General features: G+C 34.6%; 4 protein-coding genes and 2 long non-coding RNA genes across 10 annotated transcripts; 4 read left to right on the plus strand and 2 right to left on the minus strand.

The window, feature by feature from the left end:
* Positions 1 to 766: 766 nt before the first annotated feature.
* LOC146745876 (uncharacterized) lies at positions 767 to 3,860 on the plus strand. Its single transcript, XR_014929542.1, has 3 exons — positions 767 to 850; positions 2,205 to 2,240; positions 3,800 to 3,860. It is a non-coding gene; the product is annotated as an uncharacterized LOC146745876 (long non-coding RNA).
* A 1,974-nt stretch (positions 3,861 to 5,834) lies between these two features.
* LOC146745877 (uncharacterized) lies at positions 5,835 to 11,994 on the plus strand. 2 transcript variants are annotated; one of them, XM_085499610.1, is made up of 7 exons: positions 5,835 to 5,923; positions 6,298 to 6,471; positions 7,384 to 7,421; positions 7,658 to 7,728; positions 9,307 to 9,356; positions 9,815 to 9,845; positions 11,849 to 11,994. In XM_085499610.1, the coding sequence occupies exons 1-7, from the start codon at positions 5,888 to 5,890 to the stop codon at positions 11,977 to 11,979; spliced, it is 531 nt and encodes a 176-aa protein (XP_085355736.1). In that variant the 5' UTR covers positions 5,835 to 5,887; the 3' UTR covers positions 11,980 to 11,994. The 2 variants fall into 2 exon arrangements, with proteins under 2 accessions (XP_085355736.1, XP_085355737.1); XM_085499611.1 differs by lacking the exon at positions 9,815 to 9,845 and having other exon boundaries at positions 11,849 to 11,961.
* A 1,424-nt stretch (positions 11,995 to 13,418) lies between these two features.
* LOC144347037 (alpha-protein kinase vwkA-like) lies at positions 13,419 to 21,224 on the plus strand. Its single transcript, XM_085499612.1, has 7 exons — positions 13,419 to 13,479; positions 16,117 to 16,319; positions 16,829 to 16,898; positions 18,951 to 19,045; positions 19,976 to 20,022; positions 20,600 to 20,617; positions 21,129 to 21,224. The coding sequence occupies exons 1-6, from the start codon at positions 13,424 to 13,426 to the stop codon at positions 20,612 to 20,614; spliced, it is 486 nt and encodes a 161-aa protein (XP_085355738.1). The 5' UTR covers positions 13,419 to 13,423; the 3' UTR covers positions 20,615 to 20,617; positions 21,129 to 21,224.
* Positions 21,225 to 22,203: 979 nt separating this feature from the next.
* On the minus strand, positions 22,204 to 28,480 carry LOC146745878 (uncharacterized). The gene is made up of 11 exons (XM_085498790.1): positions 28,340 to 28,480; positions 26,076 to 26,193; positions 25,875 to 25,977; positions 25,430 to 25,517; positions 25,107 to 25,229; positions 24,398 to 24,590; positions 24,157 to 24,296; positions 23,815 to 23,880; positions 23,176 to 23,222; positions 22,768 to 22,919; positions 22,204 to 22,532 (listed from the first exon to the last, which is right to left on the minus strand). Exons 2-11 carry the CDS (start codon positions 26,104 to 26,106, stop codon positions 22,339 to 22,341), a joined length of 1,137 nt encoding a protein of 378 aa, XP_085354916.1. The 5' UTR covers positions 26,107 to 26,193; positions 28,340 to 28,480; the 3' UTR covers positions 22,204 to 22,338.
* A 5,769-nt stretch (positions 28,481 to 34,249) lies between these two features.
* On the plus strand, positions 34,250 to 40,063 carry LOC144358853 (uncharacterized). Its single transcript, XR_013421903.2, has 2 exons — positions 34,250 to 34,499; positions 39,840 to 40,063. It is a non-coding gene; the product is annotated as an uncharacterized LOC144358853 (long non-coding RNA).
* Positions 40,064 to 50,249: 10,186 nt separating this feature from the next.
* Positions 50,250 to 58,785, minus strand: LOC144358854 (uncharacterized). Of its 4 annotated transcripts, none has more exons than XM_085499614.1 (4): positions 58,721 to 58,785; positions 51,447 to 51,775; positions 51,006 to 51,095; positions 50,250 to 50,609 (listed from the first exon to the last, which is right to left on the minus strand). In XM_085499614.1, exons 1-4 carry the CDS (start codon positions 58,752 to 58,754, stop codon positions 50,433 to 50,435), a joined length of 630 nt encoding a protein of 209 aa, XP_085355740.1. In that variant the 5' UTR covers positions 58,755 to 58,785; the 3' UTR covers positions 50,250 to 50,432. The 4 variants fall into 4 exon arrangements, with proteins under 4 accessions (XP_085355740.1, XP_077868397.1, XP_085355741.1 ...); XM_078012271.2 differs by lacking the exon at positions 58,721 to 58,785 and adding an exon at positions 53,692 to 53,826; XM_085499615.1 differs by lacking the exon at positions 58,721 to 58,785 and adding an exon at positions 53,732 to 53,798.
* Positions 58,786 to 72,089: the final 13,304 nt, after the last annotated feature.

Here is a 72,089-nt window from a genome sequence, read left to right on the forward strand (position 1 = left end):
GCACAATCTAGGAGTTCTTTTTTTATGATAACTGGCATAACGCTACATAGAAAAGCACCAGCACTCGGGACAGGCAGGTTTATAGTTTACATCCGATGAGACGACATCCTATTCAAATAACATTCTGTGTTTTTAATGGTCCAGGCAAAATATACTGTACTGTAAATATACTTTGTGATTTTGTCAGACACTGCTGTTTGGGTGCGAATATACCTCAACTACGGCAACCGAGGTGGCTCACGTTTTGACTTTAAAAAAGATCATTTTTATTTTAATATCGATTTTTTTTTTATTTTAAAATCCATTTTTATTTACTTTTTCAAATTCGTTTTGGTTTTTAAATCTAATTTCATTTTTAATTCCAAATTCATTTCGTTTTAAAGTAGAATTTCGTTTTTGTTTTCGAATCAAATTTCATTCTCTTTTTCAAGTTGAAATTCATTCTCATTTTTAGCTTTGTTTTTATTTTCAAATCCACTTTCTTTTTAAAATTAATTTCATTTTCAAAATCATTTTCGTTTGAAAACCATTTTCATTTTCAAAACCATTTTCATTTTCAAAATAATTTTCGTTTGAAAATCATTTTCATTTTTCAAAATAATTTCCGTTTTAAAACCATTTTCGTTTTAAAACTTTTTTCATTCTCAAAACCATTTTCGTTTTAAAATCATTTTCATTTTCACTTCGTTTTGAAATCCGTTTTCATTTTTTTCCCGTTGACCTTTAACCTATGACCCAAGTCACGTGGTATTACTATTAGCCAATCATTGCTAACTTGCGTTCGACTGGGTATACTCGAAGCATTTACAGCTCCCTGCTTGAAGTTTTGTTTCTGCTGTACAAATATTTGGTAAGTGTCTACTTAGAATTTCTTTATTTGATATTCTGTGTGCTAGGTGGTATTGTAAATAGCGTGAGATGCGCGTAACCAGTTTTATGACGAGAAACAAAATGAGTAACGGGGATCGCGAGTACAGTGGCGTGCAACCCCATCCTTTTTGCATTATTTCTGTTTGAAAAGGGGTCCAGAGTACATCAAACTAGGATATGGCCTGTCGCTTTCTGATATACTTGCCCTGGACTTTCCTTCTGTTTGCAACATGAGGACAAATCTCTGTTGTGAATGTCGTATTTGCTCCTTCATCGAAAAGAAAAATACCGTTCCTGGGGGATATTGGCACGAGCGCGGTCTTCAACAGCACGGGTCCGATCACAGGGAGCCCAGGAACTATAATCAACTGTAGTACGCAGTGTTTATGAGCGGGGGGGGGGGGGGTTCTATTTCTTACACTAGATACCAGCCGATAACCCCCCCCCCCCGCTCATAGAGACTGCGTATTACAGTTGATTATAGTTCCTCGGCTCCCTGTGGTCCGATGACGGGTTTCTTACTCAGCATGGGGTCGGCTTTGATCATGGTCACAGTGATTGGAAGCAGTAATTGGCGATGTTGTACCATTTATATGCTTACTGTCTGGAAAGGGGTGTCAAATATCCAGTTTGTCTGAAAAGGAGTAGGCAATTTGAGCTTACTTCTGTCTGATAAGGGGTAGGGGTTTCAAACAATCAGATACACAGCCCTGTCACAGCCGGGCGTGTAACTCGCATCGACCGTGTGAATTGGGCATGAGTTACTATATTACCGGTCCGTGTTCATACTACTACTACTACTAATAATAATAATTTTATTAACACTTACACATTCCCCTGAGGGATTGGCAATGTTTACAAACGTTTAAGAAGGAATAAATAGTTACAAAAAAAATAGATAAAATAAAACAAACTACTAGTAAGTTAAAACATTACAGAGAGAAAAAAAATATAAAGATTAAATTATTACAAAATGCAAAACTTAAACTGTGACAGAAGATTGTCACTGGAGTTGCTGTCTTATTTTTAAACACTTCTTTAGGTACCTTGCTACAGGGAGTGTTAGACCACTCTTGTTTAGCAAGTTGTTTAGTTTATTCGATAAAAGTGTCCAAGTTCCTGTGCATTTGTTAAAATTTTGTCATGTAACCAAGTTAACTTGTTGTTAGCCTATAAATGTTGCAGGAGTGTAGCAGTGGTTGATTTAAAATCAATTTACAAATACAGCACAATAGAAATCATTTAATATCTTTTCTATAATTGTTTAAATTTGTTATTATATCACCCCAAGAAGTTAATTACTAATTTATGTATTTTCTATTTTTTTTACTTAGGAATTAAAATTATGAAGAAAGTTGGACATCGTCAAGGTATGTTTAAAAATTGTTTTGAAAATTATTGAATAATCTGTTTATTTAATAAATATAGTACATGTAATACCATGATGGCTCTTGTTTGAAATTCATCTTTAATAGAAGCTTGCATAACCAAAACATTACATTTATATGAGACCAATAGAATAAATGCAGTAGTTGATGACAGAAGACCATGCTACCCCTTCCATGAAATATCTTTCTTCTGTCATTGTTTTTTGCTTGACCTTGTACATGTTTATGCATCAGGTTTAAAGTGTCTGTGAAATGCACACATAAAAACTTGGTAGTTGTAAAACTATTCTTAGAAGTGTGTGAATTACGAATATGCTAATGAAAATCACGATTTTGCTGTCTGGGTATTAATGGAATATTTGATTGAATATGAAATACCCAAATATAATTCATTTTATTTCCCAGGTGCAAACTGGTGCAAAATGTTCTGGCGGCATTATACTGCATACCTATGCACAGTCGGTATTCCAGTACATGATATGGGTGAATTGAAAACTGATCACAATAATTTGGTCCAGTAACATCAAATCACCCTGAATTTCCATCTATCATGAATCGTATTTCAATGGTAAATGATATCATTGAAAGCAACCCAAACATCCGCCACACAAAAATCAAATTTAAGAACAAATTTTGCACTCAGAAAACAAATTTTGTTTCATTGTATCAAATCTCAAATCTAAATTCATGAAAAAAAATCTTACCCTTAAGTGTGATACAGAGTCAAGAAATTGACCAATGAAAAATGTGCATTCATGAACTTGTATCAGGTCATTGAATGTGCTGTATATGGTACCGGTACTAATACCAGTATTTATTATTACTGCCAAACATCTGCTGTGTTTATTTCATGCAAATTGAATTAATGTTTTGATAGAATTCCTACAAGTCCATTAAATGCATGCCTTTGTTAGTACTTCCATGGAGGTGATTACTGAATGATGATAACCAGACAAATCTTACTGAATCAAACATTTAATTTTATTCTCTTTTATACCATTATAAGCAACGATGACTGGTTGCGAAATTAATATACATGAAATAAGTCTGAACTCTCGTAAATCAATCATATTTGGCATCCAAGATTTCCAAATTAGTGGAAGTTTATTTTAGATTATATACTGGTAAATGTCAATAGACAATAAATTGGAACCTGGGAGCGCTCCCTGCACCACAATCCAACTACCCTATCAGGAATTTCAGACAACATGGCAACTTATTTACATAATTTAACATAAAATAATAATGGCTTTTCTATTTTCTTGTTTTCTCACGCTCAAATACTAGTATGCTTTGAGAGAACACTGCACTATTTGGAGGTGATTGCTCCTTAGAGATAACCACTAAGACATTGCTGACAATGAGCGTATACTATTACAATTTTTTTGAAAATGTTTCACCACAATGTGCACAACATTTCATTCAAAGTACGTGCACAGTACATGTATACCAAAAGTTCATTTTTTTCTAATTTTTAACCAAACATTCTGTTTTTAGAGTAGACATCAATAAAACAATTTTATTTTTATAATTCTCTGAAGAATGGGATGCTGTGCGTGAGCGCCAACAAGCTGTAAGAAGAGCATCAGGAAAAAAATGAAATTTGAGATGTCCACAAGTAAGAATATGTTTTCTTTCATTACTCGTCTATATACTATTGGTAATTCTTTGGTTTACTAAATTATTTATTTTTGTTTTATCATCAAAGATATATAACAAAACCATTTCATTTTCTTATATATTATATATTTGTTGTGTACTATGCATTTACAGTACGGGGTAGTTTGTAATTTTCCCTATCAGAAACTTATGTTTTGAGTTCTGTATGTGTGTTTGTATGTGTATGTACAAATTAAAAAAGACACCAATAATCAACAGTTGAACTTCATCAACCAATTAATGCTGATTTCATTAAAACTTTGTATTAACATCAGTAATGCATATTTTTTTGTTTCTTGATTTCTTGTGTTCATTAACGAGTCTCCTACCCCGTTCTCAGACTTTCACCGATTTTGTTTAAATATTTAAATATGGTATTTAGAGATTTCAAGTTTACTTGACTGGGAGCCATTTTCGTCAACAAAAATGAAATCACAGATTTTGTACATGTCATCAACCATTTCTCAGGCATGCCTGGACAGACTGGGTGTGAATGTCACTCATGATAATGATATTCTACTTTGTCCCTGTTTTCTGAAAACGTATATATATATTGTCACTGGTGGAGTATGTCCTAATCACAATTACACTACTAGTATTTCTTTTTTTCCCTCTTACCACCAGTGATGTTTAGCCACAATGCCATAATGAACACTATGACATGGTGCAAATATGTTGCATTTCTTAGTACAATGTAGTAGGATTTATAGTATAATAAGCTAACTTGTTACCCTGACTCTGATTAGTTTTTGGTTGAAATCTGTGTCAACTGTGTATTAATAACCTAATTTGCATAATAATTAGTCAATATTAAAATGCCTCTCAACAGTCTCAATGAAAGTTAGTACATAGGTTATCTTGGATACTCCACAAACCTAATTTATTTACAGTTGAAATTTATGTATGTAGTTTTTTATCTGACTATCTTCAGAATATGGTACACTTATCCTGGGTTGTGTTTTAGTTTGCCAGTGTTTGGCCATATTTCAGCAACCTTGGGGTTGTCATGGCAACAGATTGACTCAGCAGTGTCTCTTTATTGGCCAAACAAATTAAGGTTAGGTTAATATTTAACCAGGTTTAAATCTGGGGTAGCTGCTCATTTGCATTCCTCAGAGGCAGTGAGTGGGTGTGCCTCATTGTAACCAATCAGTGCTGGCCACTTTGTATAAGTAAACATAGCTTACATTTGCCATTTGATAATCCCTCTCAGTGCACGGCTAGCAATGCATGCAGCAAGCAGCTGAATTTTATGTAGTGCCAACATTTCTGCCCCCCCCCCCCCCAAAAAAAAAACCCATTTGGAATGGTGGGTAGCTCTTTGTGTTTTGTTTGTTTGTTTGTTGTTGCTTGCTTTATTTAGACGCTTTGAGTTTTGTTATATTTTTCTTTTTTTCTTTTTCAATTTGCTGCTTTACAGTCGCTTTGAGTTTTGTCATTTGTGCCAATTTTCTGCTGTTTATTTACTTATTTTCTTCATCCAGGTGTTTGAGTTTGTTTTCATTGTTGTGTTTTAGTAGTGGTCTTAGTTTGCCAGTGTTTGGCCATTTTTCAGCAACCTTGAGGTTGCCATGGCAACATATTTACTCAAACTCTGGCCCCCTAGTTTTGTTATTTAGAATAAACCTATCCCTATTGGATCCCAGACACTTATGTGTGATTGTGCATCATTATTCAGCCCCCTTGTGGTATGCAGCCCTATCGCAACCTGGATTTAATTACTATAAAATGTCAACCAGGTTCTATTTGGTGTGACTAGCTTGTATTTTGTTCAAGATTTTTCAAAATTTGTCTAAAATAAAATTTATATAAGAGACCTTCAGATTAGTATTTTGTCAAATATTGTTTTTGATTTACAGATCTGTTAAAACATATCTCACATCACAAATCAAAACTCGAGGCTTAGATATTTTTTCTTTGTTTTCTTTCAGTTATTGACTATAACTAGGTTGAAATTTAACAGAAAATCAATGAAATACCAAAAAAGTGAGGCTTTGAAACAGTTGGTGAGTATAATTATAACCTGACACCTGTTTTTTTATCTAAACAAATTGTTATGCTGAGTTTCCAACTCGAAAAATAAGCTTTTTTTCTGATTTACATATCTGGCAATATTTTTTTTGTTATTACAAAATGTGCAAAAATGTTATCCACTGTGATAATGTAGAATATCATAAATGAATTGAAAAAAGTATGTCTTTGGTTATTTGTAGGAACATTTGTCAAAATTCTCAGAGTGAATCACCCCATACATAATATGGCTAGCTTTGTTTATCTTAAAATGGAAAAAATGATTTCTTAAATCCATAAGCAGGTATTGTAATTGATTAAAAAATAATATTTTCAGGTCAACCACTATAAGACGATTGTTTTTTTGTAGGTGGAATTCAATAAGCCATTATCTATATCTAATGTCCTCGATTCGTGTATGGAATTTTTCAAGATTTCTTATTCATTGAAATCAGAGTGCAAAATACTTGGTGGGCCCAATGGACCAGAGTATAAAGAAGACTGCCATATCCAAAGCAAAACTACATTTTGTTTTTATTCTCCGGTAAGTGTCCTACTAGTTAATCCAGTTGTAGTCATTTTCACGTCCATTTGATATCAGCTCTCAGACATGGTTGATATTGTTGGTGCAAAGACAAGACGTAGTGATTTGATTTTTTTGACCTATCTTGTAATAAAAGAAAATGGGAAAAATAAAATTGTGCTTGTCTGAAAGTGTTGTCATTGTTCTAACAAATCTTTGTATCCAAGATATTAAACTCAATTAATTTTTTACCAATCTTCTCTAATCATGTGTTTATTATCAATCATTGTATAATGTTGGTGCAGTTTAGTGTTATTAACATGTTTTTTTAAGAATGTGTCTTCAAAATCAAAATTATTCATATTTGGCACATACATCATACATATCAGTGTGTTTCATAATCAGATCAAAGATGGCCAAATAACGGCTGTTTTTATTTTTGCCCATATTACTACTACACGGTACACGGGTTTTGATATAAATAAACATTATGTTGTATAAGCCACTTGGAACTCAAGTTTCAAGGACACACTCGCGACAACCCCTCCGCTTTAATATGATGAGCACAAAGAGAACTTTCAAAAGTTTTTGAAATGAAATTTGATATGAACAGTGCATATGCTATTTTTTTTGTGGTTTGAATCAAACTGTTTACTTGTAGATTGTGCAGTTTTGTATGTAAGATAAAAGAATGATTTTGTTTCCAGGTGATGCCACTTTGACAGCCCCAAATAAGTTGCCATTTGAAATTACACAATCTGTAATTTCTGGATATTACCAAACATTTAATCATAATTCTATCTACATCTTTCATTGTTTAGTCGCCAGAAAATGAATGGGGAATGTAATTCATAAATTTTATTTATATATTATGTTGAGAGACTATATCATCTTGCAACTCTTTACTCATTTCTTTTTGACCATGTTATTCAGGAGGATGGAAATGAGGAAAGTTTGTCTGCATTCATGTTGTAAGTATTTTTTGATTTCATTTCATTATACATGTATGTATCACACACATGTTCCCCACCAGGCAAATTTTAAAATAACACAATGGATATAAAATATGATTGTTATTATTATCTATATCTTATATATAGTGCATATATATATATATATATATAATGTATGGAGCTATACCATTTCTTATGTATTATAATCAAACTATTGTATACTTCTTGTAATATATCTTGCCTTGTCTTTATAGAGATCACAGATCAAGTAATTCAGGTGATTCCTGCTCTATCGATACTGGTAGTATTCCACTTAGTTATAGTGGTAAGTGTCAGTTAAAAATCTCAATATGAATAATTACATTTTTGGACAAAAATTTGTAAACAATAACAACTTGTTGTCTTTTGTAAATAAGTCCTGGAAGAAAAACTGAGGCTGGTTCTAATTATTTCCCTACCAAATTCACAACGTTCAATTACCCACCATAGACTCAGGTCAGTCAAAATGACTATTTTGAACTGTAGGCATTAATCAGTGACTCTGTCGGTGACGAAGAGATAGAATCTAGGTCAGGTGAAGCCCCATGACCCCAAGATTCTCTTTTCCCTTACTTCACGAACCACGTGACCGAGGCCATATGGCAGCGCCATTAACGTCTGTACAATCACTCTGATTTGATTTTTTCTCTGTCTCGAATGAAGATGAAATCTAGCGTGCTCTGCCTGGATCGCTTGCTTTTCCTGTCCGGGTTTCTAGCTTGGGTTGTTGCCGCTGGGCGGCATTCAACATTCTAGCTGTTAGGATTAGTTTTTCTTGTCTTCTTTACCCTCGTGTGGTTTTCCCCCTTGTGTGTAATATTTTTTTTTCACAACAAATAAATTAATACCCGGCCCCACTACATAACCACTTGTTGGTTTCGTGGCAGCACCTTTTACTACTGTAATTCGCTTCCCTCATGCATGTCGTCTTCATTTTATGCTTGATCTACGTATTTAGAAATGAGTAGATGTAATGACAGCTCCATGACTCGCTGCCGTTTTTTGGCCTCCTTGTTTTCGGGTCGACTATGCAGTGGTCATATTCAGAATTTACCAGCATAGAACCTGTATCTGATATGCTTTTTCGCTGTGCCTGCATGCAATGTTCGGGGTCTTTGCCTTGAAGGCGTGAGTTTTTCACTGGAGTTCTGAGGTCTGAGATATTTTTTTTCGGTCCCTCAGAGTATACTATCCGTAATGACTCGGTGATCCACGCTTTTGGGGTGATACAGAGTTCCATCGATCTTAGTGATACGATGTAAATACCCTGATCCTAAGGCGACCACTTTCAGTTGCTACAAGGCTTATGGGATCACAGGCGTCGGGATCCAAAGCAACCCCGTCGATATGTCTCTCCCTGTCCATTCGAGTGCGGAGTGGGACACAGGGCACGCAAACGGCGTTGATGGGCAGACGTTGGTCTGCTACGGAGGAGGTAACGCTTAAGGCCCCCCGATGGGGTAAAATCTTATGCAACACTTTCTGCTGGACCAAATGCTACCCGGTCTGTGTTGTTTCGGGATTAGTCCCCAAAGTATGGGATGAGACCAAAATACCCCCAAGGCTCCTTCCCAAGACCCCGGTACCAAGAATTTTCGTTGGGCAGACCGGTCTATGGTGGGTATGAACTATGTGAATAGACGAGTTTGGAGAACCCTCTGCCTAAATTCAAGCTGACAAAATTAAAAACTACATCAACGGTGACTAAATATCACATTACAATGATTATCAAAAGCAACCTTCTAGACAGGAATAGTTTATAGAAGTACCTTATATGTTATATACACTGTATATTTTCACACCATATGATTGAATTCACATATTTATAGCAAATGTCCTGACAGAACCGACATTTTTTTCTCAGCTTCCAGTCAGTTAAAACAACTTTCTGAGATGGCGAAAACATGTAAAAAGGTTAGTATCTTTTACCATTTGCGCTATTTGATGGTAATTATAATTGCAAAAAGATGAGAAGATTAATGCTGATGAAAATGTTACTCATGTTTAATTCATTTTTGCCTGGTCAGTATCATCAATGATGAAGTCAAGGTATACAAGGGGTGGGAATATATGTCCTTGCTGTTTGAGATCTAGGCAAAGATTTATTGGTGGAAATAAAATATTTATGAGATGTAGGGAAAAGTAAACACAATGAAGGCATAGCAATTACTGATTTTGAGAACCAGATGTTGTTATAGGCTCCCCAAGATCTGTCAATTGGATTAGTTTAGTACTAAACTAATATGAGTTTATTTTGTCTCAAAAAGTAATTTCTGTAGAATGGATTCAAAACATAAACCCTGATCTTTATTGTGTACAAATGTAAGTCTATTATAAGAATACAACAACTAAACAATATTATTTTATTGCAGACAGAAGCAATTGTGCAACCATCTCCATCAAGTAAGCACTTATAAAACATTTTCTGTAGAATTGAAAATAGATGCACTACATGGCCATAATGACTTTAGTGTTATTTTCTTATTAGCTCCACTGTCGTAGATGACATAGTGGAGCTGTTCATATAGGTGATTGCCCGTCGTTTGTCCATCTACAATTGCACTTTCGACTTATTCCTAAAAACTAACAACTCAATTGCTTTGATACTTGGTATGTTGTAGGTACCTTAGTTGGATTTCTGTTAGATTGAGGTGTACCTGGTACATTATTTTTGTGAACAATTTGTTAGATGAAGTTAAGCTGATATGTTCTCAACAGCCAGGACCAAACTTTTTCGGGGGGTGGGTTAAACACGTTTTGTCTTTTAGTGTGTGTTGCTCAACATGGCTACCATAAATGTTCAAGTAGGACAATGGAGCTATTTTGACCTCCAGGTCGCTTGTAAATCTATAGTGTATATCGGGAAACCTTATTCTGTAGTAGTAGTGAAGAACTTTTTGAATCCCTTTGCAGTTAGTGTGTCTGTCTGTATGTATGAGTGTCTTGTCAAAGTTTTAATTGAATTTTAAGTCAACTATCCATAGCTTAGGGTTAGTAAAGAAAATGGTACAGTTTATATTAATATTAATATTAATGTAACACGTGATTACGTCAACGTAATGAAATCGCCCGATTTTAGTTACCAAATAAATTCTGGAAATTTTACCAGAACAGATTTAGAATTCAGAACCTTTGATACAACCCATTAACCACGAAACTAAGTTCGGTTGACAACGTGACAGAGTAATATTTATGAGGGGCTCGGCTGATGGCCTAAAAGTAATGACAATCATGCTAGTAAATGAATTCAATATTTAATAAAAAAATAAAATAAAATTCGAATAAATCCCTGACTATCGATCGATCGATCAATTCACTATAAATTCAACACAACACCAACAACATAAGTGTAACGGTAATAACAATAACAGCTACAAATGCCTATTACGTTGCATAAATTGCGTGATCACACATGAGAATACTTCAATGTCAATGGTTCAATGTTACATTAAAAGTACAGTAAATCAGAATATTATCGTCTTGTATAAGCAACTGGAAGTCCGTAGAACGTATTCGTTGCTCCCAGTTGATCGCTGTGAAGTCAGTCACCAGGAGACAGCTCGCTGCGTAGATTTCACGGTAGACGCTGGGCTCGATCGCTGTTAAACATCTGATGCGTTGTGCAGGTTGAGTTCAACAGGATAGTGTCCGGATTTGCACAAATTCAGGATGGCAATCGATCTCACAGACCGTGAAGGAATCCCTGTCAGGTCGCTACAGATTTCACGTCGTTGAGCGTAGATCGGCGAACTTCTAACTCAGTAGTCACACGATAAAGTAAGAATAGCATGGAAATATTAGGACACGTTTCTCAAAAAGCATAACTGTAACACACAAAATAATGCTATTTCATTGTACCATGAGACATTAGCTTCATGATTGTACACAATAAACTAATGAATATTGCTATGTGATTTATGACCAATTTTGTTAAAAATTATGACTAGACCTTAAGTCACAGAATATATGATGTTATTTCTACCGGTACTTTTATTTAATTAAACTTATGTGTGCCTGTACCACAGGGGTAAGCCATACACATGTTTAGTTTAGGGTTGAATTATGTGCTTACTAATTACCTAATTTAAATAAACCAATTTATATATTTTCCACTGATATCTAGAGTACTCATTAAAATTTCAAGTAAATGTTCTACATACATCTGTGAAATCCATGCATGTTAATTACCTACCTTATATATGGACATCTGTACGACTGTGCTGAACCTGGTTATTTTTTAGAGAATTTCTTTTTACGTACTTATGAGGTACATTGTTCTATGCAACTATAAAACATGTGTGACACATGGAGTTCTTATGGCAATCACATTCCTAATTTCCTCATTTAAATGTTTAACTCCTGGGTTCTATAATATCACTGCATCTATTAATTTTTGTTTTTTTCAGTTAGTGTTACAACATTATTGAACTTTGGGAGAAGTCAGAGATGTGTCCCATTGGAATCTGGTAAGTACAATACTCAACATGAATGTTTAGTCCCAATTTCAATGATGTTTAATTGGCAGAGTTATTCATAATAATGACTGTCTGTTGACTGTTTGGTTTTAATATATTTAATTTCATCTTCAAATAGTAACTTGGAATTCTTTCAAATTTGCTTTGCAGTCACCAAAGAGATGTTCATTTTTATTTCCACATTCATCCTGTATCTGATCAATTCAAAATTTACACATACTAAGGAAAATACATGTATACAACCTATTTTTGCAAAAAGAAATTTATCAAAAAAAACAAATATATAACTATTCGCCATTTTTGAGTCCATCAATCATATGCCCTGATCTTGGCATGAATGAAAATGTGCTTGTTTTCACATAGCTTTAATTTCATTGTTGTAATATTACAATATTGCTTTTCTGATTTTTAATTGCTAACAAAAGTTCTCAAATTCTGACTACCGGTACTTCAATTTCATCACAGAAAAATGTATGAGAAAAAGCACTTCAAAGTGTTCAAATGTACTATTTTAACATACAAGAATTTGTTTTTATTTTTTTACTGGCAGGCCCATTAGTTGCAGGGGAAATCAGTAGTTTTAAATACACTTCATTAGGAGAGTGTGCATGGGATGCCAAATCTTTTGAAATTAAGTTCCGAAAAGGCAATTTTATCGGTAAAGGTGCTATGAGAGCAGCTTATCATTGCTATATAGTCGATTCAAATCACCCTGATATTAACGAGGGAGGATATGTCATGAAGACTCATATTCAAGAAGGAATTGATACTCTATATGAAGGGCATTATAAACAGATAGGGAAATCAAAGATTGACCTGCAATACATGATGTCTAAACGTGTAAGAAATAAGATAATGAAATATTGGTTGTAATTTTAATATCAGTGTTTAATAAGCAAAAGTTCAGTTTTTACCACACATAGAATATAAAGAAGGTCTGTGCCAAATTTTAAATCCTGCCCATCTTTATGCATTTTTTTTAGTTTTGTGAATATTTTGTTTGAAAATACATACAACTTTGCTGAAGGGGTTCGGGTTTGCAGCCCACTTTTATTTTTACTAACATGGAGATTGTTCATTGATTTTTTAAACTAACCTTTCAACTTTCAAGTAATACTGACACAACTGTGGATTTACAGATATACCAGTGAATGTAAGAATTTATTTAGCAGCTTTGTATTTTTACTTAATTTACTTGTTTCTGACTGACTATAGGGTGTATATCTGTAAACCCATGTATGAAGAATTTAATATTAATCTCAGTTGGTGCATTGGATACAATAATATAATTTGGCACAAATTCCCTTTAAGTTAATAATGAAATGTGTTAACTACACAAATTTGGCATATGCTGCTCTAATGTGTTGTCATATATTGTTCAACATTTTATTTTTAAAGCTTATTTTATGTCAGTTTAATTATCTAAAACTGATGATTGTAATTCAAATACAGATATCATTAATAAGTATATATTTTCAGGAAGTACAAACCCAAATGTTGGGAAACATGCTATGCCGTGTTTTTGAGAAAGAAAAATGTATTGAATTTGGAGAGTGTCCAAGGTCAGTGTTTCATTTCATTCATAATACTTATGTCATTATTTTTTACCTTTCCTGTATCATCAAAGATGAAAGGAAAGGTATATTAAGGGAAAAATGTTGTTGTCATCATTAATAATTGTTAACGTGTGCACAATAACTTTAGTAATTCTATTCCTTCCAAACTTTATCAAACTTGGTCACCTAATTCATCAGTATAAAATCTTCCCTTAGTTGAACGATTGATGTACTGAGTGAAAATATGCAAAAATTGAGAAAATCTGATGAAATGTTTTGACTGTTTCTATTTGACTGATCACTGGTGATACACATTCAAAGATCACTGATCCCAATGGAATATGCATTGTTGTATGTGCTCAGTGAAGTAAATCATTTGTCTTGTAATAATATCATTAGTATTGTGTCTCCAAAATCCCATGGGAATACTGGACTGGGTTTCAAAACCAACTCATGGAGAGAGTTGTTGCACAGTCTGATATACATTTGCAAACCTACCAATAAATAAAATTTTAACAGAAAACAAGATGTCAGATAATCTTTATAAGCACTCCTATAAATTGGGTGCCAAACTTTTGATCAAGCTTTGAAGCCAATAGAAAATCTCTTTAGTCCAAAGTTATCAAAACAAAAATAATGCAAAAATACATAAAAAGCAAAACGTACTCAAAAAATATGGATTTTGTATTGCGAAGTATATGAATTTTGAAAATTCACAGGAATTTGTTTCAGCTATTGGAACAGAATTACAGAGCTTTGATAATACTAGTTTAAAAACACACTGTGTTTGAAGATGTAGATTCTCAGGAGGCAACAGTACTTTTGACTTCTCTCTCCACTGGACACCAACTAACTATTTGCATTCTTCATTGGCAATGCAACATCTGTTTATTGTCATATGCTATGTCAACTCTGATTATCCGTATGCTTAACATGCATTCCAATCACTATAACTATTACAGTTGATTTGCATACAAAGCAGAGCTTGCAACATACTAGTTAATTCTAGAGGGCATTTTTAGCTCCGCTGTCGACTTTGTCGAGCGGAGCTTATCATATGAGTGATTGTCCGTCGTCCGTGTCAATGTTTTACTTTTTCGACTTCTTCTTGAAAACTACAAGCCTGAATGCTTTGATACTTGGTGTATATGTACCTTGGGTAGACCTCTCTCAGATTTGTTCATTTCATGATGATATCTTCAATTCTCTAATTTTGGTGAATATTTTTGTCATTTTTAGTAAAAAGTGGTATTTTCGACTTCTTGTTGAAAACCGCAAGTGCAATTGCTTTGATATTACATATATAGGTACTACATGTGGACCTCTCTCAGATTTGTTCATTTTGTAATGATATCTTTAATTCTCTAATTTTGGTGAATATTTTTGTCATTTTTGGTAAAAAGTGATATTTTCGACTTCTTGTTGAAAACCGCAAGTCCAATTGCTTTGATATTACATATATAGGTACTACATGTTGACCTCTCTCAGATTTGTTCATTTTGTAATGATATCTTCAATTCTCTAATTTTGGTGAATATTTTTGTAATTTTTGGTAAAAAGTGATATTTTCGACTTCTTGTTGAAAACCGCAAGTCCAATTGCTTTGATATTACATATATAGGTACTACATGTGGACCTCTCTCAGATTTGTTCATTTTGTAATGATATCTTTAATTCTCTAATTTTGGTGAATATTTTTGTAATTTTTGGTAAAAAGTGATATTTTCGACTTCTTGTTGAAAACCGCAAGTCCAATTGCTTTGATATTGTACTACATGTGGACCTCTCTCAGATTTGTTCATTTTGTAATGATATCTTTAATTCTCTAATTTCGGTGAATATTTTTGTAATTTTTGGTAAAAAGTGATATTTTTGACTTCTTGTTGAAAACCGCAAGTCCAATTGCTTTGATATTACATATATAGGTACTACATGTGGACCTCTCTCAGATTTGTTCATTTCATAATGATATCTTTAATTCTCTAATTTTGATGAATATTTTTGTAATTTTTGGTAAAAAGTGATATTTTCGACTTCTTGTTGAAAACCGCAAGTCCAATTGCTTTGATATATTATACATATAGGTACTACATGTGGACCTCTCTCAGATTTGTTCATTTTCTAATGATATCTTCTGTTCTTTAATTGCCATGTGCATTGCTAACAGCGGAGCTATCTCAGCCGACAGGCTGCTTGTTTTACTTTTCAAATAATACAGTAGTATACAATACATGTTTCTGAGATGAGGAATTCATTTTTCTACTAAAATAACTGAATAACTTTGAATAAAGCTGGAAATTATGTCCCTTAAAATAATTAAACAAATTAGGCACCAATGTTTTTGTAAGATATCTACATCTATCAAGGACGTTTGGTAGACTGCTTTCCCACTGCTGTTTTAATTCCAAAACTTGGTGTATTCAAAATTAATTATGACAATGCATGTTCATATTGAAACAAACTATGATAAAGGGAATAATATTATACAACAAAGGGCAAGGTCACTAGAGTTCAACTATGTTTTTTTATTGTCAGCTTTTCAAAACCCTATGGTAAACTTAAAGGTTGTAAGCTCAAATTAATGGTAGAAGATGCTCTCATTTTTCAGCAATATTGTTAACTCATTTGTTTTGTTTTTTACAGAGTCTTGCCTTGTTATATTATGAAGGTTGAAGGAGAACCTTACTACACTATTGAAAAATTCCTACCAGGAAAATTCAAAAAATACCTGAATAATAATGGTGTAGCTGCCGAAGATGGTGGTGTTATCACAGACAAAATGTGCTCATTTGCACATTGGTGCTACCAGAAGTATAGTGGGCGAATTTTATTACTGGATTTGCAAGGTTTATACTTTTACATAAATTTTATTTGAATGGGCGTGTTGACTGAAAAAATAGCTACCGTATGTGCTCTATTATTAGGGCATGTGCTTAATATGTAAATTACAGATTAGGTTTCCATAGTCAAAATAAGGTATATTTTAAATGATTCAGTATACAACAAATGTGATTTTTAGTTTTTATGTGCTTCTATCGGAGATCTGATTTTAATGGAGCAAATCATCCTGTTGTGATGAAGTTTAAAATGATAAACAAATGTAATTGATGTTTTGTAATTTGCCTGCTTATCTTTGAACTATAATTAAATTAATGCATGTACCGGTAGTTTAGTTGACATATTAGATGAAAACTGTGTTGTCTAGCTTTCTCTCAGTTAAAACTCGCTCTTAACTGTTCAAATTTGTGTTTAAATTTGAATAGCGCTTCTCTTTTAAAGAATGTTGTACATACAAATGTGTATTCCATAGGAAATTTGAGTTTTTTGATAATTGTCTTGTTTTGTATACTGATAGGTGTTGATTATACTTTGACCGACGTTGCAATTGCAACATGGGAACTATTTGACGAAGGCACACATGATATGTAAGTATAATCTATGCAGCATTGATGTAGTTAATAAAAATGGTTCTTGAGATAACATTTAAATAATATGATTTGTTAGCATACTCTGGGAAATGCCCAATTAAATAGTAATGGTAATAATAACTCTTCAAAATCTTTATTTGTGGATTTTCTGTGCATTACAGGAAGGCAATGCTATTAGGGAAATTTTGTCGGAGTAATTTCTGAATCATTTATCTGTGAAACATTGTAATTGAAACATGCAATATTTGTTAATCGCTTTATTCATTACGTTTTATACAAGTTCAATAATACTGTATTCTGACTTGTACATTGTTGCAAAATACGGATTCTGAAGTGAGACGACGACATGAATGCGAACGTGGTAGAAACCACCGCAGTGTGTTCTTTTGTTTCAATTTTTATATTCATCCAATTAGAAGTTTTCCCACTAATTTTCTTACACGGTCAAGAGTTTATCGATGTATATCAAAGGCATACTGCCAATTCTGTATCATTCTTACAATTTGTGTTATATCGTTGATATGAGGTTGCAAGTCTCCGGATTGCCAGCGGGTTTTCCGTTAGTGAATAAATTCTGAGGTTTCATTAAGTTGTTCTTCTGTGGTGATTGGTGCTGATTGTGTAGCAGATAATTTTGCATACTATATTTCGTTACATTTCCATAACCACAACGTATCGTCCCCCACAAATTTATATACAGAAATACAACAAATAAGGTGACTAGAAAGACGACCAAATTAGTCTCAGAATAACTAGTTTAACAAACCCCTCTTTTCGACATAATTTGGTTATAGAATTTGATTCTCATGATAGAACATCGCTATTTTCAGTGAAGCCAATTTTTGCTTTGTTGATTTGCTATTAGATGGAAAGGGTATGGTGTAACACTGATCTGCGTTTGTATCTCCTGGCTTCCAACTTTCTGTTACTGATATATTTACCGGTATGCTTTTTACTAGCAAACGTAGCTTTTCAAGTGTCATGTTGTTTGTACTTTGTGTTTGTTTTAGTTTTAGATATTGTATAAACAAGACATAAATGTAACAGTCCTCATCATTTAATTATAAAATACTCTTGTTAAAATAATACATAGAACATCTGCTAACAGGAGAATTAATACATGTATGTACTCTATGTGGGTACAACTCATCATAAAGTGATTTCCCTTAATCTAGTATTGTTCTGATGACTGATGTTCCAAATCTCAGAGTGTACAAGTGCAACCAAACTATGTCTCATACATGTATACATGCTGAAGAAACTGCATTCATAAATCTGAGTAAACCTGGATGTACCTTTAATAACAACTTGACTTCTTTGTTACCGGTAATTCAGGTCTTTGTATATTACCAGAACCTGGGTTTGTTTCAGTATCACCAATATAATTCCCATCAAAATGTAGCCCTGATGTTTCAATGTGCCTGGTCAGGATTTATAAACAATAACTGCATAGTGTTTTCACTGATCTTCAACTTTGTGACCCTGTATTTCAGTGATGACTCTTTATAATGGAATGCAATTTTTATAGTTTAAAGATATAATAAACAACATTTCTGACCACTTTTTTCAACAAAAACCAGAATGTGGTCCATTTCTATGACGTCACTGATCACCCTAGCATTACTCTAACTCATTAATTTATTCTGAGCATGCACAATTGTTCTCTCAGTGTTGGTGGGAGAGGTAATTTTGGATGAAAATCATGAAAAAGACTCACTTTTCAGATCTGGAAGACAAAAATTATGTGCATATTCAACAGTGACTTGTTCACAGACGGAAACGATGGAAACCGGAAATAAGAAACTATATTCCCCTTTTAAGGCTGCACCTGAAACTGGGACTAATAACCACAAAGAAAGAAAAACTGGTTCTGTTACAAACTTTATAACAAAAATACATTATGTTAAATAGAAAATGTTTGAAAGAATATTGCTCATAATTAGAAGCAAGTGCTTGATGCCTGTTAAAATAAGGTTTAATAGATGGAATTATGATAATTCTTGCAATTTTTCCTTTGTCTGACCTTAAATCTCTTTTTTTTTTTGATAGTCTGTTTGGCATGGACAATATCTCACGGCAGGCGATCGTAACATTTTCGAAAGATCATTCCTGTTCTGAATATTGCGCATTTTTAAACCTACCTGGTAAGTGAATAATTTAAAAATGCATAGTCATGTTTTTGAAATTTCAAATCAAAAAATTGTGCTTTAGCTTGATTTTGGCATGTTTTTATTTTGGCATGTTTATCATTGTTGGTTTAACATTTGGCAAATACTGAAACAGCTTAAATAGGGATTCCCAGGTTATACCAATTTATTAGTCCCAAAAAGGAGGTTGACCTCTATGCACATGAACCTGCACTTGTATTTGAGACATGGACTGATCAGCCATTTTTTTGCTTGAAATTCAAGCATTTCTGGAATTCCTCAAACTTGGTACTTTAATACATTGTACATTATGGGAGCTCGATGCATGATTTGTTTTTCATATCAGATTTACTAAGGGTGACTTGTGGCATTTTTGTGGTAAAATTCATGAAAATCAAGCATTTCTGTCATTTTGGATTCAGATCTTTTTGCTATACATGGACAGCTATTGTCCATATTGGTACATACAATGAACATAATAATATATATATACAAATAACAGGACCATAATATTTGTTCATATCAGTTTCAAAATGGTCAAACGCAAATGCTGTTCTGGAGCCATGTCGTTACCATTATGGCCGACTCATTTCAGTTTTGTTTACTATTGAACTAAAAGGGGCTCTATCATGTCATGCAATTCACCAAAAACTATATATTGTATGCTAAAAATCCTTGAAAATGTAAGTAATTATGGTATGGTAGTGCATTTCACCACAGAAACCATATCCTATGTTTAGATCTACATTTTCCTATCATAATACTGTGGCAATTTAACATGTTATACTGGTGTCATCAGACCCATATATCTTGCACAAGATCACTTTATTTCATTTCGTAAGTACACTTTGATATTGATACTGATATATTGCTGTGAAAAATTTCACAGAGCATTATTTTTATTGTTTTTTCTAATATTTTTACAAGGGATGGAAGAATTAAATGAAAGTATGGTAGAAGACCATGGATCAGAGGTAATCAATGTAATCAAATCAAATGTGTTTGTTTAAAACAAATGTGATCTTATCAACAATATCTAAATAGTCCTTTCATTAGCTCCGCTGTCGACTAATCATATGAGTAATTGTCCGACGTTGTCCATGTCAATGTTTTTCTTTTTCGACCTCTCTTAGGTTTGTTCATTTCATGTTGATATCTTCAATTCTCTAATTTTGGTCAATATTTTTGTCATTTTTGGTAAAAAGTGATATTTTCGAGTTCTTGTTAAAAACCGCAAGTTCAATTGCTTTGATATTACATATATAGGTACTACATGTGGACCTCTCTCAGATTTGTTCATTTTGTAATGATATCTTTAATTCTCTAACTTTGGTGAATATTTTTGTCATTTTTGGTAAAAAGTGATATTTTCGACTTCTTGTTGAAAACCGCAAGTTTTATTGCTTGATACTATACATATTGTTCATTTTCTAATGATATCTTTTATTCTTTAATTGAAATGTGCATTACTAACAGCGGAGCTATCTCAGCCGACAGGCTGCTTGTTTTAAAATGTAATTGTTTCATAAAAATGTTCTATTTATTTTTTAGGTACAATTTAATTGACAGGTAAGTTAGACACTTGAGATGACTGACTGATCATGTACCATGCACTTGAATGGCAATAACTGACCAATCAGATTGCTCCCTCTTTTTGAAAAAGGAAACCAAAGTTTGTTGTAGTTATAGCATCATACACTTTCCATCTGTATCATCAAACACAGAATCACTAGAGCACATACTGGAAATAGAACATGTAACTGAACACAAACTGACACTTTGCACTATTTTTTGGCATTTAGGCATTGTAGTGAAGAAATTCTGTGCTCTTCAGTGTTTATTGAGGTGATAACAATCCTTATTAGTGCTCTCATTAAAGCAGTTTTTGTCCCTTTTTTATTCTTGTGGTTTGAAATTAAACCATTATTAGCATTTGTTCTGACAGCATTTATGCAATATACAGTTAAGAAATAGGATTTTATTGTAATTCTGACTTGACAATGTTTTCATAATATTGTAATGAGTGAATGAAATGATAAATGGTCAAAACTTCAGAATATTCTTCTATATTTATTTTCAGAGTACTATTAAAGAGGAAGAGTTGATCATAAAGAAAACATATTATCAAGTTTAGGTTTGAGTTAGATTTGAAATATACATTTGTACATTTCTGGCTTAGCTGCACAATCAGAGTCACTTGTGTTGTGGTCGATAAAGTCAGTTGAAATCTATTGTCACAGAACTCTCCATTTCAATTTTTTTCAAGTAAATCATAGTTATTAAATGATAGCAAGTCCATTAACATCCTGTTGAAATGGGTGAACCCTTTGCGTCACAGTGAGGAAAAGTGTGTTAATGGTGGCGTTTGATTGGATAATTATGACATAACAAATTCATAATAGAAGATGTGTGGGCAGGCATTTCACAGACATTTTATGACACCTCAATAGCAGAGTTTTTTCACATCTGAATGATGATTTTGCATGTTGGTTTTGTTATTTTCCTTTGCACTGACTTTTTTTTTTAATTAGTGGCGAAGTTCTTCTATAAAGTTCAGTTCTTGCATTTGTCTTAGCATATGAAGATGTCTGCAGTTTCTGGTTATCAGTAAAACAGTATAGTCAGCGAGTATTCCCTCACTAGTATTGTATTGTTCACTGAGTTTTTGAGCTATTTTGTATTTTTATGGAACTTGTATTTACAGTACCCAAATAAATTCTTTGAAAAAGTTTTTAATTGTTATGTGTACAAATATTAACAGCCAACTTTGGGTGATGCTTTTGTGTGTATCAGAATACTTGTTATAAAAAGGGAGTTCAGTAACATCCATTATTTAATTGTAGGACTAATGATCTGAGCAAAAAGACACTCCTCATGCAAACATCACACCTTTCTGTATAAAATTGGCAGTTTGACCCCCTCCCACCAAAAATGACAATTTATAAATGGCCGTTCTCCAATCTTGTGATTAAGCTGACAAATTATGTACACTGTTGAATAAAGGTCAGCACACTTGGAACACTGATGAGCCAACAAGTTTGACAGTTTGTATGTGCACAAAATAATTGCTGCACTAGTATATCCAGTGTTAAAAAGTGTATGCCCATCTTGGAGAGCATATGCACTTATTTTAACCATATCTTGAAAACATGCTAATTTCACAAAAAATAAACTTGGGGGATATTTTATTATGAAATTTCACCATAATACTTGGGTATAATACTTGACAGAATTTTACTTTTCTAAATAGCTATGTTTTAGCTGAAAACAATGCTGGTCTATTAATCAGGCTAGGTAAAAATGTGTCTAAAATAAATATATGTTTGTCTTGCATTATTAATGTTAATATCATCAATTAATTCATCATCAGCTGCTTTCCTAAAAGCTGGGGAAATGTAATCTGGTAGTGGAGCAGCAACATTCTTTTCTTTAGCAAAGGATTCTAAGTCTTCTGTGGAAACCTGCCAGCCCATTTCTCTTGCACCTGAAAAAAAGTGTCAGATTATGTCTATTGATACAAAAAATGAATATGGTGGTAAATGAGAGCAGGAGTATCACGTTTCACTGGAAGTTCAAACTTGTGTACATCATGTATGACATACAAATTTTCAGTTTATTAATTTGAAATTGTGAAACCTTATTGTGAAGAAGTCACTTAAAATATAAACACCCTCCCCACTTTCATGAATGCAGTTCAAAGTTCCTCCAAATTCACATACCACTTAATTCAGGGAACTGATACAAGTCTTCTGGGACACCATTTGGTCTTAACTGTTCCTTTTGTTTTCGAATCCTATGAGAATTCCACTCATCAGCAAAGCAGTTCAATTCATCTTCCAGTAACGGCATATATACATACAACAAGCAGCTTCTGAATTATAAAGATTGAAATGATATTTTTGCACTGAATCAATCTATACACAACAGTTTTTATTAATTTTCTACTTTAAAATGACTACCTCTTGAATTAGGTCATGAATCGGCGTATGTATTATAAGAATGTGATCGGTATAGGTATGTATTATGTACTAGAATGGAAGTACAAATTACAAGTCCCTGCTTTCAGACTTCCTCCGAATTGAATTATTTATTATCAGTAATTTAAAAAGTAAAATTATAATAGTTACCTATCCAATTCACAATCAGGATCATACAGTCCTTCATTCTTCAATGTCTAAAATAAAACAAATTCTGTAAATTAAATTTGTAATGTCAGCTGCATTTTATGCAAAGTTTGAATTAACCATCAGCATGAAGCTTTTTTGCAAATACAAAACAGTAAATTCTGCATCAATAACACTACATTAATATGACTTGTAATGCAGGCATGAACAGAGTTTGCTGAAAACCTGTAATGTGATAAAATACACATACAAATTAACATAGCAAAACCATTACAACCTTGTCTATTTACTAAAACTGATGCATTTACCTACAATACTTGTTTGCAAGTATGAGAATAAAAGTCCTGAAACAATTTAACAAATTATTTAAAACAATTGTGCATAGAAAATACTAGGTAAAATTCTGGTCAAATTGACCAAAAATTAACATGAACTATGCAGTCTTTGCAATTGTTTAAACAAATTAATGTCCATTCCATGATGTCACACCATCGGATCATTGGGAAGCACACACTACATACTACATATTGCTGGGTCCGCCAAAAATAAAACGTTTCAAAAAAAGCGACAAACGCAAATATATATCGTTAAGTAGTATCATTAAGTGATGAAGTATAGCATTATACATTATATATACAGCACCTTGAACTGATCTCTCCAATACTCTGCACTGTACTTCCTCAGTTGTGTCCACCAACTTTCAATGCACTACAAATATAGGAATGATAACAGTCAATATGACAAAAACAATATAACAATTGGCACCTAACTTTATATCAACATACCCCAGGACATGCACCTGAGGTAATTTTAAAATGAATTTCAGTTATGTCCAATTCCAACTGTTCAATTACTAGCCTTCCAAACAACCAGTTATCTGAATAGGTTTGCTACCCATGTATTAGCTTGGAAAAAATTAGATGCATAGAAAAATGTGAATAGAAAATGTATAGCAATTCACACATGATCAACAATTATACTTACTTGATTAGACATGGAGGTTCCATATTTATGAGACCCATCAAAACAGTATGGATCAGTGTGATTTCTTCTTAAAAACATTTGTGCTTGCACTAAGTCAGTCACCTCAGTTCCATAATCAGACCTTGTTCGGCTTGGACATACTGAAACAAATTGGAATATTTTTTGGGTGAAATTGGCCACATTGAATCAAATCACAAAATAAATGTGGATTACAGTATATACAATATAATGATCTTTGTACCTTTGTTTTGCAAAACTGTGTCATAGAAGTATTTGCATATTACTTTTGGGTTATTATTTGTGATATACACTCTCAACCATAGGATCTTGCGAGAAAACCCATCTATGCACCCATGAATAGAAAATGGATATTCCTTTTTTCTATACCCCATCAACTTATCATAACCGTCAAGGTGCCAAAACCAATTAGGTCCCTAAAAATGAAACCATATTGAATTATAATCTGAAAGCAGAACATCAACATTTCCCAGACAATCACATCAGTTGTATGTGTATATTACACCACAATGCATATTCATGCGACTAATGTTCTGTACTGAGCTGGTCTCAATATTTTTGTCAGAATAACAAAATAAAACAGGACACAAATATTTATTTACTTTTATCAATTGTGAATGATACATGAATGATATTTATGAATATGCATATCTTCATCAAATGTTGATGAAACATTTAATTATCCAAATATTAATTAAAAAAACATAAAAATAAAGAAAAACAGTAGCACAACATTTGTAGTACATGTATTATTAAATTTAATTGGAAATAAATATTTCAGAGATCTTAATAGATTTTCAACCCAAACAAGTCATTAATGTTTACATAAATAGACAAACTAACTGTCAACACTAGCAAACACAATGTCAAGCGTAATATTCAAGTTCACATTATTTTGTTTCAGCGGACCTCATTAATGCTTAACATATAGCCCAACACGAGCACTCAAATATGAGATAAAAAATGTACCTTGTTGCAAGAATTTTATATTTCTGTCTAAGTCGCCTGTGCATGGCTTTAATTCCAACAAGCTTTCCTGGACCTTTCATTTCTTCCTAATAAAATAGTACAAGACCCAATATTAACAATACATCCCACATTCATCAAACATTTTATCATTTCTTTTAACAGTTATATTAATTTTATTGCCTTGTGTTGTTTGAATACAAATCCCATTTAAGTTAAAGAAAAAAAGAACAATAATGACCAAATATTCATTTGTTTACACATAAATTTTAAATTCAGACAACTGTACCTTTATTGCTGCAAGTACTTCATCGGGTGAAATATTTTCATATCTTGTTATTCCCCAAGAAAGCATTCGCCTTTTTAACGTAGACAAACTAAATGGAGATGTATAAACATACAAAAATCTGTTAAAATCAATGTCTAAAATACACAGGTATATTGTGAAAGAGTATCTGGGAACATACTATACATGTCTGTCACTTTGAGGAAAAATAAATTAGTAATTATACAATTATCGTTACAAGCTATTCATTATTTTCTTTATCAAAAAGAAAAGGGAAAATATTCTTTAACCAGAATCCTAACACTCCACCCCAAGGTTATTGTATATGCCCCTTTAAATAAAATACATTTGTCCTGAATAGAAGCATACTAGTATACAATAAAATGTTGTGGGTGAGGGGGCTTTGTAATTTATAATCCTAAAATTGGAATGGCCCTTATATGCATACCTCCAAGCAATTTGTCGTTCTTTCTTTAGATATTCAAGAATCATATTGTTAGTCTTTCCTCTTGTCACCAAATTAAAAATAAAATCGGGGATATCATCCATAGCTGAAATAAAAATTACTACAATTATTAAACTATTATTACCTGCTCTATAGATGAATTTCAAACATTCTGGAGAGTAAACTGTAGATGTGTACACTTACCAAATAGATCATTATAGAACTGAAGAACCATGGCTAAGTGAAAGTCATTTACTGTCAAGTCAGCTAGCTAGCTACACACATGGAGCTCCATGCTAACCATAACCCCTAATCCTGCATACTAAAGCAACAAACACTGTTCTGTACACATACATTGGTTGGAGAATATGTTCACAGATATTAGACATTAAAAAATAGTTTATGATAGGAAAAATAGCAAAATAGAAAATGAAGCAGAGCATCATGGGTATTCTCTAGTTAAAATAAAGAGTGCCTACGCCATTTTAATATTGGCCATTAAATTAAACTTCTACAAGTTATAACACACATAATATGAAGCAGTAATAGTAAAAATGATTATAAGGAATTACTTAACGGGTAAATTAAATAAAGTGAAATTAAAAAAGCATTTAGTAAACTTAAAAACATAAAAAAAATGGAATATTTAAAGTTGGTAACTATTATCTCACAAATGCTTTGCACAAATTATTCAACATTGTTTTCAACTCAAATAAACTTCGAGAATCTTGGAAGACAAGTCTAATTGTTCCAATACACAAATCTGGCCCTAAATCAAGCAGTAAAAAAATAGAGTCTGTCCAACTACAACGTTAGAAATCTTCATTGAACTTGAAGTATGGGAGCAAAAACTGACAGTTGAGCTGTAGGATCCATACAAGTGGATACACAGGACATCGTCAAAAGGGATAAATCAAGTAGTAAAAAAAAATTCCTAAATCAAGCCCATCCAATTACAGAGGCATTGCAAATTCTTGTTGTTTACAATCATTATAAACAGCAGATTGATTACTTATCTAGAAGATCATCACATTTTATCAACAAATCAAAAAAAACTAAATATATGCATGCTTCGTGGACTTAAGAAAGGCGTTTGGCATAATGGTCTATGTTTAAATCTACAAAATAACATAACTGGTAACATGTATAAAATTATTAAAATATGTATAGCAACATCAAATACAATGTGAAAACTAATACAGGTTTAACATTTCTGAAAACTGCATTTGAAATGAGACAACAATGCCTCATGAATAATTAAATATTCATTCTTTTTCTTTTTGACAACTGTGCAATGTACTAATTTCAATTGCTATGTACTTATTTGAGATTTTATTATTACCATTTGATTTTTTTTACTTATAATTTTGTGTATTAGCCTTTAATAATATTTGTGGTTTGTTTATCATTAATTTTAATAAGTTTATTATTTTTTTCCTTAGTTCTGTAATTTCAGTTTTCTAATTTTAGTGACATTACTTACTGCTGTACTTTCTGAAGACAGTGTTGTTTCAATGAACGTATAAAAAAAATATACTGTTGTATATATACAATAAAACTAAGCATTTATGTATTAGCATGTGGGAATACTTTACTTGAGAGCCTAGGGAAGTCAAGTCCTGAGTTGAGCACTAATATACAACCTGGTCTCTGCACCAAAAAGAGAGAAGAGACTAAGCAATGCATCTAGTTTGAACAGGAAACAACAACTATTATTATTATACTTTATTTTAGACTCAAAGGTCCATAGAGAAATTACAATAGAAATAACATTATTTATAAAGAAGGCGTCTATAATTATGCCAAAAACTTGACCTAACTGATTTAATCATGAAAACTAAGTAAGCAAATACTGTTGTATAAGTAGAAATTGAAGGTTAGCAGGATGTTAGGTAACACTATAAAGTCGTAAAAACTACATATGGCTAGGCATCTGTTTTCACTATTAAAATTTTGTTTATATTTGAACTTAACGGACCGGCAGAGAGACAAACAATTTCACATATAGCTTTGTTTTTTAAGTAAATCGCTGTTTTATGTGATATTGTTGCCTGCTACCATGGAAGGTAGCCTTCCATGCTGCTACACTCTGTGAACATATCAACTTTAATTTCCCTGATAATTTCCTGCCGACATGCATGCATGTATCATCACTATCATGATCGATCTGCAAAAACACACAGTTACCACTGAGAGTACATATATATATCATATATTGATAGCAGGTGGCATATATGTATACAATATAATATACAATATGAAACGGAAAACTGACTGGTAATTAACTCATTCCCAGTGTACACTGTCCGTACGCGGGGGTCCGTACCGGTCGCGATCCCTGTTACTCAGTATCCTAATTTTGTTCCACGTCAAAAACTGGTTATGTGCATCTTTACGCAACGCAATACCACCACAATACCACCTAGCATACAAAATACCAACTAAAGAAATTCTAAGTAGACACTTACCAAAGGAATGTATATATGTACAGCAAAAACAAACTTCAAGCAAGGAGCTGTAAATGCTTCGAGTATACCCAGCCGAACGCAAGTTAGCAACAATTGGCTAATAGTAACACCACGTGACCTGGGTCATAGGTTAAAGGTCAACGGGATAGAAACGTGAAAATGAAAATGGTTTTAAAACGAAAATGGTTTTGAAAATGAAAATGATTTTCAAACGAAAATGATTTTGAAAATGAAAATGGTTTTCAAACGAAAATAGTTTTGAAAATAAAAATAAAATGGTTTTAAAATGAAAATGATTTTGAAAATGAAAACAAGTTTTAAAACGATAATGGTTTTGAAAATGAAAATGATTTTCAAACGAAAATGATTTTGAAAATGAAAATGGTTTTTAAACGAAAATGGTTTTGAAAATAAAAATGGTTTTAAAACGAAAATGATTTTGAAAATAAAAATGGACTTCAAAACGAAAATAGAATTGGAAATTAATTTTAAAAAGAAAGTGGATTTGAAAATAAAAACAAAGCTAAAATGAAAATGAATTTCAAAACGAAAATGAAATTGATTCGAAAACAAAAACGTATTTGAAAATGAAAACGAAATTTTACTTTAAAACGAAATGGATTTGGAATTGAAAATGAAATTAGATTTAAAAACCAAAACGGATTTGAAAAAGTAAATAAAAATGGATTTTAAAATAAAAAAAAAATCGATATTAAAATAAAAATGATCTTTTTTAAAGTCAAAACGTGAGCCACCTCGGTTGCCGTACTCAACACAACTAAAATAAACAAAACAACATATATGCACATCCTGTTTTAATCTAAAGTTTGCCAATTTGCGTCAGTGTGTGATGCGTATATGATTTGTTGAAATGACGCGACAAAACAAAGAAAAACACGCAGTGTGCACATCCTGTCTTCAACTGAGGTTTACCAGTTTCGTCCGCATTGATACATTATCTAATTACTTTGATTCAACTTAATTAAAATTTAATAATATGAAAGTTTAGAGCTTCATGTTTTCTAGTTTAGCTGTGCTGCACTCTTTATCCGGAGACGATGGTCAAGATTAGTACGAGAACTTTTAGTTTACCTCATTTCCGATGCAGCGTGATCAAATATTTCACCCAGAAAATGTATAGTTTAGTCATGATTATTCAGTACAATACGCTCAGATGCTTGTGCAAGCTGTTATTGAGCGAACAATTTTACGACTAGCGGAAATTGCAAGACCACAGGTTTTCCAGATGAAACGGCACCTGGGTTTAGTTTTCATTACACTCGTTTTGTTTTGAGTTGGTTCGAGTAAGTGAATTTAAGTTTTTTTTTTCAAATTTGAAGATGATCAAATGCATCAAATGTATTTCCTGTGTATGCATTATAATCGTCGACAATAATTAAATTAAAGACATAAGAAATGTTCGCGATTTCTGAGCCGTGATTTTGCATATCTTGCTTGGTTTGGTGTACTGCTTTTCCTCCAGAGCCGTAAAAATGCTGAGAGCATGACAGCGGTGTCCTTAAATACCTAGGAAAATGTGCAGAATTAAAATTCAATAAAAGTGTGTAGCTCAGTAGTTTGTAGATTCTGACTACCGTGTTCGAACGAAGTAATTGCTTCTGATTTGGTCAGACATCACTGGTTGGTTGAAAAATATTGGTCAGCCAAGATAAGTAGTGGTAGTTAACGAAAATCAACTCCCGTATTATTCAGTCGATGTATTGACTGGCTGCACCCAACATAACAAATCAGCGGTAAAACACGAATCATGTGTGACACCATCTTGAATCACAATCACCTCGCGCGTGAACTAATAACTCCCGCAGCACACGCGCTTCGACATTCTATGCGCATTTTTTTCAGTTCGATTTTTATTAAAATCAATGAACTGCTGGGCGCTCGCTCGACATGCTTACCCTGAAAAGTAATAGAAAAACTATGATTGTGATTTAATATGAATTTTATCAAACGTCGGATGAAGTTAGTGTAACTTCTATATACACCATAATATATGTGACATAGCAAGTTGCAAGTTATAATAACTGGCATAACGCTACATAGAAAAGCACCAGCACTCGGGACAGGCAGGTTTATAGTTTACATCCGATGAGACGACATCCTATTCAAATAACATTCTGTGTTTTTAATGGTCCAGGCAAAATATACTGTACTGTAAATATACTTTGTGATTTTGTCAGACACTGCTGTTTGGGTGCGAATACACCTCAACACAACTAAAATAAACAAAACAACATATATGCACATCCTGTTTTAATCTAAAGTTTGCCAATTTGCGTCAGTGTGTGATGCGTATATGATTTGTTGAAATGACGCGACAAAACAAAGAAAACACGTAGTGTGCACATCCTGTCTTCAACTGAGGTTTACCAGTTTCGTCCGCATTGATACATTATCTAATTACTTTGATTCAACTTAATTAAAATTTAATAATATGAAAGTTTAGAGCTTCATGTTTTCTAGTTTAGCTGTGCTGCACTCTTTATCCGGAGACGATGGTCAAGATTAGTACGAGATCTTTTAGTTTACCTCATTTCCGATGCAGCGTGATCAAATATTTCACCCAGAAAATGTATAGTTTAGTCATGATTATTCAGTACAATACGCTCAGATGCTTGTGCAAGCTGTTATTGAGCGAACAATTTTACGACTAGCGGAAATTGCAAGACCACAGGTTTTCCAGATGAAACGGCACCTGGGTTTAGTTTTCATTACACTCGTTTTGTTTTGAGTTGGTTCGAGTAAGTGAATTTATGTTTTTTTTTCAAATTTGAAGATGATCAAATGCATCAAATGTATTTCCTGTGTATGCATTATAATCGTCGACAATAATTAAATTAAAGACATAAGAAATGTTCGCGATTTCTGAGCCGTGATTTTGCATATCTTGCTTGGTTTGGTGTACTGCTTTTCCTCCAGAGCCGTAAAAATGCTGAGAGCATGACAGCGGTGTCCTTAAATACCTAGGAAAATGTGCAGAATTAAAATTCAATAAAAGTGTGTAGCTCAGTAGTTTGTAGATTCTGACTACCGTGTTCGAACGAAGTAATTGCTTCTGATTTTGTCAGACATCACTGGTTGGTTGAAAAATATTGGTCAGCCAAGATAAGTAGTGGTAGTTAACGAAAATCAACTCCCGTATTATTCAGTCGATGTATTGACTGGCTGCACCCAACATAACAAATCAGCGGTAAAACACGAATCATGTGTGGCACCATCTTGAATCACAATCACCTCGCGCGTGAACTAATAACTCCCGCAGCACACGCGCTTCGACATTCTATGCGCATTTTTTTCAGTTCGATTTTTATTAAAATCAATGAACTGCTGGGCGCTCGCTCGACATGCTTACCCTGAAAAGTAATAGAAAAACTATGATTGTGATTTAATATGAATTTTATCAAACGTCGGATGAAGTTAGTGTAACTTCTATATACACCATAATATATGTGACATAGCAAGTTGCAAGTTATAATAACTGGCATAACGCTACATAGAAAAGCACCAGCACTCGGGACAGGCAGGTTTATAGTTTACATCCGATGAGACGACATCCTATTCAAATAACATTCTGTGTTTTTAATGGTCCAGGCAAAATATACTGTACTGTAAATATACTTTGTGATTTTGTCAGACACTGCTGTTTGGGTGCGAATATACCTCAACACAACTAAAATAAACAAAACAACATATATGCACATCCTGTTTTAATCTAAAGTTTGCCAATTTGCGTCAGTGTGTGATGCGTATATGATTTGTTGAAATGACGCGACAAAACAAAGAAAAACACGTAGTGTGCACATCCTGTATTCAACTGTGGTTTACCAGTTTCGTCCGCATTGATACATTATCTAATTACTTTGATTCAACTTAATTAAAATTTAATAATATGAAAGTTTAGAGCTTCATGTTTTCTAGTTTAGCTGTGCTGCACTCTTTATTCCGACACGATGGTCAAGATTGGTACGAGATATTTTAGTTTACCTCATTTCCGATGCAGCGTGATCAAATATTTCACCCAGAACATGTATAGTTTAGTCATGATTATTCAGTACAATACGCTCAGATGCTTGTGCAAGCTGTTATTGAGCGAACATTTTTACGACTAGCGGAAATTGCAAGACCACAGGTTTTCCAGATGAAACGGCACCTGGGTTTAGTTTCCATTACACTCGTTTTGTTTTGAGTGGGTTCGAGTAAGTGAATTTTTTTTTTTTTTTTTTTACAAATTTGAAGATGATCAAATGCATCAAATGTATTTCCTGTGTAAGCATTGTAATCGTCGACAATAATTAAATTAAAGACATAAGAAATGTTCGCGATTTCTGAGCCGTGATTTTGCATATCTTGCTCGGTTTGGTGTACTGCTTTTCCTCCAGAGCCGTAAAAAAGCTGAGAGCATGACAGTGGTATCCTAAAATACCTGGAAAATGTGCAGAATTAAAATTCAATAAAAGTGTGTAGCTCAGTAGTTTGTAGATTCTGACTACCATGCTCGAACGAAGTAATTGCTTCTGATTTTGTCAGACACCACTGGTTGGATGAAAAATATTGGTCAGCCAAGATAAGTAGTGGTAGTTAACGAAAATCAACTCCCGTATTATTCAGTCGATATATTGACTGGCTGCACCCAACATAACAAATCAGCGGTAAAACACGAATCATGTGTGGCACCATCTTGAATCACACTCACCTCGCGCGTGAACTAATAACTCCTGCAGCACACGCGCTTCGACATTCTATGCGCATTTTTTTCAGTTCGATTTTTATTAAAATCAATGAACTGCTGGGCGCTCGCTCGACAGGCTTAGCCTGAAAAGTATTAGAAAAACTATGATTGTGATTTAATATGAATTTTATCAAACGTCGGATGAAGTTAGTGTAACTTCTATATACACCATAATATATGTGACATAGCAAGTTGCAAGTATGTAAGTTTTCTAACGTTTTCTTCCATAAGCGTGAATCAAGCAAACCATTATTAATTTTCTAACACGGATTAGTAGGTGTGCTGCGCCTGCTTTGTTGGAATATCACGATATAACAAGTGATCCGCATTCTGTCATTCTGCAATTATAATTTATTAAACTGACGAGTATGTGTTATATGTATATGTATATGTAGTTGTTCAAATGACACAACACAACAAAGCAAAACATATCGTATACACATCCTGTCTTAAACTGAGTTTTGCCAATTTGTATCAGTGTGTGATGTGTATATTTTTTGTTCAAATGACACGACACAACAAACTCAAATATGTTGTTTACACATAGTGTCTCAAACTGAGGTTTGCCATTTTCAACGGCACAGATACATTCTCTAAGTAGTTTGATTCAACTAAATTATATTTTAATGTTTTAAAAAGATGCAATTTAAGTGTTTGTTTATTGCAAGGCAAAATGCCATTAACCCAATGAGCAAATATAAGCTGTTTCTGTCGCACAGTTTTATCAGTGGTTCATTTGATTCCGAGGTAAAGAAAACAAGTTTTCAAATCTTACGTCCGTAAATTTGAATGCGTTTTAATTATTGTTTATATGTTAATCATATCAACATACAACGAGCACAATCTAGGAGTCCCTTTTTTATGATAACTGGCATAACGCTACATAGAAAAGCACCAGCACTCGGGACAGGCAGGTTTATAGTTTACATCCGATGAGACGACATCCTATTCAAATAACATTCTGTGTTTTTAATGGTCCAGGCAAAATATACTGTACTGTAAATATACTTTGTGATTTTGTCAGACACTGCTGTTTGGGTGCGAATATACCTCAACACAACTAAAATAAACAAAACAACATATATGCACATCCTGTTTTAATCTAAGGTTTGCCAATTTGCGTCAGTGTGTGATGCGTATATGATTTGTTGAAATGACGCGACAAAACAAAGAAAAACACGTAGTGTGCACATCCTGTCTTCAACTGAGGTTTACCAGTTTCGTCCGCATTGATACATTATTGTGGTTTGTTAACGCTTATTAATTCTTTGACAACGGTTAGCTTAAGATATAAACGCTTTTACCTAACTCCGAAGTTACAACAAATCTGATGTACCTTCGCCTAACATTTACGGTGATATTCTCTGCAAATTCCTCTCATCCTTGGTCTTCGTCGGTGGATTCAAATTAAAGGTTTGTAGAACCAGTTTTTTATTTTTTTTAAATTTGACTGTCCGTCAATTTATTTGAAACTAATGAAAACGGATTTAGTTAAATGAATGAATGAAAATTATTTTTGAAATTCGGCATATTGGTTCCAAAATAAACGTATTTTTATGGGTGTAACCTAACATTGTATGATCATATTTGAAACATAATTCAGAGTTTCCATTTAGCAACATAATTTATGAGTTCTATCACATGAGGTATGAACATGGTGTTTTAGAGGCAAATAGTTATTTCCACATTCTCTTATATATATATTATATGAACTGCTCAAAAATGGCCAGATATGTTTATTTGATGAGTATGTGGTATATGTACATGTTTTGTTCAAATTACATGACGCAACACAAACAATACCTATGCACATCTTAAACTGAGGTTCGACAATTTGCATCATCTCTGATACATATTTTATTTTGTTCAATTAAACTAAATTGAATTATAAAAGGATGCAATTAGAGCTAACGAAGACAATTTAGTTAAACGACTGATATTCTAAATTATATTATACCAGTATATTGATGGTGTTAATTCATTGATTTGATTGGTCCAAACACAAAATTTGCATATGCAATCCATGGTATATTGGCTGATAATGCACGGCTAAACCAAGTGGCCCTAGAACATGAATTGACTACAGGTTTAATACGGAAATACATAAAACCGGTATTATTTGATTTTTAGGGAAATATAGTGGTTGAATTTTGGAAGAATATTGAAAAAAATACTGAATTAAAAACATCTGAAAAGTTATATAACCATAATATTGCTTTTTGTTAATGGTGGGATCCAAGTTGTGGGCGTCGGTCGTTGAGTGATTGTCGTTCGCCACACAAACCTAAACCACCGTCCCTCAACACCGTGAGGTATCTAAACGAACGCCAGAACGCTGTGTTCTCCGTGTTGTGACTTTGAGATGGATTGCGAACCTCCAACAAAGAAAACATGATCTTTAAGTACTAGATAAGATTGAGGGATTGAATGACAAAAAAATGCAAAAATGTATGTTACCAATAATAACCGGTGTCCCGTAGCGGCGTTCGAATTCTAGCTGACAAAATTGCAGTGAAATTGCACCCGGGTAATTGCCATCTGTTTCAAAGAACACGGGACAACGCAGGATTCGACGACGATATATGGTATTGTAATTCTCCACTATGGGTAAATAAATTACAGGAGATGATGAAGGTAATTTCGAAAGCTGCAGATTTGTACCGAGTGTACACCAACCACTGTATTAGAGCGACGGCGTGCAAAGTCTTTCTTTCGGCCGGAGTTGAGACGAGGCATATTATGTACGTGTCACAAAAACGATGCGAGAATCCAATCTTACACCATCAAACTTACCCCAGAACAACGACAAAACTTGTCAGTCATACTGTCACAAAACTTTGGTTATACCAAAGGTATCCAGGTCAGATGTTGGAACTGAGGTCGCCGTGCCGATCGCCGTACATGATACACCGCGTCCCGCCGCCTCTCAAATTTCGGTCGAACCAAGTACCGCTGAACGTCAAATATCCACAGTTACAAGTAGTATGATGAGTCACAAAACCGGTTTATTTCACAACTGTACTTTCAATGGGCAATGAAAACGTGGAAAATCCGTTGTTTTAATGATCCAAACTGTACACGACCCTGTATTTCAAATCGCGTTGACACAGTCAGTAAAAGGTCAGAAAGGTCATCTTTTGTGTGTTTACGCTGCTCTATTCACCGTGGATACGTTTCTTTTTCATGCGGAATAAAAATTAGTTTGTATTCAATTTGAACTGTGTTGCGCATGTAATTTTTGTATTCATTCAGCGTACAACTACATACTATTCTTATAAATATTCATGTTCAAGAGCCATAATCATGATCTTTTAGTAGATGAAAGTAAATTCTTTTTTTACTAGTTTTATCGAATTGTCAATATACTGGTATAATATAATAGCAATAACCCCCCGCCGAAGTTGGGTATACCACTTGATATTGCACAATTCACTCCATATATGCACTCGCCTGCGGCTCGTGCATATATGTCGTGAATTGTGCAATATCTCGTGCTATACCCGCCTTCGGCGGGGGGTTATTGCTTAAATATACACTGTTCAGCAATCCCCGGGGGCGGAGCAACGTCACAAGACGTTCCACGCTGCTGAGACGCGTACCACTGTACCACGCATTTCTATGGGCTCTGTGCGCGCTGCTGGAGGAACGCAGAACGCCGAGCGAAGAGCCGGTGAAAATTCGAGAAAACAACAGGAACTCAACTTTGAAGTAATCCTGAACAATCAAATTTATATGCGTTACACACAATGATAATCTTGTTACACTGTTCAGGGGAGTCTCAACAACGATCCCAAAGTACCGTTTTCTGTGAGTTTTCGGCCTTTGTTTTCACCGTGTTGGTTGCCACGCGGTGAAAATGCCCGGATGTCCGCCCCCGAGAATTGCCAATGCTACAGTTTTTAGTAAAGTTATTTCCAAATTATTACATGTACAGCGCCCTCATTTGTTGCATGTTGCCATACTAACGAATTGAAAACAGGGATTAAGACAGCATGTGTATCCTTTGATATGTCGTGATATCCTAACAAAGCAGCACAGTAACATACAAATCAGTGTTTTTAAATTATTAATAATATTACTGTCAGTCTCTGCATCAATACAGTGTGGATTACATCTATTCATATTTTATGTCTATGATATTACTCAAAATTATTAAATATTGGCCCAAAAAAAATCAATCAAACATCAACGTGACGATTATCATGTTTTACCAATTGGGTTTATGCCCTCTCGTACTCAGATTACACTATTGTACACGTTGTAGTTCTTGTAACTATGTGCATCCTGTCTTAACACACCATGCACACTAATAACGTCATATTATTGATCTAATTTGCGCGGGAAAATGTAGGTACCGATATCAAATTATTACCTGCATTAACCTATGCGGTTGATGCTGTGTTGGGATGGAAGTGTATTTAAATTCTTCATACTGGAATGCCATTTCTGTTCCATTGTACAAATCTAGGTTACAGTTTACTCATGCATTTTCAGGTTCAGCCATCGAGGATATTTTTGTTCTATTACATAATGAATGTTTTTTTTCACATACAGAAATGCCCAGAGACAATCGCCGATTTTGTTACGCTGTTGGAAACCACTTGATAAAAAGAGAATTTGTAACGAGTCAAATGTTAATAACGGTTTGGCTGAACAGATGTTCGACAACCGCATATTTGTCATCCACTGCAAAATGAACCGTTTCTATCAAAACATATCGCCTCTGCGGGGTTTAAAAATAACACCTTGTTTCCTATCGCATTTTTTTTAATAAAGTAAATATACACTTCAGGCGCACACTCGACCTTAGTTTGAATATTATTTGAATGTTGAAAGCAACCATAATACAAAATTAAAAGATCTAGACAACCTAGTAAATCAATCCTTATTGAGTCACATCAGTTTTCAACAACATTTCTCAGATGAGCATAATTTACCACTGTACAAACTTGAAAAAGTCTCTATTTATAAATACTTCATATCGGTTATGAACAAAACTCGTAATCCGGACGTACTTGACACTGTGTGGCGTGATCTACAGGCCTCGTTTTCCGATAATAAACCGAACTTTAAAGATCGCTATACTCCCTAATCACAAAACGTCCGGGAGACTTGCAATGGCGTATTATTCATGGAGCCTACACTACTGTGACCTGTGGTGACGTGGATTTCTCATTCACATTTCTGTTGACTTTCTGGTGATTGGCGCCCTCTATGACTTTTTTTCTTGCATTAAGTTACTATCCATATTTCCCGGTGGAAAAACGAGAGGGAAGTTCTTTTGTGGATCCGTTGTAAATTTTTGAAACTCTTATTACCAGCAGAATTAAATTTTAGTACCAATACATCTATCAAGAGGACATGCTCGAATTCATTTGGACCGCAATATTCGTTTTTTTTTTTTCATTTTTTAACTAGAATTAACACTGTTGTTGTTCAGAATTAGTTTTTACGTTTCTTGTCGTTCGGTTCAATCTTGTTTTCTGTCTGTTTTTACTTCCATGCATTTCATTCAATGCCGTCACTTGTTGTTGTGTTATTAAACAACACGTTACGTGTTTGTATAATTTGCTTTAGAATTTGACAGGGATTCGTAACATCTTGCAAGTTAAATGTTCAATAAATGTTAGGGGTTTTGTTTTATTTTATCCGGGAACCAAAAATCACTACGTATACTCAAGAAAGACGACATTTAGATTACAATAGATGTGCAACGCTGCCAAATCAGGTCAGGTTCAGGTTCAGTTGTCCGTTCCTATAGGATTTGTATAATGAAAGTAATAACGTCGAACATTCTGAATGCTAAATAAATCGAACGATTCGGTCAAGTACTGTTCCGACTGATGAAGGGTTCAACATAGAACGCGAAACAGCACCATCACACTAGTGAATAATCCAATTACGGGTAAATTTGAGTGCTGTATCGACGTAGGATTTCTTCAAACTCAGTTTCGTATTCCAATATTATTTTCGTGTTTACTTATATCGGGATCACACCTGAAATATTTTAACACGGAATGATACATCTGTTACGTATTTAGTTAGCTAATGCAATACTGCCCTCAGTCGTTGAGATGTTCGTCAATCCACCAACCCCATCGATAAGCTTGTAATTTCTAAACACATAATTCCACAAGCTTCTTTAGAATTCCTTAGAAAGAATCCACAACAAGGTTGAATTCACCATAGAGAAAGCATATCCTTCGTTCAATAGTTTAAGATTGGAAATGACACGTTATTAGATTACGTAAATGATGTCAATGTAAATTTCATGTTATTCGCTATTATTGCATGTTATCTCAGTGCTTATAATATCGACCGACGCCGAAGGCGATGAGTTGTAGGGAAACACCCCTTATTGTATAATGAAATAACCCTAAATCAATTGTATTCTCATTTGAGAACGATATCAGCACAAATGGTTTCATCCTATGGTTCGCTATTTCCATAGAATCGTTAGATACATCAGATTGATTGAAATATAACCCAGGTGATTCTAAAAGTGATGTGATTCGCCAAACGCGCTATCGAGGGGTATAAATAAGGAGCCGAAGAAGCACGTTCTCTTTTTTTGGCATTGCTGGGCCAATGAGTTACCCTGTATTTTCAGACGTCAGTGAGGACGAGTTGATCAAGGCTACCCAGACTGCCGAGTATCGGCTTGGAAAACGTTGATTTGCAAAAGTTGCCATTTATTGTTTTATGAAAGGTATAAAAAAATGAATAACATGTAATTTATTTATATTGTTTCAGGGACATCCACGTGGACGTTTTGCTGACCCTGTGACCAATTCGACAGTAGGAGTAGTTGTTAAAGATGCAATTTCTGAGAATACATAGCGACACAACATGTGGGCGCTTCGTGCCTTCAATGAATGGGCCATGGTCCGCAATAACACGCGTATGGAACTCAATTCTGGCGAACACGTGCAAATCCTGCAAAATATCAATGTTATGAATATAAAAGATTTGGCTTATTTGTTGACTAAATTTATTTTAGAGGTGAGGAAGGTAGACGGAAATTGCAATCCTCCCGAAACATTACTCTTGCTGGTTATGGGATTGCAAAGTTGCATGTGCTATGGACACCGACAACGTATTCATTTCCTAAATGATGTCGAATTTGAAGGTTACCGTCAAGTGTTAGATTTCGAAATGAAACGATTATCACGTATAGGACTGGAAACTAACATTAAACAAGTGTAGGCAATTTCGAGAGAGCAAATAGATGCCCTATTTTAATATTTAAAAAAAATTACTTGGCGGCGACTATTCGCTGTGTACTAATACAAACAATTTTAATTTTAAATGGAACTAACTTTGCTTTGAGGAGAAGTGGTATGGTAGATCGCTCATCGCATTTCAACAATCCTCAAATAACATTGTTTGAAACACCTGTGAAACGGCGTATTTAAAGTATGTAGAAAATGTTTCTAAAACTAACCAAGGTGGGCTCAAACATCGCATAGTTCGTCGTAAAGAAGTGAAGCATTACGCAAACGATATTGATCTGGTTCGCTGGGGTGTATAAGTACGTGTCGCTGTGCCCGAAAGTGGGAAATTTAAAGGGATTTTATTTGCAGCCCCTCTGAAAATACGAAGAGTCATACCAAATCTGGTTCAGCAAACAATCACTAGGCCACAACTCATTGAAACTGGTAATTGTACCGGAGTTATTTAAAGCAGCGTGGATGGATGCGGATTTTTTGGTATTGAAAAGCTCATACGATCCCCCCTGCCAAATGCTAAGGAAAACTGAAACATATATATACATATTTACATGAAATATTGTCCACCTATGCGGATCTGTTTGTGCAGGAATTTTACGACTGTATGCCCTTACTGACGTCAACCAAACTTATTACGTGGGAAGTTGGTACCCAAGGCTGACAGGTACTAAACCTTGCCCGATGGGGACCTGGAGGTAGTTGTGGCAAAGGGTAACCTCATTCTCCCAAGTCTATAGACTCCACAACCGGATCTAGTTTAAAATTTTACCCAGGACAAATATATACAAATTCAAATAAACACAAACGTTGCCTTTACAGGTAATACCTCACATATGAGGTTGAGTTGGCGCAAGGTTTTTATGACCGTATGCCTTTACTGACGTCACCCAAACTTATTATGTGGGAAGTTGGCACTCAAGGCTGACAGTTGCTACACCTTGCCCAAGGGTGACCTGGAGGTAGTTGTGACAAAGGTTAACCTCATTCTCCCAAGTACAAAAACTCCACAACTGGATGCAGTTTTAACGTCGTACCCAGGACATAAAAAATGTTTTAAAGCTGAGAACCGACACGACTAAGTCGTGAGGCCAAACCTGTAATAATTCGGGGAGTGCTGAAAAGCACTGCGTTCACCCGCGTGTCAGTGTGTTGGGGAAAATGAAAAGCCATGGCAATTCAGTGTTTGTGTGTGTAGACTGACATCCACCATGAGAACAAAATCCTCTGACCCACGACCAATGTCACGAAACCAGGGATTAACACAACAATTACCAAAGCGGATAAATAAAGACAATATATGCCTCAATAGGGCAAAAGCTAAACAGCGAAGTGGACAAGTAAAACCTAGGTTGCAAATTACAGATGAATTTGAAGTGCATCATTCTGAATGTCACATAACACACCTACCACTGCCCAAACTGTTTTTTTTTTAAATTTAGGTAGCTGATTTTTAAAACGGTGGTATTCATATTCCGTTTTGATCCTCAAAATAAGTCTCGTTCTGAACATTTCTAAAGGATCACTGGAACCTTTGTGTTACCTCTTGTTTCGACGACTGGTGTGAATTGCAGCTTTCACCATGCTTGTTAATAGGCAACACATTTGTTGTGCCTGTCGGAAAAAATCCTTAGAACGATGCGATGTCAGAATTAAAAAAAACACCAGATTGGCATACGAAAGCCTGTTTGAAGCAGACCAGACGTGATTATTTTAAAAGTATGTAATAGTTCATTATTAGTTGGGCATTCTTGGTGTCCACCTCGCCACAAAAATACACCTATCCGAGCTTGAGAACCGAGCTTTGAAAAGGAAACTACCAGTTGCAAATGCACCATGGGATTTGCGCCACTGCATATCTCCGCCATACGTCGTAATTGGTGTTGCATAACAGTCCTGCAAATTGGGTTTCAGTTGTTTCAGGTAGACTAAGTATGTCACATCATACGTTTCTTGGTTGTTGTTGACGACCACTAGTACTGAGAACTTCAATTAAATATTTATATATTGCGCCCTTTTCAAGTTTATAAAGCGCTTGATTCAGCTCATCAGAACATTTTGTTCCTCCTTTTTCAGAGGAAGATAAAGTGTTTTAGCAGCAACCCAATGGCAACCTTGCCAAAAGAAGTCAAGTGACGACCTTTGTATATTTAAATCAACATCAATGGGTGGCACTAGGCTAGTAAAGCGGTACAGTATTTGGGATGACATAATGTTGTTAATTACCATAGAGCGCCCCCTTTAGGACATACTGTGAACAAAGTGGTTCCAGATTTCATTTTTTCTATTTATCTTTGAAACCAACTCAGTCCAGTTCTGTTTGGTGTACATTTTATTATTTCCGAGAAAAACGCCCAACAATTTTAACCCGGTGTTGTTCCACTTAATATTGAGAGGAGAATATGTGTTGTTGCGCCATCTACCAACCCATAAACCTTCCGACTTTTCGAGGTTGATTTTCGCATTGATAAATATGCAACTATGTAGCAAGTGATGCGAATTCTTGTTTACGTGTGATAAAAAATTCTATATCATCAGCATAAGCTGTAAGTTTACAGTGTTCATTATTGAGGTGCGGTATTGTTAAACCTTTAATATTTCCATCATTTCTGATTTTATGGAGCAGTGGTTCAAAGGCAATAACATAAAGGGCTGTGGACAATGAGCAACCTTCCCTAATACCACATGACAGCATGATGGGAGGGGTGAGGGCACTATTTATACGGATAAGGGACTGAGGATTTGAATATATAAGGTGAATGTAAGAAAGAAACTTGTCATTAAACCCAAAGGCATGAAGTGTGTTGAATAGATAAGCGTGGTTTACTCTGTCAAATGCTTTTTCTTGATCTAGAGCCACGATGCCGAGGGGAGAGTTAGTCATATTAGCATAGTCAATGCTGTCACGTAATACACTGATGTTGTCATGGATATGCCTGTTTGGGATACTACAAGTTTGATCTGGATGAATTATAGAACCAATAATCCCACGCAGACGTATTGCTAGTGTTTTAGTGAAGATCTTGTAATCACTGCAAAGAAGACTCACAGGTCGCCAGTGTTTAGTTGTGTAATATCACCCTTCTTTGGGAGTAGGGTAACGACTGCTCTAGAGCAAGAAAGTGGAAACACATTTTCTTCAGTAGCTTTATTGAACACGCCACAGAGGTCTTTCCCAAATACATTCCAAAATTGTTGATAGAACACTTTCGGAATCTCGTCAATGCTGGGTTGCTTTACGGTGTTAGTAGGCTCGTTATACGTAATAGGCTCATCTCGGTCATCGCGATTGGTATTACTCAGCTTTGGCAGGCCCTCAAGTATGGTATTCTGTGCATCTGTATCAATATTAGTTGGTGTATACAACTTAGTGTAAAAGTTACGTACTATTTTGCGGCTTTCAGCTTGATTTTGCGTGAGACTGTTGTCATGACGCCTAAGCTGAAAAACAGCTTTTTTGTTTCCATTTTGTTTCTATATCGGGAAAAAAAATTACACACATCATTTTCATTTAGAAAATGGTGCCGCGCCCGTGTGATGAGACCTTTATTGTCATGTTGAACCATCTTTTTTTCTATGTATGATTTTGTGAGCGGCGAATTTTGGGTGATATCGCGCTCCATAGCTCGGATGTCCCTTTCCAAAGTTTGATATGCTTGTTTGTGTTTATATTGCCTGGATGCGCAATGCGTGTGAGTAATTAATTTTATTTTATTCTTTCCCACGTCCCACCAAGTTTGTATATGTGAATAGTTTTCACGACAAAGCTGCAATTCCAGCCAGACATCCGTAATTTCATTAACATAATCATCATCCTGTAAAATGTGTGTGTTCATACACCATACAGGACTTTTATTTTCACCACTGTTAATTTTTATGGATATACTAACAAGAGAGTGGTCAGAAAAAGCCAACGACCCGTTACTAATTTTAACAGACTTGATTTATCCACGCATACACTTGCTAACATACATTCTGTCCAGGCGAACTAGTGTACCACTATGCCCCAAGTAATATTAACAGCATTCCCATGGTGGCCACGCCACGTATCAATTAGTTTGTGACGACGAATAACTGAAGTAAAGAGGTTAGCAGTACGCATGTCAGACTCCCGTCCCCTATTGCGATTCATGTCAGGATCGGTTGTACAATTGAAAACTCCTCCTATAATCAATGGATCATTATTTAAAGTAGGGATAAAGTGTTTTATTTTATTAAAGCATTCCATTCGTTCTGCGCCATTTATGGCATATACATTTACAATGTGTACAGGATTATTGTTTAATTCTGTTGTTGGAGAAAACAATAGAGCCACACCCGCGCGGTCAGCAGTGCCATGAGAAAAAATGCCCGTGCCGCAACATACAAGCTTCCATATATTTTCGTCGGAAGCAATAGTATGCGTTTCTTGTAATAAGTAAAGATTACAGGGGTGATCACGCTTAATATAGTTGAAAACACTGAGTCCAGACATCCATTAACATTATATGTTGCCCCAAAAATTGAACCCTCCATTATATGGTTGTGGTTTTTTAAAGGTTTAAAAATCAGCTATACATTATTTGTTTTTTAAACCTTTTTAATAAGCCTGTTCATGCGTATATTCTCAGAAGCGTTTAGTTTTTGAGTGTTACGGTAATTGATAAAATGCCACACCAACACTTTGAGATTTGGACAGAACTCAAAACATTTGCCAATAAACTTGCGGGAATGTCGTGTTGACAATAAAAATTCATTTAACTTTGCATTTGATATGCTCTCTTCACTACTCATAGTACCAATAGACACATTTAAAATGACAGATTCACTGTCATTTTCATCACTGTTAGTTTTGACAATCATTATTATTTTTTTTTCGATGTACTAAGAGAAGCAAAAAGGTCTTGCGATTGTTCATTCACATCACTGATGTCTACTGGCATTTCTGATAATGGTGAATAACTAGATGAATTGTCTGTACAATCAAGGGATGGCATTGGTGGGAAAGAAGACAAATCAGCACTTTCTGGCTGGGGTACTGGTTTGAGTACAGTCACCGCTGCATATACATGTGGGGAGGAGGGGATGGCAGCGGTTAGGGTTGTGAAGTGGATGGGTGTTCATTGGCAGTCAAAGAAGGGGATCGTACCTTCTCTTCATCGTCTGGGTGTCATATTGGGTGTCGTCAACATCACATGCTAGCGTACCATCACTTCGTTTTTTAGTATTTGGTTTGATTATATAGTGCTATCTGTTGAGATGTCATCGTTATGACCTTCTCGATTTACTGGGGATATTGATCGCGCACGTTTTTTGGTTGAAAGATTAACAATTTCATCTTTGTCTGTTATATCATTTTCAACAGTATCTATGTGGATTTCATTATTTGTATTAACAGTTTGATCACATATTTAACTTCAGCACTGGTCACATTTTATTTATGGGTAAGATCTGTTTGTGAGGAGGGATCAGTTGTACCATTTACTTTGTCTGTTTGAGTTTCATTAGCACATTGTACATCTGTAGAAATTCTTTGAAAGCCTTCCTTGTTTCCCCCATCTCCATTTGCGCAACAATGCTTTGAGAATTCGGACATGATTTTTGTGTATGTCCTTTCATTTCACACTCAAAACAAACCAGTTCTTCAGTTGAGACATAAATATTAAATATCTAATAAATGATTGGAAATAAACCATTAATACTGACATCTTTCAAGTGAACATAAACCTGACGTCGAAACGATTTGACGTGTTTCAGAGCAGTCTCTTACATCCCAGCGGAATCGGTCGTACCGTACTCGACACACGTCCATAACGTGAAAGAACGTAAGTAATACACTCATCAGGAAATAATGAGGTGCATTTGACAAAACAATTTTAGTGGAGGGGCATAAGGCAGGACTCCAGAAGACGTACCTACACTTTATGCAATTTTGTTTAAATTATGCTAATTTATTCATGACGTAACAGTTTCTGTGCTCATGAATATTCATTAATTTGCGAGTCAATACATTCTGAAAGGGGCGATATATTATTTTTGGGGGAAGAGTTAGAAATGGGGATTAGCAATCCTTAAGGGGTCAATACAAAAGAAGGAATCCATTTGGAGAGCAGCATTGCTCTTCATGTCTGTTGTTGCACGTGACCTACAACTGTCACCTGTGTTCTTACTTCGACTGGCTTCCATGTGAGGTAGTATTCTTGTGTTCTGACTTGAGTTCTTGATATACAGAAGTTGCTATTTATGTTTTTAACGTCTTTCATATCTTGTCTTGTAGGAGTGTCCTGAACGTGATTTGAACTTGCAATCTTTGAATTGAAGCCAGGTCCTCCTGATCACTGTGTAGACAACTGACTCACAAGACCACAATGGATTGACTATATGTGTTTGCATTTGATAAGACTATATAGTGTGTATATATATAGAAATACAACATATTTCTATTATTGAGTTACAATTGTCCACAAAATTGCCAATTTTGTGTTTTTACTTGTGTAAACTATATGCATGTCATAACCCGTTTGTGTACATCTTGCCAATTGGATGTTTACCATTTGCGTTGCCCATACCTGACCCGACCCAAACGAACTTCACATGTATCCGGTAAATTGCGTGTTGAAACGCCATGAGAGTGGTGTTTCTGACACCTATTAAATGAATGTAGAAATTTGCTTTATTTACTACTGATTTTGTTGATGTTCAAATAATAACATAAAACAGATACACGTGAAAGATTTACCTTCTTATAATCTTTAACATGTTGATAAAAAAATTAATCATGACAAATAGAAAAGTAAAATACAGTACTTCAGTTGTCTAGACATGAAGTGTAACCAACTTGAGCACACCGTATACAATCCACATGTACATCACAATACAAGATATGATATTTTTTTAGGTTGTGTTTCATTCCATTATAAGTGCAAGAAAAGAAAACTAACAATATTTAAGCAGTGTAGCAGCAATTGTTCTAGTGTATCAGTCGATAGTTAATAGCACTGCGTCATTTATGCATCGGCTAATTTGAAACAATATCACAGTAAATAATAACCTATTTTTCGGCTTCCTGCCAGATCTCGTGACACTGTTAAATTGGCCTTGCAACCGGCAAAACAAGATTTGATTCAAAATGGATCTAAATTGTGAGTGTGCTTAGTGGCATGCGAAAAATTTCTAAGCAATCACTAAAAGTGCACATGATTTGTGTTACGGCAAAATAACATTATACATACTTGCTATTGTACATACTTGTCGCCCTCTGTAGTTGAGATACCGAGAAAAAGCAGAGCAGTGAGCTACACTAAGCAAAGTTTTAGTTGATGGGGTCCAACTATACTGTGAGCAATACACGTGATTTCTTCATTACGAATTGTTGACTGTATGCGATGTCTGTTTGAGGTCATCGCTCCATATATATGTGATTCAAGTTTACACGCATGCTCCACCATAATTTCATGTATTTCTTTTTGTGATATTTTACAATTGTGAGGTAGTCACTAAATGTGAGGATAGTAATATTAATGTACCCTATACACACCGATCGATTAGGTGAAATGTATTGTTTACTTGAGTGTTTTATTTCTTTGTACACTTTTCAGTCAATCGTTTCTCAGTAGTGGAAATAAAGTGTCAAGTGTTGGGACATTTGTTTCATTACGTTTTTGCAAAACACATTTGAACATATTAATTAATTTCCGCCTGCTATTAAGGATTGCATAATGAGGCATGAATAACAAACTGAACTAACAAATGCTATTAATATTTGCTGTCGATCATGTCAATCCAATATTTGACGCCTTTAGCTCAGCCTAATTTTTGGACGCAAAACCGACTAATGATTTCCAAATAAATTTACCTAATTTCAGCTTACTAAAGACAGATATTTAAGTGACATGTGAACATGATTCTAGGAATACATGTCTGAGATTGGAATTTTATTCGAATAAAATACAGGAAAGTGGACAATTGAGTTTTACAGTACATGTGTTATATGTAACTTCATAAACATGTATACACCAGGTAACGTTATACTGCAAGCAAGATTTTGACAAGATATGAATTGTTATAGGAAGTTTTATAATCACATGTTTAACAACACTACACAATGTAGAAGACCTGATTTATATACATATATATGAATATGACAAATTGTATATTTGTCTAGCACGACGATGGTGGTTTGCTATACATATCGATTTTCAATTGACTCCTATTTCGATGCTAGGAAATTATGGCGCCACAATTCCACGTGAGTGATTTACACTTGGTTAGCATGCGTGGGTTCAAATCGGATGGGTCATATCTTATTATAGAATATCATCCAAGCAATGGATAGATTATAATATACAGCGAATAAATGAGGGTACTTGAATGTACAACATTTGTTTTCCATCATATTTGCTCAACTTGCTGAAAACGATTCCACTCGAACAGTGTTTTATTGATTCACTTCCAATGACATTCGTTTATCGACGAAAAAAATAACTGAAAATGTTCCCTTTTAAACATAGGATGGCCTATTTTGTTAGAACCAGGCCTTCATGTGTAATTGTATCACAGCGTGTTACTTTCCCCAGAATGCTCTATGTTGCATTCGTTTATGAGATTGGGAACTTTATTTGATTTGTGACTTACGAAGAGTCAGGATTGTAGCTCTTCACGCAGTCTTGTTTGACTTTACAATCTGAATATTAGGCATATACTATGGGATTAGTAAATACAGAGCTCTTCAACACAATAATAATTTTGATAAGATTAGCGTCTTCACAGTTTTCTGTGGAGGAGCCCTTAGAGAAGAACACATGAAAGGTTCTTCGAAAGTCATATATTTTGCTGCATTCCAGTTTGTTACCTTTGCTGTCTATCAAGACAGGAAATATACGTAATTTTCAGTACTTAAAAATATGTAAGAAAAACACATAATTGTACATTTGAATGACATTTTTTTAAAACAAGTAGCCAAGCTCATTTTTCTTGAAGTAGAACTGGGAACTTTTTTTGTATTTGTAATCTAAATCCAAAACGTACCAGTGGGCGTAAACATGACGATATAAATTGAAATTTTTCCCCCAAGAATATTAATAAAAAAACTTAATAGTACATTTGGGTGAAATTCTATTTGGAAACACGTACCCATATTCAAAAGCATCACAGATAGGTAACTAAACGAAATAAGTGATGAAATAAGTTGAAACCTGCCCCCCCGAGAATCGTTCAAATAACATATACTCATCCGTGGTTCAATACATAACAAAGGGGTCGAACAAATTGCATTGCGTGCTAAATATACTGATAAGTGAAATGAAGGTATGATGTAGATATATGATATGGTGTTTTTGCATGTCAAATATTAATATAAAGCTTGTATATAAAACTCCACAACCACAGATTGTCAGCGTCGATTTGCAGCCTGTCTCTTGTGGTAATAAGATGTCTGTACACGCTTCCTGTACACGCCTCCGTTTATACAGTATAATATCTCTGTGAGCCCCTAAAGATTTTGAAACTGTACATTTCTAGAAGTGGCTGATTCAGGTTCTATGCGTTCAGAAAAAATAGTATTGACATTTAATCTCCAAAAAATATTCGATGTTTCTCACTGTAAGTATGTGTTACATCTTCGTCAAAAATTCATTGCTAATTTTCCTGAAACATGCATGAAACCATGTTTTTGCAATTATCATAATATGGGAGATGGTTGAAAATCTACATATAAATCTACAGTATTGCATACGAGACGATAAACTGGGTAATAAGAGTATATGGGTGCAAAATATCAAAACGATGTGGTAATGGAAATTCACAGACTATGCAACCACGCCAAACGTGTTGTCTCCCATGAAACGAAGACGAATGGTGTCGAACTGTTTGTAAGATTGTGGTGAATACTAGGTGATGACGTTTCTGTTGACCAATATTGTGTCAAACGTTTTCTTATCGTCTAGATTAAAACATCGAATTCAATTCTTTCATGCAGTTTATTTCATTTAGAATGATGTGTACAAGTCAAATAAAGCCTTGCAGCTATTATAATGTATACATGTTAAAACACGTGGTCTAAAGTAAAATGATATCACAAACTACGCAATTAAAAGAACTTAACTATTGATAACTGGTACAAGAATAAGTAACTCCCATTCTTCTATGTACTAGCTTGAATTATATGATCAACAATATTAGGATCATCAGAGTACATTTGGCAGGTATAGATGGTATACACATCACGTTTGCGAGTCAAACATATTCTATCACGAACTGAATCTTTTTCAGGAAGTGACGCTTTTAACTCGACTTGCTCGGCGATGGCTGAAGGGCAGTCCTATATGTGAAGGAAACATTGATCAAGGAATCGAATAAGAAAATGTTGAAATGCAATAACAAACAAACGCATACAACTTTTTCCCAACAAATGTTTTCTTACATTTCACACAATTCAGTTACCATAAGTTAAATGCATTATTCCAGCTAGTATTATGATATCAAATTCAAACAATCCATTATAGTAGTTGATAGCATTTTGAGTTGTTTTAGTTTATATAGTGTGAATTATGATAATATATTTTCAACAAAATGAAGGACATAAATGGTATAATAATCAAACCATCATACCATCAAACCCTAATCGCTACCTAAACTTTCAATAGGATTATGTTGATGATTTTATGCTTATTTTATGCTTATCTCGACATATAAATAGTCATCGCAAGATACTCACCACAATTTTACAAACAAATTGGACCCATGCATCTTCTATTACATCGACCTCACATCGTTGACAATTTTCCGTTGGTACCGCTGAAGTACCCTGTATAATAATGTATGTCAATACAATCAACGATTTTAGTTAATATAATACAGAATAACAACCATGTTAGGTCACATTGTTGTTCATTATTCTCTGTGAATTTCTCACTGTTCAGTAAATTGTCTTTGTTAGGAGTTTATTACACTTCAACCCATGCTGCGAGGGTCTAACTTAGTAGCCAACAAACACACATATTGGGATATTAAAATATAAGCAGTTACACTATTATTTCCTTAAATATACTATTAGTTAGTTGTGTTGAAAGCACAATAACGTTTGCCATGAATTAGCAAAATTATATCTCCAATTGTGTGCTAAAACAAATGGACAGAGAACTATGAAATAACATACTATATCACTCTTGTTAATTGAGCCAATTCGTGAAGCGAGTATTGCATCAAACCCATAGTGACGTGTACCACGTAGGAATGCTGTATTTCCGAAATAATATGTTGCGTGAAACCTAATTTCTTTCCCCTCAATAGTATTTTCAATATCTTCTATGTAAAGTGGGCAGGGGAAATCCTCGGTGCATACAGCATGCCATACTCCGTTGTCGTACATGGCATCATTACAATCCATGCAAGTGCCATTAGCAGGGTTTCCAGGGTAATCTTGAGCTTTTGATGCAACTGCCATCATGATCAAACCCCAAAATAAAAGTGATTCAAACATATTTCCTATAAATAAATAAATAAATAAATAAATAAATAAATAAATAAATAAATAAATAAGTAAGTAAGTAAATAAATAAATAAATAAGTAAGTAAGTAAGTAAGTAAGTAAGTAAGTAAGTAAGTAAGTAAGTAAGTAAGTAAGTAAGTAAGTAAGTAAGTAAGTAAGTAAGTAAGTAAGTAAGTAAGTAAGTAAGTAAGTAAGTAAGTAAGTAAGTAAGTAAGTAAGTAAGTAAGTAAGTAAGTAAGTAAGTAAGTAAGTAAGTAAGTAAGTAAGTAAGTAAGTAAGTAAGTAAGTAAGTAAGTAAGTAAGTAAGTAAGTAAGTAAGTAAGTAAGTAAGTAAGTAAGTAAGTAAGTAAGTAAGTAAGTAAGTAAGTAAGTAAGTAAGTAAGTAAGTAAGTAAGTAAGTAAGTAAGTAAGTAAGTAAGTAAGTAAGTAAGTAAGTAAGTAAGTAAGTAAGTAAGTAAGTAAGTAAGTAAGTAAGTAAGTAAGTAAGTAAGTAAGTAAGTAAGTAAGTAAGTAAGTAAGTAAGTAAGTAAGTAAGTAAGTAAGTAAGTAAGTAAGTAAGTAAGTAAGTAAGTAAGTAAGTAAGTAAGTAAGTAAGTAAGTAAGTAAGTAAGTAAGTAAGTAAGTAAGTAAGTAAGTAAGTAAGTAAGTAAGTAAGTAAGTAAGTAAGTAAGTAAGTAAGTAAGTAAGTAAGTAAGTAAGTAAGTAAGTAAGTAAGTAAGTAAGTAAGTAAGTAAGTAAGTAAGTAGTAAGTAAGTAAGTAAGTAAGTAAGTAAGTAAGTAAGTAAGTAAGTAAGTAAGTAAGTAAGTAAGTAAGTAAGTAAGTAAGTAAGTAAGTAAGTAATCAACGACATAATTTGTCAAGCATACGGACACAAAAACTTTATTCTACCAAAAATCTACCCAGGTCAGATGATGGGTCTGAGATCGCCGTGCCGATCCCCGTACACGATATACCACCGCGTGCCCCCATGTTTCAAACCTCGGTCAAACCAAGTACCGCTGAACGTCAAATATCCACATCAATGGGACAATTACAGCCCAAATTGTACAAAACCAGGAATGAAAGCGTGAAAAATCCGTTGTTTGCTTAATCCAAAATGTACATGACCCTGTATTCCATATGGCGGTGATGGAGTCAGTAAAATGTCAGGAAGGTCATCGTTTGTTATGTCATCTTTTGGAATTCACATTTCCTAATATGGTAGGATGAAAAATACCCCGTAAAATACCGCAAAATTACGGCACGCTGTAACTTATGATAACAGATTAATAATAATATAGTTTATGCAAGTAAATGTCTTGTTCAGTAGTTTTATCAATTAGTCAATACTAGTATAACATAATAGAAATAAAATATTAGGTTTGTTCGGCGTACATATAACCATAACTCATTTTCAATAGCAGGATCACTTTATATGTATATATCGGCCATCAACCACAAGAATGCTGTTGTTATTGTCGTGAGGCATTTTCATAAAATAGATGGGCAGGCACATCGACAGAGGTATTATAATTTAATAAGTGTGTGTGGGCGAGAGACATATCAATATTTTCATTGAAAATAAACTGTAAAACAGATTAATAGTTTTGACTTACATTTTGCGTTATCACTCATTCGAATTGTCATCGGGTCAACCCCTTTTATTTTGCTTACTATAATTGTAATTGTAGGTTTCAAAAAATAACTAAAAAATAAATACAAACCTAGGGGCCTTACTCTTCCACACCATCATGCAAATCATAGTCTGAACCCACATAATACAATCAAGCACTGCCTAACTTTCTGTAAATTTGAGTGGACTCGTGACTGTACACATCTTACATACTCACACAGGACTTCTAATCACTGATTCGGATACGGATTGATTTGCCTACCAAATGAATACATGCCAACAATAGTGAAACTACTTACATAAATAACAAAGTCTTAGATTACATAAAAGAAGTGAAACCTGTATTGTTGTCGTGAGGACTGTCAATATTTGCAAACCCAGTCAGTGTCTATTTCACAGTGCTATGTATGTGTCCGCACTATGGCTAATGTGCGTCATCACTCAACTTTAGCATTTTTGTTACCTTTTAATCCTTGTGACCCTTTGTATAGCAAGACGTATCATATAGATGTGACCCTTGTCAAATCAGTGATTATAAACATTCGAGGTAAAACAACAAGATAGAAGTTTGTTTTTCTAGAAACAAATAATCAATATATGTATATGTAAAATTAAAACACTAAAAACAGAATTGATTTCATTTTGATGACATTTAAATATTACGACCTTTCATTACCAGCATATTAATGGCTTGTTCTTTTTTTGAATTGCGCTGATATCAACCAAACCATTTTCGTCACAGGAGTGTAAGCAGTCATTGCATGGGAAAATTTAAAAAAAACAATTATAATTTTGAATACTATATATTTCGTACTATTTGGATGCTTCATATAAGACAAATAATTCAAACCAAAATTAAACAACGGCAAATTTATAAAAAAACAACTATTCTAGAGAGAAAGTGAGCACCTCTTCTGAGAATAGAATAACATAATTAACAGTCTAACCTGTAGTGTTTTCGGTGAGCTGTCGAAAGTCCGGTCAGTGTCTGTTCCCTTAAATATTTGTTTCGTTTTTTTTATTGATTTGTAAGTTGTCAAAACGTTTTAGTTATTCTAAATTTCGCTGATGACAACTATGTTGATAACATATTATCTGAATGAATCCCCTTGCCTTACCTCCTAGAAATGATGGATTTACCTCAGGTCGTAACATTACTATGTGCGTTTAAATAGAATGTATGTACTGATTTAATAAAATATGTGCCACAATTAAACTTTACGATTCAGTTAAACATAATTGTTCTGGCCTGTCAAAAGCTTTTTGAAAATTACTCTACCAGGTTCATTTATATCTTCGGTGTATTTTACAAGCCCTTTAATTAGACGCACACACTGACCAATTGTCTAATTTTAATGAAGACTATTTCAGTTTTCCTGATGTCCAATACCCTCTCAAATCGTTTAGCACTACGTCTATCTGCAAGTTTATAATCTGTGTTGAGCAAAGTTATTGGACGGCAGTTTGAATTATATCTCTTAACTTTTTTTATCAATATGATTACCCTTTGACATTGACTGTTTGGCAGACATATCTTTTCATATGAGTCATTCAAAGCATATTTAAAATATAACATATGCTAATTAGAAGCCAGAATTCAACTATCAACTATCATTGCTCGGTGTTTTATTTTTGTTCATACTGTTTAGTGAATTAAGTTCCTCCTACACACACACAGTTTAGGTTCGAGTTTAGGTATGTTTTCATTATTTTAGAAAAATACATAACTGATATCTTTACAGTAGCGGAGACAACGTGACACATAGAGACTATGATTAAACTCGTGACTATGATTATGTATATCAATTGGATTTAATAAAAGCATTCCAGAAAAATCAAATAATTGTGTAATTTTTGATTATTTTGCATCATATTTTCTAGATCTACAAAATATTTGGTATCCCCCCCCCCATTTTCCCCCATTCTACCTTACCAGAAACAATTTCCCCTGCTGTCAAATAATCATATTCTAGTTTGTTTCATTTTCACTCAGCTCTATTTTCATCAATTAGTTCACGCCTCTTTTTGGATTTATGCTTACTGAACGCACTTCTGGTTACTTGAATTTCATGAAATCCCAAAGACCCTGTATGTTATGAGAGTTATTATATTTTGTTAGCCACTTCTGTAGACCATATTTAAAACGATGGTTAATGTATATATCAGTTAGCAAACTGTAGCAAATTGTATTGTTATTGTAGAATTTTGTAAATGACTAAAAGTAAATATAAACATTCAGGTGACCATTGAATTTCAATACTAGACCGAGAAAAGCCGAGGAAACAGTATAAAGACATATACAGTCATGATTCCCACACATGACACAAAAAAGACTTCGTACTATGTGCAAATAATTCAAATTCAACTCAGTGATTCGGATACTCATAGATCTGTCTACCAAATGAATACAAATATGGAAACAATTAGTAAACAACATTCGAGCGGCGTTCAATAAGTAATGCAACTGACCCAATTCCAATTGTCTGATCTAGATGAAATGTTGCACTGTAATGATTTACATCTCAATGGGTTATGTTGCAAAAACAGCTCTAAACTAAATGTGGTTTATGATTTACAGGTGTTTGAGGTGTTTGAGTCAGGTGTGAAATTGAGCCAAATGAGTGTCGCGCCATTTTGGAAGATCGACGCATTACTGTTCGCCAAATAGCCCAAGAGGTCAAGATTAGTACACAGTGTGTAGAAACTATCATTCATGACCATTTGCATATGCATGAGGTGTCTGCCAGATGGTTTCCCAGGTTGCTGACACCTTTCCAGAACAAGAATGCGTTGAGTTCTCGAGGATGAATTTGGAGATGTGTCAAGAAGTTGAGTCGAAGTTTTTCAAAAGACTGAATAAACAGGATGAAACTTGGGCCCAGTCAATGCAGTGGAAGCACTTGGACCCTCCAAAGAAGGCAAGGGTGCAGCCTTCTGATGACAAGGTCATGCTCACAGTCTTCTGCGACTTGGATGGAGTAGTGATGACAGATTTCCTGGCGAAGGGTACCACTGTGACAATTACAGGGGTATATTACGCTTCGATTTTGATGAAATTAAGAGAAGCTATCAAAATCAAGAGGCTGGGCAAGATCAGCAAAGGTATCTTCCTCCTTGATGACAAAACTCCGGACCACAAATCGCATGTCGTCAGATCAGAAGCACGGGCGTGTGGCTATGAAATCCTTCCCCACCCCCTTACTGTTCTGACCTTGCACCCTCTTCCCAGCCATGAAGTTGTTGAAAGGAAAGCGTTTTCCCAGATGATGCAGCCTTGATTTCTGAAGTTACGACGTGGTTGGAGGACCAACCTGGGGTGTTTACTTATTGAATGCTCCTCGTGCATATTTAACAAAGCTCATAAAACACCTCAAACATGTATTATTGTTGTGAAGACTTGCTACCCACTTGCAATGTATCCGCACTATGGCTAAAGGCAACACAAAATTGTGTTGCTGCCCTCTGCGACCGACCGAAAAATATGGAATATTAGGTCGCGTTTTCTTTTTTCTTTTTTTTAAATAAGCTCAAATATTAAAAATTCCCCATTTTAAACAGTACAAAGTCTTTCCTCTAAAAAATAACGATCCCGGGCCGTTGTTTGACCCCCACGGTCCCCGGGGGGATAAGTGGAGACTTTTAACCTCGGGTTGGTCTGTAATTATCTGACATGTTCCGAGCACTATGAAGTCCATATACCTCGGCTATTTACGATATCCTTAGTTTTCACGAGTTTAAAAAAAAATCGACCGACCGACCCAATTTTTCAATTTTCCGACTTGAGGGCAACATAAGTTTTTTTTGGCATAATGTGCGTCATCACTCAACTATGTTATTTTTTAATCCATGTGACTATCAGTATGGGTAGACGAGTCAGCTATATTGATGCATCCTTTGTCAAAACAGTGCATATAACAAGTCAAGGTAAACAACAAGGTGGAAGTTTGTTTAACCGAAAAAAAGCATGAAATATATGTAAAATTAAAACGCTGAAATTACAAATGATTATAAATATATGACCTTTTAGTAGTACTACCATTTGTTACCAGTAGATTAATGATTTGTTCTTATTTTGACTTGCGCTGATATCAACGAATCCATTTGTATCGCATGGGTGTCAGTAGTCATACCTTTTTCAAAAAAATCTCTATTATTTTGAACACTATATTTGTTTACTATTTAGATAATTCTCTTCTAAGAGAATAATTCAAACCGAGATTAAATAAGAGCCACTTAAAAAACAACCACTGTAGTGAAAATTTGACGCAACATACTTCTTCTGAGAATAGAATAACCTTATTATCAAAGAAGTAGTGCTTTTGTTAAGCCTTCAAAAATCCGCTCAGTGTCTGTTTTGCATGTGACTACTATCATTTACTCGGTAAATATTTTTAAATGTCGTATTTCCTGTATAATTTGTAAGCTGTCAAAAACGTTTGTGTTATTTTGAATATCACAGATGACAAATATGTTTATAACTATGTGTCCGCAATATAAGTAATGTACGTCATCATTTAATTATTTTTAGCATATGTGTTATCATCACTCAACTATGTTATTTTTTAATCCATGTGACTATCTGTATGAGAAGACTAGTCAGCTATATTGATGCGTCCTTTGTCAAAACAGTGCACATAAAAAGTCGAGGCAAACAACAAGGTAGAAGTTTATTTTACCGAAAAAAAGTATGAAATATATGTAAAATTAAAACGCTGAAATACAAATGATTATAAATTTACGACGTTTTAGTAGTACTACCATTTATAACCAGCATAATAATCATTTGTTCTTATTTTGAATTGCGCTGATATCAACCAAACCATTTTCGTCACAGGGGTGTCACTAGTCGTACCTTTTTTCGAAAAATCTCTATTATTTTGAACACTATATATTTTACTATTTAGATGATTCTCTTATATCAGAATAATTCGAACCAATTTTAAACTCATAGTTGCTGTTGACATAGGAAGTAAAGTAAGCAAATAACACCGAATAAACGGCAAGGTAAATACTTCGTCAAATTATAGTAAACACGTACTGCGTACGTACGTACTTTGAGTCACGCACGCAGTACGTGTTACTATAATTAGACGTAGTATTTACCTTGCCGTTGCTCTCATTTTGAATTGTATGATATCAACAAAACCATTTTCACCTGAGAGGCGTCAGTAGCCATCCCTTTTTTAAAACGTCTCCATTTTTTGAAAACTAAATTTTGTACTATTTAGATGATTCAATAATTCAAACCAAGATTAAATAACATCAAGTTTATAAAAACAAACATTCTAGTGAGAATGTGTGCAAAATATTAACAATAAACATTCTAACCTGTTGTGTCTGTTTTGCATGTGACTACTATCATTTACGCCGTAAATATTTTTAAATGTCCTATTTCCTATATAATTTGTAAGTTGTCAAATACGTTTGTGTTATTTTGAATATCACAGATGACAACTATATTTATAACTATGTGTCCGCAATATAAGTAATGTACGTCATCATTTAATTATTTTTAGCATATTTGTTATCTTTTAATCCTTCAATCGATGTATCTTTCTGTATGGCAAGACGAGTCAGCTATATTGATGTATTGTATGTCGAATCAGTGTCCATAGAAAGTCGAGGTAAAACAACAAACTTGAAGTTACTGACAACAAGAACGTAATATATGTAAAATTGAAATACTGAAACACGAATGATTATAATATTATGACGTTTTAGAAATACTACATTTAATACCAGCATATCAATGATTTGCTCTCATTTGGAATTGTATGATATCAACAAAACTGTTTTCACCAGAGGGGCGTCAGTAGTCATCCCTTTTTTTAAAACGTCTCCATTATTTTGAACACTACATTTTGTACTATTTAGATGATTCAATAATTCAAACCAAGATTAAATAACATCAAGTTTATAAAAACAAACATACTAGTGAGAATGTGTGCAAAATATTAACAATAAACATTTTAACCTGTAGTGTTTGTGATGAGCCCTCAAATTCGGCATTTGAGTGTGGAGCGGAAAACATATACAATGCATATCATTTGTTTTAAAGTTTAATCCAGATTCAGTGTTGTCCAATATATATGTTATATATTTTTTGCAGGCTAATTACATTTTTACTTCAAGGTAGGGGGGTCAAACAGATTGGTTCAATGCGAGTTAAACTCATCACTCGAGGTAGAAATATCCATACACTCTCACTTCCTTACAGATCCAGGTGACATATATTGACCAACGATGTTAACAACAGCGACATAAACATGTATATGTATTAACAATATAAGCGAATAACGCCGTTATTTTATCATCAGGTACGAACTACTACAGCTCTTCTAGCAACAGGATCCGCATTTCAGCCAAGGCAGTTCACACTTTCATGTTGATACTTGTAAATAATTGTCCTGTGACACAAAGTGAGATTTGTTTTGTCTTTAGTAACTGAACTTATGTAAACATCCTGTTGATTAACCTGTGATTAAAACACACAATGAATGTTTATAAAAGTCATTAATTTCAAAATTTAAACAGAGTGTCAGTGATATTTCAGTTTGATATTCATGTGCAAATTGTATGTATTCTACTATAAACTCTTATTACACTTTATCTCAGTCACAGTTTCAATGCAGACACTGACTGATGTTGAAAGGGCTGCAGTTAATACACACGCACAGAAGCGCAACACGTGCGCCGGACTTTATTCAAAATGAAGCGCACTGTTTGAATTTGGATTAGTTACATATCAGCAGAACTGTTATTTTTTCATATACAAACAAACGCAATTTTACTTTTCTGTCATGCTGGTTGATCAAATCATTAATGTGTGCTTGTGTGTGCTTTCCATGTCTTCCTGTTTAACACTTATCTTTCGCCAAAAATAACATTGCCTATCTATTGCATAAAGACAAAAACAAAACACTACCATCACGACTTGCAACATAAACATGATTTAATGACATTCGTGACACCCTATAGCTTGAAATTGTATGGTCCCAATCCCAAGATTTGATATGACGGTGTCTGAAAATATGGCATCAAATGATTTCTGTTTATGTACTACTGTTGTGGACCCTGCCAACTAGCCATTTAATATGAGGAATGAAAGGTATGTTGTAATGCTTCTAAAATAACTTCTTAAATTGTCTTGAAACAGATTGAATAAGTATATGGATTGGAAAATTTGAAGATGAAATAGTTCCATCAAGGTAAATTGCACACGGTAATAATCAAGTATTATTAACACTCATGATCTTAGTTGGATGAATAATCTTTGTAATATCAAGAGCTTTTGCGTTCGTGTATTTTAATGTATTTTGTAATTGTTTATTTTCAATTTTCAAAAACAGAGTTAATTCAAGTATATTGTAACATCGACTTAAATGACTGCCAAATATGCCATGTCCTGCCTCTTTCTCTACTATTGTTACTAGTGTATCCCTTCCTTGATACCAATATGCTGAAAAAGTGAATTTATATGTTAATTACAACTGTAATTGAGTGTTTTTATTACTGTGATCACTTCTAGGAGATTTAGTATGCCTGTACATAGAAAATGAAAAATAAAAACAGTGAAATCAAGCGAAATGCTGTATGAATTGTATTGCATATTAGACTTAAAGAATTCAGTGAAAACATTTTTTTATGCGAAAGACTATTTTTGTTTTTGTTATTTGCGAAAAAACTGGTGTTTCCAAGTCTGCAAACAATAAAACACACAGAGTGCAAGGCTAGTTCACCGACATGTCACACACATCTCATCTCTTGTTGAGTGTGAATGTACATGGTTCTATATGTATCTTATTCTTTCCAAATATTAGGGTTTTTTTTATTTGGGGAGGTTCTGCTTAAATGATGTAGTGAATTAATTTGAATCTTTTATTTTAATTTAAACACTAGATGTGATTAACTAGCTAGAAAAAAAGGTATAATAAAAAATTGTGTTACGGCTAGACTGATACGTCCTTTCTCATTTTGTTTTGAGGTAAGTGAATGTTAATGGTTCATTACTCTAAGGATTTACTGCTTATAATGTGTAGTGTGATGTGGTGTGGGTGGTGTGTTGTGGTGAGATGTGCTGTGGTGGTGTGATGTGTTCTGTGCTGTGATGTGTGCTGTGGTGTTGTGTAGTGTGCTGTGATGTGTGGTGTACTGTGCTGTAGTGTGTGGTGTGGTGTACTGTGCTGTAGTGTGTGGTGCTGTGTGTGGTGTGCTGTGTTGTATGTGCTGTAGTGTTGTGTGCTCTGATGTTGTGTTGTGTGCGGTGTGCTGTGGTGTTGTGTGGAGTAATGAACCATAAAATAATGTCATACGGTCAATAACTACTTATAACTGATATCAGCCAATCACACGTAGTTCAGCTAATTGTTAGGTAAAGAAGCCCATTTCAAACGATTTTGACAACCCTCACAACGTTTTGTTGTTTGATCTTCAGGTATATATTTCAAAATCCTAGTCGAATCTTGTATTGATACCTCAATGAAAACTCAAACAAGTGATATTTGGTGTATATAATGCTTGAGTCGCTGGAGTTACAATTTCAATAAAACAACGTGTTTTATTTGTAAATAACATCATATATAATCACTTTTAAATTTTAAAATCCTGAATCTTTGCCATTTCTACAGCAACATCATACTCTCTTCTATCTATTTGGTACACAACGGGTTTTTGGAGAATGAATAATGTTAACATACAAACGCCTCTTTGGCAGATGTGATTAGCTTGCAATTAAATACAATAAGACTGTTACAAAAATATATATGTTGCTTCAATTGCATTTGTTTGATACCAGACCTTATAATCAATCCACTTGTATATAAGTGAAATTATAGATAACGGCTGCTATGTGTGCTCACTCCTTTCGAGATCACTGTCAACACTTATATAAATCTGATTCTTACTGATTTGAATCTTCAGTGTAATCAACTTGTCAAAAATTACTTTTAATATTCTTTATACCATCTGTTAAACAGGCAGTGAGGGTTTAAGCTATATAGAGTAACCACCAGACCCAATCTCCGCCAACTTCCCAGACGAAATTAGAATTTATTCGTTACACCAGAACACAAAATTATTAATATAATACAGGAACTCGAAAATAGTCGATTTAGTATTTGCAATTTACTTTTAAATGTTCCATTCCGTCGTTTTATGGCGTTTTCAATATGTCCTTTGAAAGTTCGCTCACAGTTTCTCTGGTTCATGGCTCCCATTGCGAATCTTATAGCTTGCTGTGCCATTACAGTTGAAGCGGGAACCAGATTTCAAACTGGACAGGGGGTTCTTTTACTGCTAGAATGGGGTAGTCAAGAAATAGTACTGGAAATGAAATACACATACACCAAATCGAGTTAAAGCTCTTGGCTTGAATATCTCTCAAACTAATTACAAGAAATAAAGCACAGAAAAATACAATAATTAAAGTCACTAAAATAGGGAATTGCCCAGGGAAGTGAGCATTGGTGATAACTCACAGTTCCAGGATGTACAAATGAACGACAGTCAATGGCTTCTACAAAACAAAGACGACGAAATACAGGAGTCTTGCTTGCAAAGGAACGTTGGTATTCTGGGGGCACGCTGAAAGCAGATCGCAGTGCATGTGCAGTTCATACAAGTCTCACAGAAAGATGGTTGAAGCCTTTATTACTTGTGGTACAATATCGTAGCAGGAACACATAGGATATCAAGTTGAAATGATGGACCCCCAACTGTTCTCAGTCTGTTCAATTTGTAGGCATAAATGGCCCAGATTCAGTGACACCTTCTGAGTTTCCACATAAGCCAACCAGAATGTGATCTTGCTAGCAACTGTGTCACGTAGGCAACTCAGTAGATCATAAACATCCTTTGTTATTCAAATAACAACACACCTGGTAGATTTCAATTTTCCTTCCAAACATGTAAACACCCTTTTTTATGTAAATCACAAGCACACCTGGTAAATTCAAACTGTCCTTCCAGAGTTTAAACAAGTATGACCTGTCAATCATCTTTATATAGTTATCACACGCAATGCACACCGTTTCTCATGATTCCATACACACTTTTATTTGCAGCGTTTGAGGTAATATGACAAAAGCATAAAATAACGGATGCTGACAGTCATAATAACATCATTTATTGCACAGTTATCGACATTTGATATTAACTCCCCAATACATTTACTTTACATGTTAGTTCTATTATTTACGTGCATTCTATTATAGACATGTAATTCTAAATTAATCACAATAAATTTGATCTAGAACAATAAAATACTTTATTGCCAACATATTTCAAAAATCGGTATTTTAATTCCACTTGCCTAATAACAATTATTCCCAGTAATGTCTAATATGTGTTCTACTTCATCTTATATTACTTATATTATGCTGATTATTTATGTGCATGCTATTATAGAAGTTTCCATCAAAAAATGGTGGTGTACATGTAAATCTAGATTAATCACCATAAATGTGATCTAGGACTATAAAAACACTTTATTGCCAATAGATTTCAAAGTTATAATCAATGATCACGATTTCATATTTAATATTGGAGAATCGGTATTTTAATTCCACTTGCCTAATCACTATACAGATACCGATAATTATCATCTAACATATTCAGTATGACGAAGTGTACGGCGTGGAGACTTGTAATGACAGTCAGTCAGGTGGAATAACATCGAAATTATTTTAATTCTATCAAACTGTTAATTTAATATATAAATTCGGTGTACAAGTCAAATGAATGCCTTATATGCAAATACACACACACATCTGATATTATGCATATACGTTGAAGCACGTGGTCGCGTGGAAGACAGTAAAGTAATATTCAACACTACCCTACTAAAATAACTTAACTATTGATAACTGGCACAGAGGTAACAGATTCATATTCTTTCTATGTGCTAACTTGAACCATAATATCATCAAACTTAGAATCATCAGAGTAATATTCACAGCTATAGATGGTGTACTCATCATTCTGCGGGTCAAACAGATTTTATCGCGCGTTGATTCTTTTTTAGGAACTGACGCTTTTAAATCCACATGCTCGGCGATGGCTGATTGGCAATCCTGCATGTGAAAAAATACAATATTCTTCATATAAACTTATCTTACATACCACACAATTCAGTTAATTTGTTAATGACTTATTTTTGGTAGTATTATTATATCAAACTCAAACAAACCATCTTAGCTGTTAATAACTTGCTCAGTGGTTCTAGTTTATATAGTGTGAAATATGAAAATAAAAGTAAATAGATACATATAATACAAATACAATAATCAAATCACTATAGCATACAACTCCCAATGCTAACTAGACACCTTTCTTATTACAATTGTGTTGATGCTTTCATACTAATTGTAGTGTATATGTGTGAGATATCGCATGACTACCGAGGTGATATCCATAATATCGGCCGACGCAATATAGAGAAATAGCCCTTATAACATAATAGAACCTTACAGAACCTTTTGTAATGAAACAAGTGGGCGATACCAGCACTGAGTTTTAAAATGGTATAGCCCCCCATTGATATGCAGTTTTTGTGAAAATCGTCATCCGCACATGGATGCATCTTAGTTTTATACAACCAATCAAGCCACGGACATTTAGTATTCACAACATTGAAGTTGTTTGATTGGCTACGTAATATCGGTTGAATGTCCGTATAAATGCAAAATCACACATGGCAAACTTTCCCCAGTTCTCATTGACGCGCATCATGGAGAGATGGAAGCATATCCCACTATCTCGGAATTGTTTTGCAAGCTAGATTTTACATGCAACCTGTTTTATCATATTGCAGGAAATCCAGAGGGGAGGGTTGTTGTGACCTAGTGTCGCATTCTGATGTACGGGCCGTCGATAAAGATTCAATACCAAAAAACAAAAGGCGACGTAACATATGGGCTCTGCGTAATTTTAATGAATGGGCGATGGTACGAAATAACACCCGACTGGAATTACGACTGATGAAAAGGTGAAAAGTACATTCGTTCGAAAAGTGTGAGGTATATGTTATAGAATATGCGTGGGTCCAATTTGTTTGTAAAATTGTAGTGAGTATTTTGCCATGATTATATACATGCTATATGTCATTGAAGTTGTTTGATTGGCTACGTAATATCGGTTGAATGTCCGTATAAATGCAAAATCACACATGGCAAACTTTCCCCAGTTCTAATTGACGCGCATCATGGAGAGATGGAAGCATATCCCACTATCTCGGAATTGTTTTGCAAGCTAGACTTTACATGCAACCTGTTTCATCATATTGCAGGAAATCCAGAGGGGAGGGTTGTTGTGACCTAGTGTCGCATTCTGATGTACGGGCCGTCGATAAAGATTCAATACCAAAAAACAAAAGGCGACGTAACATTTGGGCTCTGCGTAATTTTAATGAATGGGCGATGGTACGAAATAACACCCGACTGGAATTACGACTGATGAAAAGGTGAAAAGTACATTCGTTCGAAAAGTGAATGGAAATTGTTATCCTCCAGAAACATTGTTATCTTTGATTATGGGTTTGCAAAGCTACCTGTGTTCTGAGCTGCAAACGTCTCTAAATGTTCTAAGTGATAAATAATTCCAGGGTTTTCGAGTGCTCGATTCAGAAATGAAAAGATTGTCCAGTTTGGGGTTGGGTTAAAAACAAAACAAGCTAAGGTAATTACCAAAGATCAAACTGTGTTACTGTGGAAAATGAGGCTGCTAGGAAACTATTCTTCCGTGTTCTTGTTCGCACTATGGTATTTCTAAATGGCAAAACAGAAGCGGAATGACACATCGAGCGTTTTGACCCACCCCAGATCACTTTACACGAGTCATCAGGTGAAACGCCTTATTTGAAGTATGTGGAAGACGTGTCAAAAAGTATTCAATGTGATCTAAAGCAACACAGAGTAAGACGAAAGGAGGTAATGCATTATGCAAATGCTGAAAACCCCAAACAATGTCACAATAGAATGTACGAGAAGCACACATCACTCGAGAAAAAACAAAAAGCATTATATCTGTAACCCCGGCGTAAATACGAAGAATTCGACAAGATATGGTTTACAAAGCAGCCGATAGGTCACACATATATTCACTCGTGATGCCAGATTTATTTTGATGTGTTTAGAATCGTTGGAAACATTACAAACCATAGTCTACGTGCTACAGCTGCGACCAGTCTTTGACTTGGTGTTGATGACCAACTCATAATAGAACGAACAGGGCACCGCTCAGTAGAAAGTAGCTACACTTGAACATTATTAATACATTGCTATCACTGTAAACTAACTTAACTAAAGAAAGTAGCAAGGCACATTTTGAATGGTTGACTTTTCAAAGAATTTTAAATGAATGCATGATCACACGAAAAACTTAATTAATTGCAAATTATCTTGACAGTGTTGTTTTTTACAGGTGTTCTCAGTTATAAAAGCACAGCACAGAACCAGCAGCTACAACCTCCAAGCAAGTAAACGTCGACCTTGATGAATTTTCCGACACGTCATCTCCTGCGGATGTTGAAATCCATAAACTAAACATCCAAGACGCTAGAATTTTTTACAACAATTACTATTACCGGAAATATAAGATCAATTATAGCAGTATAATGTGTCAACATAATATTTGATTGAAAACAATAAATTTGCAACAAAGGTTTAACATGTTTGTGTAATTTACTCGGCGGTAGGTCGCGATATCATCATTCGGCTTTTCCACAGGATGATATCACGACCGTACCAACGGAGTGTCATTTCGAGGCATGATGTCGGTAATGACACGAGACGAAGTCGAGTGTTATTTCCGATATCAAGCCGAGAGTATGGCAGGTCTATAATATCGCCCATTCCCTTTAAATATCGGATGAGTTGGATGTTGTTGTTGTTCAAAAAACAACCTCAAAGTTGCATTATTTCAGGTAGTATTATTATATCAAATTCAAACAATCAGTTAATAACTTTTTCAGTGATTTATGTTTGTAGTGTGAAATATGGAATTATATGTTCTAAAAATGAAGTAAATAAATTATACAATTATCAAACCATCATTGCATGTTGGATGTTGTAATGGTTCGAACATTATATAGTTTATTTACCTCCAACGTAAATAAAAATAAATGTGCAAGTGTATGTTGACATATAGCATGTATATAATCATGGCAAGATAATCACCACAATTTTACAAACAAATTGGACCCACGCATCTTCTATCGCATATATCTCACATAGTTGACAATTGTCAGTTGGTACCTGTAAAGTAATGTATGTCGATATATACAACGTTTTTTTTAGGTAATAGAATTTTAATAACAGCTTTGTTAGGTCACAAATATTAGAAAATGTTGTTCGTTATGCAGTATGAATTTTTTCAGTGAATTTCCCTCGTTATTTGTGACATTATTTAAAACACTTCAACAAATGCCGTGGCATCTGGTTTAGAACCCAACTTTTCCAAACAGAACCCGGAAAAGTCTTAAGTGGGAATAATTGCTTTACCACACAAATCTGGCCCGTGGGAAATCACAATTTCTATTGCACACAAACACTCATATTGGATATAAAAATATGATTATTTACAGTAATATTTCACACTACTACTCGTTTGTTGTATATAAACATAAGTAATGTTTAACTTAATTAGAAAAATTATATCTGTGATTGCGCAATGAAAAATGGATAGTTGAAACAAAATAATCACCCTTTTCAATGGTGCCAATTCGTGATGCGAGTATTGCGTCAAACTCATAGTGACGTGTACCAGGTATAAATGCTGAATTTCCAAAATAATATTTTGCTTGAAACCTAACATCTTTTCCCTCAATTGTTTTTTCAATGTCTGCTATGTGAAGTGTGCAGGTGAAATCCTTAGTGCATACATCGTGCCATGCTCCATTTTCGTACATAGCATCATGACAATCAACGCAAGTGCCATTAGCAGGGTTTCCAGGATGATGTTGTGCATTTGATGTGAGTGCCATGGTGATCAGACCCAAAATGAAAGTGATACAAACATAGTTCCTGGAAATAAATAAATAAATAAATAAATAAAATAAATAAATAATTTTCATGTCTCGTGCATTGACAAGTTCACGTGCGGTTGAACCAATCATAGCTAGTGTTTCAGACCACACTATATACGTGTTCGTATTAACAAGCATAAAGGCATATTTGTATTTGGGTTTGGTCGGTGGAGGGGGAAAAGATATTTATTTTTTCATCCAGTTTTATCGAAATTCAGTGTCGTAGAATGTAATTTATTTTTCCTAAGCTAATTTTATCTTTTATTACAAGGGTGAGCGGGATCAAACTGATTGGTTCTATGTTGGTTAAACTCCTCACGTAAGTTAAATAAGCCATCTAATCCCACTCGTGGTTTGGTTATAGATCCTGGTTACATATATTGACGGTAGATTTCCATTACAGTGGTGCGCAGTGGTCTGATTTGGCTGTTGGATAAGTTGATGGGATTTGTTTGTTTTTTTCATTTTTTTTATTTTTTATTATACTATTTTCGCAGAAGTTGAATACACTGTGTGACTCCATCAATGCATATTTCGATATTTAGGCTGTCGAGCTGTGACGTCATTTGATTACGTTTTTGCCAACCAGCATGCGATTGTCTGTCATCAAATATCACTGACTGTTAGCTCGTGATCTGCTGTAACAGAATTCTTTATCTATCTACAAACTGGTTGGTCGAACCATTAAAGATACGAAGTACGCCATCATGGTCTTAAGACAAGAATCAGAAAAATGGCGTTGGCATGTGAGAACTAATTTTGTTAAATGAATAAAAACTGGCAAATTGAGGCAATGCATAGAATCGTTGAAAGGAAAATGGGGACTTAATAGTTAATTAAATCAGGTGTCAATGTCGAAGTTTGTTGGACGAAGACCAAAAGAGTTTACTTCAAATGGAATCAATCAAATATTATGTTGACACATTGTACTGCTATATATTCAAATATGACATTTTCAGGGCACGCCAAGAAGCTGGGTACAAGGGTCAATCCCAAGTCCTAGTAAACAGAGAGTTTGAACTGACCCAAAATGCGCTAGAGCTGCTTACAGTGGATGATGATGATGATGATGATGATGATGATGTCACCCGAGTAGGACGTGGCGTCACAGTGCTCTCGCTTTACAAGCCTTTCCGAAGTTTGTAGAACTCTTACACGCTAAAACACATCGATAGTATACTTGTGAATACAACTACTCTGCATAGGTAAGCTACATTGACATTTTTATTGAATTCCAAAAGATAAAAATCAACCTTTTTGGCTACCGAGTGCCAACTCGGTGTTGGCAAGAAGCAAGATGGCGTCCCAACCCAATGCCGAAGATAGACCAGTCCAGTTGCTTGCTGGCCTAACAAGAAAACACGCCATTAAGTGCGAATCGACACGCCATTAAGTGCGAATCGATTGATGGAACTAGGATTGAAATTTACTTAGAAGCTATTGCCGTGATTACTGGACCTAAGAATATTGTAGCGACATCAAGAGTGAATGGTTCCTTGATTGTTTTTCTTAGCTCGGTCACCTGGGTGAATGACATCTGCACTAGAGGTTTGGAGGTGAGTGGATATTCAATACACGTACAGCCACTAATTAAACCTGCAACAAAAATCGTTGTCTCCGGTGTACCACCGTTTATACCTGACGCGCTTATTCATAATGAATTGTCACGATTTGGTAAAGTTATAAGCATTATTCGATCTATACCACTGTGATGTAAGAATGAGGCCCTAAAACATATTTCCGGAGATACGCATTTGTACTACTGATTTCTGACTTACGGGGTGAACTATATGGACAAACGTATATACAATTCCAAGAAAAAAGCTACAAAGTTTATTTGTCAGCAGACAAAATGAGATGTTTCAAATGCCAGCAAACAGGTCACATACAAAGAAACTGTCCAAACGTACGACAGTCAATTGAAACACCTGACAACAATACTACCATTGACGCCACTGAGCACCCGAACAAAACATCCGCCCACGTAGATGAACAGCCAACCAATGACCGTGTACCAACTTCGGAACCTATGAGCAACAAAAAGATAACCAACAAAGTAAACACCGAGTCAATCAACAGCAACGAAAGCACACCAAATGACGTAACCGATCAGGCAATTATAACACACGAGCCAAATGAACACAACAACACCCCGGACGTACAGACCGAAAACGACCAACCTGAAACTGATCAACAACCAATGGATACTAGTTTTGACACCGAAAGAGCAACCAACAACAACGACAGCACATATTACAAATAAAAACCCACTAGCAACGGTACTGATACCCAAAATAACCTCCGTGATGATAATGATGATGATGATGATGATGATGATGATGATCATGATGATGATCATGATGATGATCATGATGATGATGATGATGATGATGACGATGACGAAAGAGATAGGGTACTAACCCCTACTCCAACACCTCCCTCTACACCTTTCTTTTCGTTTCACCATTGCCTCCCTCACCACCGCCCCCTGCTATGCCACCACTGGTAGAGCCTAGGATTGTACCCAACAGTATCGGCAGTACCCCATATTCGCCGCTTACGACACAGAACATCGCCACTCTATCTGAGAACACAACCCAGGAAACAGACGACAACGAATCAGTAATGTCCAATTTGTCAGAAATATCACAATCTTGTGAAGCATCTATTACATCGATTACGGAATTTCTGGAAGATGTCAAACATTCAAAAAAGTTCATATAAAAGTGTATGGAATACAACCCAAACCTCAGAGAACTCTCAAAACAACTAATGAAATACAGAGATATTATTAAATATTTCTTGGCACAATGGCGCAAGGAGGAAGGCAACCATGATAATTTAATTACGTGGTGGGAAATCGGAAAGTGAAAAATTAAACTGCATACCCAGCAATACAGCACATCTAAGCACACCGACTTAAAGGAGAAAAAACGAACTCGAAGAAGAGATCCAAGAGCTTGAAAAAAACATTCACCTGAATAATGAGATACAACGAAAAGAAAAGAACTCTTACACAAATAATCCAAAGAGAAAGCAAAGGAGCGGCCGTACGGGCCCGCCATCAACTACTTGAGAACAGTGATATTTGCAAAAAATGTTTTCTTCAACCTCAAACGTATAAGAGCAAAATCAAAACCTATCATTTACCTAAAAAAATCCGACGGCACTCTAACAGAAGACCCACATGAAATACGCAATATAATATACGACTTTTATCAATCCTTGCACACCCCAGATATCGTTGACGACACATGCCAGACACAACTCTTGAACCAATTACTACAACTCGATCAAACCGACCGCGAATATCTCGAAAGCGAAATTACGTATGACGAACTTACCAAAGCCCTTAGCCAACTCTCAACAGACCGCACTCCTGGCATCGACGGCTTACCGTGTGAATTTTACCGAACCTTCTGGCCTATCTTAGGCACGGAATTACATACAATTCTCATCCAGTCAATTAAAAAGGGAAAACTCCCACTGTCTAGCAGACGAGCAGTCATTTGCTTACACCCAAAGATAGGAGACAACACTTTAGTCAAAAACTGGCGACCAATTAGTCTATTATGCAGCGACTACAAGATACTTGCAAAAGCCCTTTCACTACGCCTCCGTTCAGTCTTGGCAACAATCATTCATGAAAGTCAAACATGCAGCATACCAGGACGACAG

The sequence above is a fragment of the Saccoglossus kowalevskii genome, chromosome 5 (genome assembly GCF_978046115.1).
Source record: "Saccoglossus kowalevskii chromosome 5, keSacKowa6.1, whole genome shotgun sequence".
NCBI classification, from domain to species: domain Eukaryota; kingdom Metazoa; phylum Hemichordata; class Enteropneusta; family Harrimaniidae; genus Saccoglossus; species Saccoglossus kowalevskii.

Coding starts and splice junctions, on each gene's coding strand:
- LOC146745878 (XM_085498790.1), bottom strand. CDS start 26,106: ATGGTTCTTCAGTTCTATAATGATCTATTTG. Junction 25,230..25,429: donor AAGTACTTGCAGCAATAAAG/GTACAGTTGTCT, acceptor CTATTTTATTAG/GAAGAAATGAAAGGTCCAGG. Junction 23,223..23,814: donor ATTGGAGAGATCAGTTCAAG/GTGCTGTATATA, acceptor GTTTTATTTTAG/ACATTGAAGAATGAAGGACT.
- LOC144347037 (XM_085499612.1), top strand. CDS start 13,424: ATGCTATGCCGTGTTTTTGAGAAAGAAAAATGTATTGAATTTGGAGAG. Junction 13,480..16,116: donor GAATTTGGAGAGTGTCCAAG/GTCAGTGTTTCA, acceptor TGTTTTTTACAG/AGTCTTGCCTTGTTATATTA. Junction 16,899..18,950: donor GACGAAGGCACACATGATAT/GTAAGTATAATC, acceptor TTTTTTTGATAG/TCTGTTTGGCATGGACAATA.
- LOC146745877 (XM_085499610.1), top strand. CDS start 5,888: ATGAAATACCAAAAAAGTGAGGCTTTGAAACAGTTG. Junction 9,357..9,814: donor TGGCGAAAACATGTAAAAAG/GTTAGTATCTTT, acceptor ATTTTATTGCAG/ACAGAAGCAATTGTGCAACC. Junction 9,846..11,848: donor TGTGCAACCATCTCCATCAA/GTAAGCACTTAT, acceptor TGTTTTTTTCAG/TTAGTGTTACAACATTATTG.
- LOC144358854 (XM_085499613.1), bottom strand. CDS start 52,749: ATGGGGGCACGCGGTGGTATATCGTGTACGGGGATCGGCACGGCGATC. Junction 51,776..52,679: donor AGACCCATCATCTGACCTGG/GTAGATTTTTGG, acceptor ATTTATTTATAG/GAAATATGTTTGAATCACTT. Junction 51,096..51,446: donor CAATTAACAAGAGTGATATA/GTATGTTATTTC, acceptor ATTATTATACAG/GGTACTTCAGCGGTACCAAC.